Here is a 72,089-nt window from a genome sequence, read left to right as displayed (position 1 = left end):
TGACTGTTCAACTCTAGACTTCTACAATCTGACAAACTGTCTCTTGGTTCCCAGAAGCCACGGGTTCAGAGTGACAGTTGGGTTTTAGTGATCTCATTCATTGTGAATGTGTAACACCAAAGTAAAGCAGGCTGATTATTGACTAATCTTGTGTTCCGGGGTTGTCGAGGGTGTTGGTGGCACATTGTTCCCCGCCTTAGGAGGTCCATTCCAGCTCCATGGAACCGTCATTTGTTTCTGCTGAGTCAGTTTGTGACACAGTAAGTGTGAGACGGCGGCGGTAAACCTGATCCAACAGCTGCTCTGACACAGCAGGTGGTTTCACTTCCAAACAGATGTCTCTGGAAATACTTCATCAGCCTTCGAATAACTGTAAGGCGAGCCAGAGGCCACAGTTTGGTACCAAATGTTACTGTTGGGAGGGTTGAAATGTCCGTAATGATGCTGGGCTTCCTGAGGAGGTCTTCAGGGGTGTTCAATGACCTTGGTGGCCTGTTTCTGAGGTGTTTTTTAGCAATTTTAGGTAGGTGAAAATAAAGGAAAAATAAATGTGATTACAGGATTTGGGCTTTGTGAGGCTACAGCAATGACCGATTTGATGCTACAGTGAATGTCTAGTCCTGACAGTGAAGCACAGAGGTGGCAATGTGATGATACAGAACTGTATGAGTGTAAATGGTGTTGGGGAAATGATATTTATAGATAAATGTCTCCGGTCAAGCCGAGTATTCTCCATAAACTGGTGTAGTGCAACATGAAACATACAGTCTGCTCATGGTTCAGACGCTTAGTTTGTAAATCATGAAAGAAATCAGCAAAAGTCAAACTTTGAACTTTGTTTTCTGCTTTCATGTTATAAAATATTTCTGATTTGGTTTGTCAGTTTGTCATCTATAACTAAAACATTACTAACCCTCTGAACACCAAGCAGTTTCTGGGTGTTTTTCCACTCGTGTCACATTTTTACTCACCATTTTCTCATTTTTTACTGCAATCTAAAGTTCTGTAGCTCCATGGAAACAGAGCAACCGTGATGAAGGAGCGAGACCTACTTTGATTATTTGTTCTACCAAACGTGACAAAACCAAGACTCAATACGTACAATATTTTTTGCCAACATGTTTCCAATATTACAAACAAATAGCGGCTCTAAATGCTGTAGATATTTAACTATTTCCATGTTTCCAGCTTCTTCAAACGTTTATTCTCTACTCTGCTCGTCAGCTGTAGAAAGATGTTTTGTTCTGTCACATTTTTGTCATTCCATGTCGAATTTGTGTTGTTTTTGTCTTTTTTCTGTCATTTTGTCTTGTTTTTTTTCCATTTTGTTAGGTTTTCTGGAGTTCTGTCTCATTTTATGTCTTGCTAGTGTAGTTTCGTGTTTTACTTCTGGCCATTTGTTCTGTTTTTTGGCATTTTCTGTTGTTGTTGGGGTCTTGTTTTTGTCATTTTGAGTGTCATTTGGGTCGTGTTTGTCTGATTTTTATGTTTTGAGTCTGATTTGCATCGTATCGTGTCACTTTGTGGTCGTTGTGTCTCCTCATACTGTAGATATTTTTCCATCTCCATGTTTCCTCTCTGCTCTGCTCATCATCAGTAGAAAGAGGTTTCACCATGCTGGATGGATCTTCAACAACCCACTGATTCTGAGTCATGCTGCATTTATTTATCAAAATGTTTTTTTAAATTTTCCTCTCTGTTCTGTGGAAACACTGACTGCATTTTTCTTGAATTTTCCATTTTTGGTCACAGCTGAGTCGGTCATGGAGAATCATTCATGCCAGGAAGGACAGATTTTTTAGTTTTTTTGCAGGAAAATTCATTTTTGTAGAATTTCCAAATGAGAAATGTAGACTGAAGATGTTTTTTTTTATGAAATATCTCAATTTTAGCCTTTAATTTGTTGAATTTTTCATGGTCCTAGTTGTGGTTAAAATGAGGAAAAAGTGTCCCAGGCAGCTTTTACACTCCAAAACAAACAGCAGTGTTGATTTTGGTCGTTGGATCGGTAAGAAATGTTTGTAACACTGGGATCTTCCTGACTTTATGCTTTCAGGTTTTCCTCAGGCTCTTATCTGTGGTGTTTCGTATGATTCACTCTGCAGACAGTGGAACCGGCTGTGAAAGTGTTAATGTAACCCGGGTGATAAAACCCTAGTTAGAGATATAAATAAATAAGTATATCCTCCATTCCCGTCTCCAACACTGTCCTGTCAAATGCGTAATGACGTCACACGTCATGCTGTGCGTCTTGTCACGTGATGGTGCGCGGCCAATCGGGTTGTTTTATATCCGGAAGTCACTCGCGGTACGCGAGCTTCGAGAGGGGGACGCGTTGTGAACATTTGTTGCAAGGTACGGTGCTATTTTCGCTTAATTTCGTAACATTAACTTTTAAAACTAAAGCAACACGTCTCAAACTATAGGAGCCAACTACCGGAGCCGCCAGGCGTCGTGTGGAGTCGCGGGTGTTGATTAACGAAGGAATTGGTGAGTGCGTTAGCATTAGCATTCTTCTCATTCATTTCCTATAGGGTTCAACTAGCCACGCCACCATATTAATTTGAATGGGGCTGGTTAGCATTCATCTTTCATGCCCGGTTCTCAGAATATACTTAATTAAATGAAACGAAATCACTGTGGTTTACTTGTTGAAATGTGTGTTACCTATTTATGACTTTTAAATGCATATAGTGCCATTTTTAGGCCAGTTTGATTTGTTTATTGGTCCTATGCATCTCCATGCACTTTAAACCCAGTCCACTTAGTCAGTGTGACTGATTATGCACTTTAGCTTTGGATGCTTAGTATTTTTGACACTTTAATTGTAATGAATATTTTAATATGACAAATATTATATTATTTATTCAATTGAGATTTATATTTTGAATTGAACTTTGATTATTTATATATTGTACAATATAAGAATTGACACTGCTATTTATAATTAATATTTGGCACTGGTCTTTTTGAATGTATTTTGATTTATTTTGTGTGCACTGGAAACTTAATTAGTCCTGTCCTTTATATAGGCCAGGTGATGGCGAGCTACACCGAAAGAATTCTAGGCCCACACTGCCTGAAGAACCCTGGAGCTCGAACTGAAGTGAACTGAACTGGACCTCTTGCACCTCCTCCACCTGGTTGGGCTGGTAGGAGGCTCCTTTAAGGCAGCTGCCCCTCTCTTTTACTTTTTGCCCCTCGCAACAACTCATTCTTGGCCCAAACCCATTCACCACTTGTTCAATACTCCCTTTCCCTGGACACTGCCCTTTCCCTCTGGACGATTTGGGCCACTGAACTGTTGCGTGTGTTCTACCTCGGCTGAACTTCAGAACTCTTTCACGCGTCTAATGGATCGTTTTTCATGTGTTAATGGATCCATCGAATAATGGTTTCTTGTGAAATAATTGTGACTTAATTCTGCACTTCTCATGAATGGCCATTCACTTTAAATGTTAAATGTTGTTTGTCTATGTCAAAATATAATATAATTGCTACCACCTAAAACTTATATCATTGTGTTCAGTCTCCTTTCCTCCACTCCTAGAGCCAAACTTAGATCTGTCTGATCTCTAGCCCAATTCAACCAATACTCTAACTGCAAACTAGTACTAATACAGCGCTAATAGTAGCGGCATATAGGCTACATTAAAGTTTTGTACTGTATAAAAGCAAACACATGAGGTCAGTGAATGTTCCTGCATGAATGTAGGTTAAATGATTACCTGTGATCCAGCTTCCTCCTCACAGGATCCGCTGTTTAACCGCAGAGTTTGAGGTATTCAAATAAAAGCAAACAGTTCGCTGGAGAGCAGGAAACATCCAGTGAGATGTGAACAGTGAGCGGGAATTTCTGTTGACAGCAACTGGTTTGAGTGATTTGCATAACAGTGACCTGATCCTGATTTTCTGGAGCTCAGACTGTTTGGAGAAACTAAACTGTTGAGATTATTATCAGGAGTTTATTCATGTTCAGGTTTGTCACAGAGTAGATTTAAAACAGAAAGTCGTTCATTTGTTGAACATTTATATCCCAGTTTGATGCTTCCTGGTGTGTTTTTCTCACATGAACAACAATGAAGTGCTGCTGGCTTTAAATGCAGAGACAGCAGATGTTCAGGTTTGTGTAAAATGCTCTGTTTAGCTGCAATTAAAAACAGAATCACATGATGAGCTGCAGCTGAAGTCTGTTAATTAGGTGAAGCTCTGATTGTGTTTCGGCTGCAGCTGGAGGAGCAGAAGAAGGTTCACAAGCAGCTGAAGAGTTAACAACATGAGTTTCACGTCATAAATACATGTTTCTTTAAATGTCACTTCATAGGAGTCCAACATCCTGCAGGGTTTTCTTTTTATTTGGTAGCTTCCAGGTCGACTGGCTGGTCGACATTCTCTCATCTGACCAACTCCTCACTGGTTAAACAACCTTCAGTGTTACTTTCATCAGGAGAAGAAGAACTAAATCAACATTTTGCTGGATTAGTTCATTATTTTTAGAAGCAGGAGATATAGACTACCTGTGAACACCCCCGAGTTTTCACAACTTTGAACTGGTCCAACCTGATGGAGACTGTTAGGTCTTTATTCAAGTTAATTAATACTTTGAAAGTTAGCTGACTTGGACCAAAATAAGGTCTAATCTTGTCTTTTTCTACAGATTATTCTTCTGTTGTGCATCTGTTCAGCAGCATCAATGCGGTCGGTTGGATGTTTTACAGGGTCGATGTTATGAAGTATGTTGTACAGTGTCAGGTGTGAATTAAATACATTTCAACTTAAAATTATTAAGTTATTATTGACAGAAAAGTAATCAGCAACTATTGAATTAGTTGTTCTAGTAATTTTGTCTTTGCAAAAGCTAAATATTGGATGATTCCAGCTTCCTCACTGTGAAAATCATCAGCTGGTTCTTGTCGGGTCAAACAAAAAAACACTACATGAAGGCGTCACGTTTGTGTGATGAATTACATTCTGGCATATAAAACTTGATTTTTAAATTAGCTGAGTGAATATTTACTACTAAAAATATTGTAGGGTCCTGACATTTAAATTAATAAGCTAGATTTCAAAAATAAATAATACTATCGGACCTTTGACCAAATATTTCAACTAGTCAGCTAAATTTATAACCTTAATTTTTGTTTATCAGACTCTGTTGTTTACATATGTGATATTAATGATGACAAAGTGACTTTTTTCATTAACTTTTTCAAATCCAACTGATCAGTGATGATAACATGAGCAGCACCTCTGCTACATTAGCATGCTAACTATGTGAACCATGAATAAAGACTTTTTCTCCAGAGTTCAGGAGGCTTCTTGCAGTTTTTCCAGCTGAAGCAAACATCATCAGAATCTCCCCCGAAGCCGTTTAACTCCTCAAAACATTCACATGTAAATGAAGCCGGATGTAATTTCACAGCTTCACGTCCGTCAGAGCCGGTCTGACGGCCTGCAGGCCACAACTAACCGGTGACGGCTCTTTGTTAACGTTCCTGCTCGAGAACATTCACACAAAACCTTCAGTTCACCCTTCAACCCTTCAGAACCTGCTGATGCTTCAGTGTGTTTTTATTCATCGTGATTTTAAGCTGCACCTGCGTTCAGACTTTTAATGAAACTATTTTTAGTATATTTACAGTTTGGGCTGCTTTTCTACAATTAACACGTACATTTAGTATCTGTAATTTCACAAAATAAGAAAAATCTTTGAAATAACAGTAAAAAGTTACAAATTACAGTTAAAAATCTCCCCCCAAAATAAAGTTTATATTCATGGGTCTATGCATCTGTTAATATTGTTTATAGAATTTTTTCAGAAGCTGTTAAAATTGTAGTTCTTGCTGCTCTTTCAGACTGAAACACATTAAAAACTGTCAGACAGCTTGGAATTAACTTTTATCCTCCAATTCTTGGTTCCCAGAGGATGATCCAGCTGGTTTTGGTGAACTTGTGACTGATCAGTATGAATTGTCTGGTCGTTTTCCCATCAGCTTGTGTCAAATGCAAACAGAAACTTACTGAATCAAACATTCTGCTTATTTTGTCCAGTCAAGTGTATAAAAGTGAAAACGACTTTAAGAAAAAGTAGAAAACTGTCAGATTTGATCAAGTGGAATTGTGAGTTTTGATCTTTTTTCTTTGTTCATTTTCCAAATTCTTTTGTCCAAAGTAGTGAACAGAGATCCAGCTACATATATGTGTCATTTTTCTACCACACCAAACCTGTCAGGAGAACAAATGTCCCATTCTGTCTGAACATCATGCCCCACCCATCAAGTTTCAAATAATCCATGTACAAAATACTAAAACATGCAGTTGATGTGTAAATTTAGTTGTCATGAGACCAAATCTAAAAAATCTGGGAGAAAAGAAGTTTTGAAAATGTTTTTAAAATGCCAAATAAGTCTGGAATTCCCTCTAAAATGCCATTTTTCTCTTGTCCCACCCCCCGATGACCAAACTGAATGTCAAATAAAACAGTAAAAATGAAATTTAAATTTTTTTTTTTCAATCAACATAACATTTAACCCTTTGATGCATAACCTGGGTCAAAAGTGACCCAAATCCAAATGAAAATGGGTATCTCCTGATGTGGTCTACGCATCAAAGGGTTAAAATGATAATTATTATACATGGAACGTTTTTCCCACAACCCTATTAGCAGAACCTTTTTATCTGGTAGAAGAAGAAGAAAACAGTGAATCACATGAAACGCTGGAATTAACATCATCAAAAGAATGAGTAGAGCAAAGCTACGTCCTCTTTTCTATGTTTACTCTGCCAAGGAACGCGGCGGAGTTCTGTGACGATCGGCATACATTTGTCTGTGAATCCGTCTGTCTGTCTGTCTGTGTGCAACATTACTCAAAAACAGACCAACGGATTTGGATGAAATTTTCAGGGAAGGTCAGAAACGACACAAGGACCACCTCATTAGATTTAGGCAGTGATGCAGCTTATAGTCTGTGTCCACGGCTTTGTTAAGGATTTCTCATTGCGAGATATAGTGGCCGGCATGGTGTCGCTGTAACCATGACAACAGGGGAACGCTGTGTCAGTTACCTGCTGACGATCACATGATTGCGATCCTACAATCATGTGATCTGGACTTATCTGTCGGAAATGATACAAGGAACAATTGATTAAATTGTGGGGGTGTTTCTGAGTCCAATCAATTCTCGCCGCCTGCTACATATTTAGGTCATTCGATTCGGTATCCGTACAAAACGTACACATGTATAACACACACCTGTGATCAGCACAAGGTCATTTTGTTTGTGGGAATGTCTCCCTCTACCTCATATTATCAGGATCAGACTAATTCTTTTGACTGTTTTCCATCAGTCAGTTTGTCCTCTTGGTCAACAGTAACAGCAGCTAAATATCTAGCTTCTACTGCTGAGAAAAAGATCACATTAGCATGGATTAGCAACCCTGTTACTGTGATTAGAGTAGGGTTAGCAAACAACACAGAAAACATGGAATACAAATGGTACCACTGATGTGTAAGCTGAGCCAATCAAGCCTTTGACTGTTTATTATCTATTATAGATGAATATGGAGCAGAAAATTGTAAAAGAGAAGGTTTACTCTTCAAAACTTTTGAAGACCAAACATCCTCCAGTTCTGGAATGACACTTATCTGCCTTCTACTTCTGAGAAACGGTGTTTGTCACTTTGATGTCCTGGTTCAACCTCTTCTTCAGGACTCTGTGGGCGACACATTGATATTTTCTTGCACCTGCTGAGGTGAGATGAGTTTTGATATTTAAACAGTCTTTGGTGTTTGATACTGAGCAGATCTAATCAGCAGCAGCTTTGCATCTGCAGCTGTAGTGTGTTCATGGTGGTCTCTAATAATAGACAGAAAATTCTCCTTTGACGAAGCGTCTGTAACAGCAGCCCTCCCACTCGGCCCTGCAGGGTTTCCCCAAACGTCAGGTTTCTCCCCACGCTGAGCGGAAAGTGAAACCTCATGCGTCTGAAGACCACCGACAAGAAAGAAGCTGCAGCTCAGTGGTCTGGTAGTTCTTCTGTTGTGGTGCTGTTTGGAAAGAAAAGGACTTTAAGTTCAGTTCTTCCATGAAGCTAATTTTCCTGTAAAATCTCAGAATGAATCTCGGTTTGTTGGTGAAGATTGTGAAACGTGACTGAAAGTTCAGTAAAGATCGTTGAGGTCTTTGATAGAGAACTTGATCAGGTGTCAAATGAGGGCCTGTGGTGCGTTCACTGACCGTAATATCTGCAGGACACTTTCCTTTGGTTGCAGAGTCCTAACACAAAACTGGCCCCTCAGGAGTTTAACCTTCTGAACTAAAGCATATTCTGGGCCTGTTTTTGTTGCTTATGATACACTTTTCTTCACTGTTGGTTAATGTTTCACTACAATCTGAAGTCCTGCAGCTCTACGGAAACAGAACAACCATGAAGGAGAGAGAATTCAGAAATGTCTTCTATGTGGCATAACACGGTTAGAATGACAGAAATCTGAAAAAAAAATCTCTTTTTTGGTCTCAAATTTGTGTCTTGTGCATCATTTTGTCTCATTTTGTGTGTTCTTTGTCTTATTTTTGTCTTTTTGTGTCTAGTTTTTCTCAGTTTGTGTCTTGTTTTTGATTTTTTTCGTAGTTGTTATGTTACTCGTTTGTATAAGTTTTAGTCTTGTTTAGTGTCTTGTTTTTGTTGCTTTGTGTCTTATTTATGTTATTTTGTGTCTCTTTTTGGTGGTTTTGTCTCTTCATACTACAGATATTGAACTATTTCCATGTTTACAGCCTCTCCAGACTTTTCCTCTCTGCTCTTCTCATCATCAGTAGAAAGATGTTTCTCCATGCTGAATGTATCTCCAACTACTTGCTCCTCTGTTCACTGTTTCTGAGCCATGCTACACTTACTTCATCTCCTCTCTGTTCTGTGGAAACACTGCCTGCAGTTAAAGCTGAAAACTCTCAAAATATTTGTCACTCGACTATTGGTTGCAGTTGGGTCGGTCATGATTTTACAATTGCAGTGAGAAACGCAGAATTTTCTGAGAGTAAATGGTTTATTTGGGGGTTGATTTTTAAATAAGATATGCAGAATAAAGCGATTTTGATGAAATATCACAATTTTATTGACTGAGATTTGGTTTACTTTCCAGATGGAACCAAACATCACACACAAAATGTTCAAAGGAGCTGAAGTTAAAAAGTGGAAGTCTGATGATCCTTTCTGTTTTTGCATTTCCTTTGCTGGTGGAGTTTTGGCAGCTTTTTAAAAACATCAGATCTCTTAAACTCGCTGGAGAGTTTTCAGAGTCGATTCCTTCACAAAGAATGCTGTCACGTTTTGCTTTCATGTACCAACTTTTCAGTCCAAATCTCTCTGGGTTTTTTTGGTTATGTAATGTGCAGACTGAAAACCTGCATGGAGATCCACCTACAGTTTTGTGGTTCTGTATTTGTGCGTCTAAGATTTAGAGTTTGTGTTTATGTGCACAAACTATAACGAAAAGTCAAACTGTTGAGAACAGTCTTCAGACGTTGCTCTGCTCCATAAAATGAATAAAAGCTCAGATTTCTGCTCCATAAATGCAGCACAGTGTCTTGAAGTCGACCTGACCTGAGAGTCAAAGTGCTGTTTCGGTTTGTGTTTTTGCAGAAGTCTTCTTGTTGAAACTCTGATCGGACCGATGGAGCGTAGAGAGCCGAGGGGAGACACCACTGACTCACATGTTCATATTTTCCTCATTTAACAGCACGTTTTTCTTCCGTCACACATTTTCTTCTCTTTTTTTCCGCTTTGATTGTTGCCTCAAAGGGAAATTCCCCCAAAGATCTTCAGAAATCCTCCAGCTGTGATCTTTCCTTCGGCTTTGTGATGCATTTTGTTCTGTGATTTTTATTTCTGTAAAAGAACCAGGCGTTTATTTCAAATGTGCTTTCAGCTTTTAATTCTCCCGTTTGATGTTTGATCTTCAGTGTTATTTGGAAGCTTGTTTCTGACTCTAGGGTTTCAAAAAGAGTGAGACTTTCTTCACCTGGGAGGATTTTGTTGAAACATTTGGTCAATTTTGTTGATTTAATTCAGCATATTAACTCTATAAAATATTCGCACAGTTATACTATTATTTATGCTTTTTTCAATATCTAATGCTTATTTTAGTAGATTTTACTTTCAGTTCAAAAAGCTCATTAGTAATGAGTTTGAGATTTGCTGTGGTAACACGGAGGTATTTTTGAAGATTTTTTAAAGTAAGCAGGTGGAGATGCTTCATATTATTCTAACTTGATGTCACTATAGTGGTTTGGAAACTAGTGGTTTTAAAAAAAGCAAATTTTTACAAAAGTACCCAACTTATATCTTGCTTTTTTTCCAAAGATTTGGTGCTTTTTAAAAGTGAAATTTACTTCCACATTTAGTTATAAAGGCTCATTGAAGTCAACATTTTTAGCAAGTTCAGTCTTTGGCTTTAAGATTTTCTTTCTGAGAAATCCTTGCAGATTTACTCCTCAAACATGGCGTCACATCAGTGAGCTGGAAATGAATGCAATGGGGGTAAATAAATTGATTATTTGGATAAAATAGGATTAAAAACATTAGCTACTAAATCTTGACTTATATCTTGCTTTAATCAACATTTTTTTGCATATATATATATATTTTTTAATGTTTAGTTCAAAGGACCCACTGAACTCAACATTTATCCTGAGTTCTGTGTTTGAGATTTTCTTTCTGAGCAATACTTCAGATGTTTTTGTGAACCCATAAAACATGTCAAACTGCTCTATAATCCTCCAACACGATGTCATGAATGTCCATTAATCCATTATCTACACACTTAATCCTCATTGAGGTGATGGAGGGCTGGAGTCTCTCCCAGCTGACTTAGTGTGAAGGCAGGAAACACCTGGACAGGTAACAGTCTATCACAGGGCTGCATATAGAGACAAACAGTCACATTCACACCTACAGACAGTTTAGAATCACCAGTTAACCTCAGCGTGTTTTTGGACTGTGGGAGGAAGCTGGAGAACTCAGAGAAAACTCACACATGTACAGGGAGAACATGGAGACTCCATGCAGGAAGATCCCAGTCCAGGATGCGAACCAGGGAACTTCTAGCCACAAGGCAACAGTACTAACCACCGAACCACTGTGCAGCGTGTCATGAATGTGATAAATATATTAATAACGTGTACAAAACTACATTTCAAAGCAGTGAATCTGAGAATCAAGGGTCAACATTTTGAAACTGTGCAAGAAAAGTGGACTTAAGTCTAGTTTGAGACTCCAGACTGAGTCTGAAGTCTCAGAGGTGCATTCAGGGCCAATCTTTTGATTTGGAAAAAACACATTAGCCATCACAGTACAGTCATCTGTGGTTGGTTCATGTCTGCTATAACTCTCCAGCAGTGCATTCTGGGAGGTCTGCATATCTGCTTATTTTGTTTCGTATAAACTTAATAAATCGAGCCGACTTTTGACTTTTCGAGCTCTATGTTGGTAACTTCCTCTATGATGTTTTACAGTTTCCTTCAGCTCACACTGTCCACTGAAGATGGTTTTTCCACTCACGACAGCAGAGGTGAAGAAGAAGAAAGTGAAAGTCAGGTGTTTGTGATCAAGGTGCTGCTGAGGAAGACGATAATCTAAAAATACCGCAGCATTTCCTGAACTGCAAACACACCACAGTGTTTTTCTGCGAAGCGTTTCTGATTTTCACTCATCGACTTCTCAGCCGTTTGTCCTTTAAACAGTCAACACTTCGTCTTCACGTCAGTCACCAAAGTACTCACTCTAAAGCACCAAACATAGATGAATCTGCTGCTGAAAACAGTCTTCAACATATCCATGTTTTTTCCACTTCTTTGTTTGATAAAAACTGCTCTGACTGGTTGTTTTAGGAAATCACTGAGATACTTTTCCATAAATTAAACTACGTTTTTGTGAGAGACAAGGTTTTTAGTGCCAATCAACAGGAAGCAATGATGAAGTCTGAAAGTTCTCCAGGTTTGGACCAGCGTACGAGACGAATCCTTTAATGTTTTAATGATATAGCGACTGATGTGTTAAACCCAAAATATGGAGGCCATTTTTTGTCAGTGGAGTTTTCATGCAATCATGGTGTGACTGCATAAAAACTCCCTCAATGTACAGATCAAATTTTTCTAGAACATTTGCAGAAACAGACACCCACTTGGCCCTTTTAGTGGTTTTCTTTCCATTGTAATGTAGGATCTTAGAGTTTAACCAATCAGCATGGAGATTTGCACCCAAAGTATTTTTTTTTCCTAAAATCAACCCTCAAAGAACTTCTACAGAAGACTTCTTGCCATCCTGAGTGTTTTAAGTCCATCCATCCACCCTGACCTCCTCCCTGTGCAGCTTAAAGATGCAGAATAACTCAACAAGACAACTTCTGACTCACTTTTTGTCTTGTCCGTTCCTCACACAGTGTTTTACGGTTACGTTTTGTTGTTCTTACTCTGCTGGTTGCCATGGCGATGACTCTGCGAGCGTTTCCTGTGGATGAATTTACACAATGAGCTCATAGAAGAAAATTTAGGAGTAGAAAGACAGACAACTGCAAATGGAAAACAAAACACAGGATAAAGATACAATACCATTCAAAAGTTTGGGATCATGTACAAATGTCCTTATTTTGAAAGAAAAAATGGTTTCTTTCAATGAAGATAACATTAAATGGATGATAAATCCAGTCTAGACATTGTTAATGTGGTAAATAACTATTGTAGCTGGAAACAGCTGATTTTTAATGGAATATCTCCATAGAGGTACAGAGGAACATTTCCAGCAACCATCACTCCTGTGTTCTAATGCTACATTGTGTTAGCTAATGGTGTTGAAAGGCTAATTGATGATTAGAAAACCCTTGTACAGTTATGTTAGCACATGGATAAAAGTGGGAGTTTTCATGGAAAACATGAAGTTGTCTGGGTGACCCCAAACTTTTGAAGTGTACTGTAGGTCAACTTTAACTCATTTAGAGCAACTTTAACTAACATGGAGCAACTTTAATATAGAGCAACTTTAATTAATGTAGAGCAGCTGTAACTCATTAAAAGCAACTTTAACTCATTAAGAGCAACTTTAGCTAATATAGAGTAACTTTTATTCATATACACTACCATTCAAAAGTCTATGCTCATTGATGATTAGAAAACCCTTGTGTAGTTATGTTAGCACATGGATAAAAGTGGGAGTTTTCATGGAAAACATGAAGTTGTCTGGGTGACCCCAAACTTTTGAACAGTGGTGTATGTGACTGTTGAGTCTGATTGCATGAATCTCTGTTGTTTTCCTTGCAAAAGTCATGTTTTTAAACAGAACACAAAAAACCCTTCAAACTCCAGTTTGGGCTCTGGGCATTTAGTGCTTCTATCCCGTTTTTCTTCACTGAGTTCATTTTTCCCTGCAATCTAAAGTCCTGCACCTCCATGGAAACAGAACAAACAAGACGAAGGAGAAAGAACCCAGAAACCGGCATTGTTATAATGAAAGAAATAATATTATTTATCTGATTGCTTTACATAAAATAAAAAAACAAAAAATCTACATTTTTTCCTACTCATTTTTATTCTTTTTGGTCCAATATGTTAATGAAATAAGGAAAAAGTCCCCAAATTGTGTCATGAAGCTCAAAGTACATCAGTTATGTGTGACCCAAGTCTGAAAGGCCACAACTTTTACAGAAAAGTGAGCAGTAGGAGAATAGCCGGATGTTCTAGAGGAAGCTACTTTTTGTAAATACTGGGAATCATAAAGTACCAGTGACTATTTTATTAGCACCTTCTGCTTGCAGCAAAGTTAAACAGTAAGTCCTGGGCTGTATCATGAAGTGTTACGAGTGTTTTTGCTGCTGTAAATGTCGAGTCTCTGACAGAAACGAGGACATTCAGATGAAAAGGAAACGCCGCTAATCTAATCATGCAGCTGCAGTTTAACCGGCCAGAATCTAAAGTAAAACTCCTGAAAACACCTGACAGTTCAAAGTGGCCGCTGATAAGCTTCCAGTTTACCCACAATGCCGAGCGGCGTTATCAGTCAAACAGAGGAGCGGCTTCCTGTTTCCCTCCAGCATCAATCCCACCGAGCCGCAGGAAGGAAGCTCCTTATATGGGCAGCAGGTGTGTGCAGCGCTAATAAATGCAAGAAAGTCATGAAAAAAAGGACAAAAAGGTGCAGGAATGTGTGTTTTCTGGTCAGAGAATATTAAAGGTGCTTTAAAAATCATTTTTATTGTTGCAGTAATTATCTTTTAAAGGGAACTATATTATCTGAATAAATATATTGATATGAATAATAATAGTATAAATAAATATTTGTAAAAAAAAAAAACTTCAGTTAAAACCAAAATTCTTCCTATCTGTGCCAAAGTTTGATCTATAATGCATTTTTATTTGGCAAACAGGTTCTTCTGGCTGTAAAGGACACAAACACATGACAAAACGTTGTGTGTCAGATGTTTTTTTTTTATTCTGAATTCATTTATTTATTTATTTACTGACTAACCAGAGAACCACTGAATCAGCTGTTCTTAGTTTATTTAGTATAAATAAACTAAGAACGCTCTAGAACATGATAGAAATTCACCAGGATCAAGTGAAAAACAATAAACACTGCATTTTCTCAAAAATCTGCCACAATTATAAAAGGTATGAATAAATATGTAGATGGCATTTTTAGTAAAAATGTTTAATTTTTCATTAACATCTCCGTAAGCATAATGTTTTATGTTGTTTTATCATTTGTTCGTGTCTTTTCCAGCCAGAATGAAGTCATTTGTCACAAAAGAATTTACCTTAAATCCAAATTTGGCCTAGAAAATCTGTAATAATTTGGGGTCTAAGAGTGTAAAATATCAGTTCTTCTCCGCAAAATCACTATGAAACGTCCTTTATTTAGTAAAGTGATGCAGGTTTCATTTTAAAAGTATTTAGAGCAAATAAATTAATGACATTATGATGAAGTTTGTTGTTGCTGCATTATAGTAAACATTCTACATTTAGCTAAAAACTTGCTTATTCTTGATTTTTTATTAAAACAATGTAACCACAGTTTCTAATGTAAATGATTTAAACTCATTAACTAACATTTATTTTTTCTGTTTTAAGTTAATAAAGTGGAAACTTATCAGTAAATTCATCACTTTTACCACAACAGAAGAGTTAAAAGACTTTTTTTTGCCCCAGTTTGTGTCTGCAGGTGAAAAACTATTTACAGCAACAAAAAGACCAAAACCAGGGCACTAAAAGCCCAAATTAGTATCTATGTTTGCTTCATTTTACCACGTTTTTATCTAATTTTATGTGCTTATTTCTGGCTTTGGGTTTTGCCATTTCTGATTTTAGTATTTTATTCCCTCGGTGTGTAACTTTATTTTGATAAATGCCACCTGAATAAAGATGTTTGCTGCACAGTGAAATCAATCACATGGCATGAAGGGTAAAGAATGTGTCTGGATGAGCTGCTTCTTCAGCATAATGACACATTTCTGACCCTACTGTGGTCACGCTGGAAAAGCAGGAAGCAGCAGGAGAAAGTGAGCAGCAGCCAAAGGCGACTCCACTGGAAGGTGTTTTGTTATCAGCCAGCATGATAATAAAAACCACACACAGGTTTATATTTAACTGCCACAGCTGAAGGAAATCATGTGTGATGAGATAATGATGTTTGACCTGAGTGGAGGCGGTGAAGGGAAACTTCTTCTGTCTTTATCTTCAGTGGAGGCATCGTGGCCTCAGGTTTTATGGAGGATTTAATGACGAATGTGTAGATTGTATGTTTGTAAAGGCAGCTGCAGTAAACTGAACAGAAGGAGAGAAAAGTGGAAGATTTGGCGGTCACTCAGTTTTTTTTTATTGCAATACTGTGAGTGACCACCAGGATCAACTGGCAGCAGAGAGCTTCATTCAGCCTGAAAAATATACAGTTTGAATACAGTTTTTTAATAAATGCTCAGATTTCCAACTCTGTAAACTCCAAGCAGTTTCTGGGCATATTTTTTATTTTTATTTTTAGGCTCCTGTCACATTTTTCCTCATTTTTCACTGTAATATAAAGTCCTGCATCTCAATGGAAGCATGAAGAAGAAGAATGAAACAGCAAAGTGACAAAACATATACAACGTTTTTCCAGCTGTCTACAGCTGTTACCATCCACATACTACAGATATTTAACTATTTCCATGTTTCCAGCCTCTCCAGACTTTTCCTCTCTACTCTGCTCATCATCAGTAGGAAGATGTTTCTCCATGCTGAATGTATCTCCAACAACCTGCTCCTCTGTTCACTGTTTCTGATCCATGCTACATTTATTTTATTCATCCAGTTGGTTTTATTTTCCTCTCTGCTCTGTAGAAACACTGCCGCTCACACAGTTTATAGCATCTAATCTTCCCACATTTGCTATAAAGATAAGAAAACATTCAAACACCACAGAGCTGCAGCTTCTCTCTGGTGGAGCACAGCGCCCCCTGCAGGTCGCAATCAATAATATGAGTGCAGCACCAGAGGCTCCACTTTCAGGACTGCAAGTCTAAAACCTTTCGCTTGGAGACAGCGCCACCTTCTGCAATGGAGAATAAAGTGCACAACTACAGTATTAAAGTTTTTTCAAAGTTCTTGATTTCTAAAAGTTATAAATTCTTCCAACGCAATTTTTGGCACCTAAGTCGCCCAGCAGCTTTAAAAAAACTCATACAAAACATATATCAAAACGTAAAGCTCAACTGAGAAAGGCGTGCTGTGTCTTTTGTTAGTGATTTGTCATATGGTTTGTACAAAATTATCAAAAACTGTCTTAAAAATCCCCATTGAAATGAATGGGAAGTCGGCCTGATGACTCCTTAAACTTCTTTGGAACCCTGTAGCTCTGGCAGATTTTACAGTGGAAACTTCATTTGATGTTTAAACAGGTCACAAGGCTGTAAATGTTCTTTGTCTAAATCAATGTTTTGATATCTTTTACGGTTTTTACGCAGTCGCAGTTTAAGTTTTCAGAATTTTTTGAAAATCCTGTATTTTTCTTCAGCTAGAATGGCTGACATCACTACATTCTGACCAAATAAATTCTTTGAAAAAAGTGCTGTTAACTTTCTGTCCTAGTCAAAATTTCTACTCTACGTGAACAATTTCAGCCTAAAGATGTTGGAGTTTTTGTCCTCTTCCACCCACTGAGTCTCTTTGCTGTAGGACTTACAGTTTTTTCAGAAATCACCTCAGAGCTCAGAGTATGTCGACAAAAACTCTCACTGACTTCATGACATCATTGGAGCCTAAAAAATTTGGGTAAAAATCAGAAACAGTGAATTTCTCTAACCTGCCACCAAATCTGTATAAAACCCAGTATGAACATGAAAATATATCTGCGTGTTCAGAACAAGATTGTGCTTCGACGGATGGTGAAAGAATTTTTTCAGTACTTATAGTTTTTGAACTGTGGTTGTTTGTTTGAGGGTCTAATTCTCAGTCTGCCTGTCAGTGACTCACAGCTGATTGGCTGACTGATACACTTTCAAAGTAAAAGCTCAAAGATGTTAAAAGATGATGTTTGTGAAACATGCTGGCTTTTCAAAATAAAATGTACTCCTATAAATTATGCCTCGTATAATTATAGGACGAATTAGTTGCAGTGGCACCCTAAAAATTTCCTCCTGAAATTCTTGTACTTCTAAAATCTGGTACAGAGCATCTTTATTCTGTCTTTAATGTTCTTCTGTTCATGGTCCCTGTCAAATAAACTAATTAAAAATAATTATAGATTTAAAAGGTCAAGATATTCAAGACAACTACTACTATTACTTTATGTTCAAGTATTTACAACTAAGAGTTGCATTTGATCAAATTGTGTATTTATGTATTCGCTGCCTAATGATGAATAAATAAATACTATTGATGGTTTGTTTCTCACACTTTGGCAGGTTAATCATAACTCTGCTGTCCAACCAAAGACATCAGAACTGTTTTTCATGTTTCTCTCTTTAAAATATGTAAAGTGCCATAAGATGACATATGCTGTGAACTGTCTCTGAGTAAATAAAACTGAATTAAAGTCACGAGGGACAGACTTTTCTTAAAAATGTAAAAACTTTATTTGGCCGACAAAGACATCATTTAAAACAGTTAATGCCATACAATCCCTGCCGCTGCAGCGTTAACATACAGAGCAAAATGAAAAGCTTCCAGTCAACAGTCCCACTAATCACATCGTGTTCGAACGTTTAAAAAAGTAAAGTCTGCATCAGTCTGAGGTTTTCCTCGTGTCTATACCGTATCGTCCTCGTCACAGTGCTTCTTTCATCGCCTCACTCCCAACAGATGGTTTCAGATGGATTTCCTACCTTCCAGGCAGCTCAGTTCACCTTTAACTTGAATTCAGCGGACTTTAAAAAAAGATTCTCAGTGAGGACACAGTCTGAAATGTCTTTGCTTTACTGAATGATAGTCAACGGCTGTTTCAGTTTGACCCAGATATCTGGCTACTGAACTGTTTAACGCTTTTCCTTTGGTTGTTTTTCTGAAGCTGCAGTTTACAGATGTGCCCTGAACGTCTCATTAGCATCAGTAGAAGCTACGAGTCGGTGCTCAGAAAAGCCTCTAGTCTCCCCTCAGTTACTGCAGCTCAGACAGATGTATGACCAAAAAGGAGTTTGAAAACTGTGAAAAAAGGCATTCTCATTGAAACAGTGATTTTACAGACAAACCTGCTGAATATCAGGAGCACCGATGCGATGGATGGAAATGTTGAGACATAATCTGACAGATTTTTGGTTGTATACTGGAGTCGTGTTTTGAGAAACCACGTTTCCAGAGCCTTTGAAATAGATCTGACAATGATGAACCTTAAAATTATTACCTCTGATGTGTTAAGACAGTCTCATAAACCATCATTTTACTGTAGAATTCCTGATAAACGTGTTTATCCTGTGAAATCGTGACTCCAGCGGTCAACTGAAAAGTGCAACTTTGGCCACAGAGGCTTTTCTCTGAGGTAGAAACTGCAGCCGAGGAATTTAAATCGAACCAGTGGAAGAACTCCTGGGCTTCAGGTGATGGAAAACGGGTTAAAATGAAGAAGACTGTTGAATTACCAGAGCACTTTAAATAGACGGACACTAACAGATCTGTGCTGCCTGAAAACTGTCAAAGCTGCGTTCACGTCACGTCAGAAGTACAGATCAGCTGAGAACGCAAACAGCCAACATGTAGAACCGCTGCAGGTCGAGATGTTTCCTCTTAATCAATCAACCTCAGATGTTGTCTTGGTCCCACATGTTGATCCAACATTGTTTAAATACTGATAATCGTCCTGTTCGTGGTACTTAACAGTCTTTTTGTAAACAGTTTTTGGTTCGGGTTGTTGTTTTGTCCTAAAGACTAAATGACTTGTTTGTCTCTACAAGGACCACAGTGGATTCATCTATTCTCGTTTTTCTGTAGGAGAGGAAACACTTTAAACCAACCACAATCGACCTAGGTGGTGTTTTTATCCCAGATGTAAAACAGTGATGGAGGAGTTGTTTTGGTGGAACAGGGAGTGGAAAAGTGTGAGGCTCAGTGAAAATCCTCATCAAACCTGCCATTTCCAGTGAGCAGGGGAGCGAAACAAAGGAAATCGTACCAACTCTTCAACCAATCGATTGGTCTCAGAGAAACATAAAAATCTTTCCACAGACCACTGAGTGATTCTACCTGCAGCCTTGTCAGCCTAAATGAATTCTACATCAACATAAAAGCTGGTATTTGGTGTTAAATCAACGTAACCTGGTTATTTTCTCCTGATTCCAACACAAGAAGCATTGAGGACTAAAACACAGATGAGTTAACTGCTGTTTTTAATTGTTCCAGCATGTCGGTTGTTGCGCTGCGATACACAAACTGCTAGTGGCAGAATTTAAACTGGACTTTTTGGGTGTCAGGTTGAACAAGAGGCGGCTTCAGCGATGACTTCTTTGGCATGTTGTTACTTAGGCCTCTATTATGTTCTATTGCTGACATGCTGCCGACTACGTTGATAAATCGTGGGAGTCTACAGCATACGTAGGACACATCTACGTCTTTCGTACCGACACGGTTTCAGCCTGTTTACATGTGTGGAGGAGTCAAATAGACTCTCGTGGTTTTGGGGAAATGATGAAACTGACTTGACGTAGACCCTCAGTAGAAAGCACAACACTGATGACTCCCATTAAACATTAAATGAGTTAAATCCAACAGTCTCCATCAGATTGGACCAGGTCAAAGCTGTGAAGACGTCCACAGGTAGTTTCTTCTTCCAGCCACAAAAAATAACAGATTAATCCTGGAAGGCTGTTGATGGTTTTCTCTTTATGAAAGTTACACCAGAGATGAATGAGCAGATGGGAAAAGCAGACTACAGGGACATGCAGAAGTTGTTGTTTCTTGTAATGAAGCTAATTTTAATACGTGTCTGCAGCACCAGAGGCTCCACTTTCAGGTCTAAGTCTAAAACCCTTTGTTTGGAGACAGCGCCACCTTCTGCAATTTATAATGAATGTACGACTACGTTATTCATTTGTTGAAGTTTTAAGGCTCGGCCTTATTCGTATTATAAATTCTTCCAACACAGTTTCTGGCACCTAACTCATCCAGCAGCTTTAAGAAAACCCATACAAAACATAAATTAAAACATAAAAGGTTTGCTGTGTTTTTTGTTAGTGATTTGTCGTACGGTTTTTACAAAATTCTGTGTTAAAAAAACTGTTAAAAATCTCCATTGAAATGAATGGGAAGTCGGCCTGACAACTCCCAAAATTACTTTAGAACCTTGCAGCTCCGGTAGATTTTACAGTGGAAACTTCATTTGAAGTTTAAACGGGTCACAAGGCTTGAAATGTTATCTGTGTAAATCTGTGCATTAATATCCTTTATGGTTTTTTCGCAGTTGCAGTTTAAGTTTTCAGAATTTTTTTGAAAATCCTGAACTTGTCTTCATCTAGTGTAGGAAGTAAATTCCTTGAAAAACGTGCAGTTAACTTTGTGTCCCTGTCAAAACTTCTACTCTACATGAACCATTGATACCTAAAAATGTTAGAATTTTTGTTGGTGCATGAAAATATACCTGCAGTCCAAATCTACTGAGTCACACTAAGCCGCTGCTGAGGTTCAAAAACATCCAACGAAGTTCATCAGTTTAAGTCGCATTGCAGCAACTTGTTCCAGTTTTCACAGCAATGTTTCTGTTGTCAATTTTCATGGACGTCGCTATTTTATAACCAGAAACAGACTCATCAGATTGTGACTGTAATGAGCCATTAGGGGGCGCTAGCAGAATGCTAGCAGTGTTTTCTGAAAATTTGTAACTACAAGCAAATTAAATTTCCTGAGGTAAAAGTTAGCTGCACTACCGTTACCAGACTATAAACCAGACTTGTAAAGCTGACGTGACGTGAAGGCAACTTGAGCTGATTCTTTTACTCCATCTCTTCTTGGCTTCTTTCTCTTTTTTCTTGTATTTTTCTTTTTAAACAACAAAAACAGTTTTTTTTTTGTTTTTAAAAATGAGAGTGAAAAAACAAAAACAATCACAAAGAAATATTAGCTAAAAGGTTTGTTCAGTAGTTCTGTTGAAATTTGGACCAAAACACTTGCGTCTCGCTGCGTCCATCGTTCCAGTTTCAGCTCCAGTGAGTTAATTTGGCTGCAGCATGTTTTTGATCTGCTTGGAGGTAGTCTCATCGTTCAGATGTTTGGTCGTGTACCTGCAGGAGAGAAAAGGAAGGTTATTTTCAAAAGCTTGTTTCCTTCTGTGACGCTTGTTTGATGCTCCTGCAGTGAATCTCCACAACAAAATATCACTGAGAGAACTTCAGACACTGAAACTAAGCGGATCACGCAATGTAAAAAAACAAAAAAACAAGATAAATCTTTGTTAAATAAATATATAAATGAATAAAAGAAAAGTGAAAATCTGTCAAAATGGCAGAACTTACTGTAAAGTTGAAAAACCAAAACAAGTGTAAATAACAACAAATACCTACAAAATGCAGTGTTTTTCCTCAAAGTGCGTTTCAGCTGTACATACCGTTGCGTATCTCACTCAAAATCATCAATATTGAAAAAAGTCCCATTGCAAATGTTTGAATCTCATTTGGAATTTCTAGAAATGTTTAATAATTCATGCATGAACATTTGTGAACCGGTTTACGGACCTGAGAGCGTTGAGTAAACCCTCCACACTGCTGGGCGGCTGCTCCTTCAGCACCCTGATGCAGCCTTTCATCTGAAAATACCAAGAACATCAAAGATTAACCTCCTCTCTGGTCAGTGATTAAACCCATGATGCCAAACTCACACTGCAGAAGCTTCAGGTCGAGTTAAAACCATTAAAACCTCCTGTCGATTTGAGAAATCTGGTCCACAATGTTGCTCTGAACCCAGACTATCTGCTGATGTGAGGAGTTTATGGATCCAGACTCATCAGAGCTGCACCAAGAACATCAGACATGTTTGATAGATAGAAAGTCAGATCTGGGAGGTTCTGATTATTAGCTACCAGCAGGAACAGGGATGCTGGTGCCAAGCAGTGCTAAAAACATTAGCACTTGAGGCTAACATTAGCTAGAGAAACTGAAAGTTAACTCTGAATCCCAGAACCTACTGCTGGGTTTGAAAGGCTCGTTATTTTAAAAATACATGAATAAATCAGCAAAATGACACCATTTATCAGCCAGAACAGCCATGAGACATGCAGTTCTGTGGGGAAAAAGAAACTAATCCTAATCTAAGCTTGAAATTGAGATATTTCATCAGAGTCTATCTATCATGTATATCTAATTGAATAATTTAAGACAAAGGAACTCTTCGAACATCTATTTCATGAATCCGCTGCGTAGAAGAGAGACGAGTGGATATAAAAAATTCAGACTTCTGCAATAAAATCTGTCTAACTGGCAAAATCACATTAATTAGCAAAGTTTTGGATTCTGACAATTGGTACATCTTAAAGAATCATATAAGAAAATGTGATTAATATTTTCTGTATGTTACTAAAAGTTGTGTTTTAGTGGGATGTTTTTTAATATTTCCTGCTTTAATACAGTAGTGAAGCAACTTCCTGTTTAAGACCATGTCTCTTTTGGTACCAAACCATTTGACTGATGGAGGTTGAGCAACAAAATGTTGCTAATAAATGTACTTTCACAAGTTAGACAGTAAGCCCAAGTCTGTTTGAAATAATGAATAATTTGGCAAAAATAGCACCAGATCCTATTAAAAAAAATCTAAACATTCCAAGCTCCTTAGTTCAATTAAGCCACAGCTCACTCGGCTGAGACCAACAGTCCAAAATGCAGAGGTTTCAAAGAGAAAATAAATGCTACTGGATGAATAAATAAATGCAGCACGGCTCAGAAACAGTGAACAGAGGAGCAAGTTGTTGAGATGTAAATAGTAAATTATCTCTATTATGTAGAGACATGGGGGCACTTTGAAAAATGTTGAACATGTTGGATCCAGGTTTTTCCAGCTCTTTTAAATTAAATAAGCAAAGAAATTGTTGTTGAGTTTATGTCATTCTAACTGTGTACAGACATTTCTGAGTTCTCTCTCCTTCTTTATCCCAGAAACTTGTTGGAGTTCAGGAGGTCAAATCTACTTCCTGTAACCACATCAAGGCCACTCATCAAACTGAACATCAGGATGCTTCTCATGTCTCGTTAGCAGCGTACGTCTATGTTGGACGTCTTGACGAAGGCTCCGGCCGGATGAACGTGGTCGTACAGGATGATGACGCCGACCATCACACGGAGGCAGAACAACACCGTCTCCTCGCTGGCAAACCGACTGCGATACTCACTGCACAAACACAAAAAACACACAAAAACAGACAGTCGTGATGCAGGTTGGGGTCGGGGGCTGGATGTGAGGATGATGACGATGCGTTCAGGAACACGACGGGACTCACGGCGTCTCCAGCATCACTTTACACACGCTGGCCATCGTGCTCAGGCAGTCCGTCGTGTTCTCAATCGGCAAGTCTGGATTCTGGACGACGACAATAAAGTTTCAATCAAAAACAAAACAAATAAGACACGTCAAACTGTTACTGATATCAGAAAAACACACAAACCACAGACATTCTGACATCCACTGAGCATAAATCTGTTAAATGCTGGAACCTGCAGTTTACTGTAAAATGTAGTGACGCTGCCCTCTGCTGGTGCTTCAAGAAAAAACAGTCTATTATTCTGCAAAAATATTCATTACACCCAAAATACAAAGTTTTAAATAACCTGTGCATGAAATTTAAATGAGAAAAACAGCTGTTTCCTGTTTGTTTGCCAACTATACAAAAAACTATTAATTTTTTAAAATGTAATGAGGCATTATCTGGTTAAATATGTCCTAATTTGCAGAAACTTTCAGAACATCAATCTGTACATTAAAACAAATCCAGCCTCCAGATTCACTTTCATTTTGTTGACATATTAGAGTAAAGATGATTCAGATTCAGACTGAAGGAATAAAACTGGAGAGTGTGTTGGATGTAAGAGCTGCAGGACTGGAGAGTTTAGTGAAAACTCAGCTTTTACAGATATCTTTAGTAAGATTACATATATTTTATATTGGAGAACACTATTCTAACCAACAGTTCTCACCATGAAATGTCTCCAGTTGATTACTTTCACCAAGACCATTATCTTCTTGCATCACAAACATTATGAAATGTTACATTTCCAGGTGCAAATTAGGTATTTTTCCATTGAATGTGACCTCATTTGTATAAATATCCAGTTAAAGTGTTGTAAAATTAACACATAAGTTTATTTATGGCTTTTTTTTGTCCATTAGTCCAACCCAAAAGTCCGTAGAACAGGTACTGTAGCACAAAGCTGTAGTACTTTACTCGAGTATTTTCTTTCTACTTCTACACCAAAACTGCATTTCAGCGGGAAAAACTGCACTTTCTGCTCTACTGCTGTTATTCCACAGCTTAATAGTTCAATAGCCGTTATTTTCTAAGATATCTGTAAATTAAACACATGAATAGAATGATGAATTTATCAGTGAATAATGTTGTTGACTGTTAGTTTTACCCATTTTTTGTTGTTGTAATTTTGACATCTGGATTATTTGTTGGAAAAACAAAGCAACATGAAGATGTAACTTTGGATAACTGTGATAATATTTCTCACTATATTTTTCAGAATTTTTAACAAACCAATCTATTGATTATTCAAAAATATAGTCTTAACCAGATAAAGCCGTGAGTAATAATAATCTAATACAGCGCTTTCTGCACTATGTCCTTTAACTTTAAAGTTCCAGTGCCAGAGCAGGACTTCTTTTTTGTTGTTTTTTTTGAATGATCTGAAAACTTTCCGGCACACTGACCACCTTAAAAATCATGAATCCAAACATGTAACTGTGAGACGGTGGAGTGACTCACATCTGAGACGAACTTTGACGTGGCGTCGCTTAACGTCTTCAGCATCGGCGTGGCACTGGCGTAAAACAGAGACATCCGATTGGCCAGCTCATTGTTGACCTCATTTCCTGCGTTGGCCTGAAAAAACAAATAAAAAATTACCACCTTAAATTTACTACATTAAACATACAGGCCAGTAGGAACTCAGAAGTCAGTCTACCCTTCATTTCTGACGTTTTTTTTTTTTATTTTTATTAAATATTTTGTATTATTAGTATTTTGTATGTCCACCTTTACATTTAGTGACAGACTGTGGTGGAGGATACCATATTTCAGAAAAACTATTTTTTAGCTGCTCTGTGTTAGTGGGGTTGTGGTTTGTGTTTTTAAAACTCTTGTGTGATTTTGTTCTGTGGATGGTTCTCATGCTGGAATATTCCTCGTCTTCAGTCTTCTACAGGCTGGGAGTCACTGAATCAGACAGTATTTTGGTTCATCCACAGATATTCATCTATAAATGTCTTCTCCCCAACAGCTTTTACCCTAACACAGTCCCATATCGTCATACTTCCACCTCCATGCTTCACTGTCAGGACCATGCATCCACTGTGGTGATCCTGGTCAGGTTCAAACATGCTGGACTCCATCTGAGCCAAACTCATTTATCTTCATCTGACCAAACAATGTTTTCCCAACATTCATTAAGTTTCTTTAGCAAAGTTTCATCTTGCAGTTTTATGCCAATGAGCAAACCAGGTTTTTTCTTGTCGTCCGTCCAAAGAAGCTGAGGTTCTGACGTGTCTGAGCTTCACAGAAACTCTGATTTACATTGATAACTCCTGTGACAAGTCTGAAGATGCTGCTGTCTGTTTTTTACAGCTACATTTTGAAAGTAGTTCACTATTTACTCATTCTAGGAGGACGACCACTCCAGCCCTGATTAGTGGTACTATAGCTGCTTCTATACCTCCTGATTACTGCTGACACTGTGACTGAATTTTAATTACTCACTGATCTTCCTGCATCGTTTTCCATCCTTGTGAAGTCTCACAGTCTGATTTTTTATTTCCTCGGTTAAGTTCTTTTCCATGCGGAGCCATGATGCAGACATAGACACAGTCCACAGGTCCAAAACTGAGGAAGTTCTGCTGTTCACAGCTCATTTCAGAACCACGTTAAAGCAGTTGGGATGATTAGAAATCAAAGGTGGACTCAGCTTAGTTGAGTAATCACAGATTTTCTAACTTGTATGTCAGTGATTACAGATGGATTTTATTGTTTTGTTTCTACTTCAGGGCCTCACAACTTTCAATACAGTTTTTCTGAAGTTGTTGTATTTGATTGTTGATAAGAGGAAACACACAAGTTGACAGGTGATGGAATTCAGAATTAGTTTTTCTCACAATTTTCACTTTTTACATTCTCATGTTTATTCTCACAATTCTAGATGAAAAAAGTCAGAATATATTGTTTACATTGACCTTAATCCTTCTGCATAGTTCACACATAGTTCACTGCATCTGTAAAAATGCCCTAAACCTTTCCGTTGGGTCGGTTTTCATCTTTATTCTGACCACATTTACCGGTCTAACCTGTTTCTACATCTCTGGTGTGTGCAGCATGAATTCAGCGACTGTGTTGGTGACTTACAGACAGGTTGTTGATTCGCATGCGGCTGATGGTCCGGCGGTAGTAGCTGAAGTCGTTCTGGATTGCCGGGTTTGTCATCTGAAACAACGAACAGGCAGAGACAGAAGATGAAGAGGACGCTGGTGAGCAGCTGGGAAGCAGGTGAGGACTATTGGAGATGAAGACGAGATGAGGAGCAGCTCAGTCGGACCTTGAGTTCATCGAAGCGCAGCGTGAAATGAAGGATGTGGGCGAACTGACGAGCCAGAGCCTGTTTCTGCTCCAGGTGTTGAGTCGGAGTCGAGCTGGAGCTGGTGAGGACGTCCAGGAGACACTGCAGGCTGGACTCTGGTGGGACACAGGGACGCTTCTTTAAAATACATCAAGTATCAGACGGAAAGGTAAGAAACACTTCGACTTACTGTCATTTTAAACTCTGGATACATTCAGGTGACCACTTTTAACTCCACACACGACTAACAAGGTTTTGAATTTGACTAAATCTGTACATTTTATGGTGTCAGAGAGTTTGTTGGCTTGTGGTTGCCAGAGGTGCACCCCAATTATTTCAGATCACAATTGTATATGAAAACAAACCCTTATAAAATACATTGGTGAAGGTTAAACTAGTGTTTCCAAAGACTTTGCATCCAACAAGTCATCAGCATGAAGGTGTTTAAGTGAGTATCATGACAGCTATTTCCTCCCTAAACATCTCTGATATATTTAAACGCTTTGAAAAGTTAAAAAAGTAAAAATACATTTGTGGAAAGGAGAGTCTTTAGAGTGCCCTGATGTTTTGGAGCCACTGGATTAAACTAGCTATACTGTACACCCATCAACCCAACCTTTAAAGCCACTGGCAGGTGAAGACATTAATTATCTCTGACAATGGCTCCAATCTGTGGGTGGAACATATTAGGTAGCAGATGAACAAGTCAGTTCTTGAAGTTGAAGCCAGAAAAATGTGCAGCGAGAAGATCTAAGAGACTTTTACAAACTGTGATGGTAGACGAGCGGACCAGGAACACCCTAAAACAGCAGCTGTAGTGGGGTGTTTCTGGTATGCAGTAATTAGAAACCACCAGAAGGAGAAACACAAGAACAACCGGTGAACCAGAGACAGAGCCATGGACACCCAAGACTCAGCAACAGTTGTGGGGATTCAAGGTTGGATGACTTGAAGAGCTACTGAAGCACAAACTGCTGAAGTTCTTAAACATCCAGAACAAAGCTCCTACAATAAACACATGAGCTTCACAACTGGACCGTTAATGAACAGAAGAAGGTGTCTTGGTCTGATGAACCCTGTGGACGGCCAGATGTGTTGTTTATTTGGAATAAGTGGCAGCAGGATGGGAAGATTCTCTGAACAACATTCTGCTGGAAACCGTTGGTCCTGCTGTCATGTGGATGTTATCACCTTATATTATTTCCACACATACGGGCCAGTAGGGACCTCCTCCACCCCTAAAAAAAAAAACAACCCCAATGATGTTGCTGTGTGTAAAATCTCTTGTGGAGTTTCGTAACATGTGGTAAACAACTGGTTGCATTTAAACCCAAAACTAGATCCTCGTCTGAACCGTCTCAGTCGTTTTGGAGCCAAAACTTTGATGGAAATGAGCACAGAGTAAAAAGAGTGAGTGAAAGCAAAAACCAAATGAGACTAAGTGTCCTGAAGTTCATCTGACTTGCCCTCCATCAGCCCCTCCAACCTCCCAATATGGACATTTGTTCCTCTTTGTAGACGCATAATCACAGTCCAGCAGGTTGTCCCAAAAGATGTCTCTGAAACATCTACAGCTGATCCAAAATGCTGCAGCCAGAGTACTGACAGGAGTTAGCAAGAGAGAGATCATATTTCTCCTATACTGGTTTCTCTTCATTGGCTTCCTGTAAAATCTAGAATAGAATTCAAAATCCTTCTTCTGACATATAAAGCTCTTAACAACCAATCTCCATCATATGTTAAAGACCTGATAGTACCGAGGTTTCTTCTCTTTTAAAAGGCTGTTTTTCTTGCCGTTGTCTCCTTAGGGCTGCTCTGGGGGTTCAGGCTTATGGGTTCTGTAAAGCGTCTTGAGGCAATTTGACCTGTAAGTGGTGGTATATAAATAAAATTGAATTGAATTGAATTGAATTCTACTATCACCAAATGAGGTGACAACAGCCCAGTGATCCTACTAGAACAGGGGTCTGCAACCTTTAACAGTCAAACAGCCATTTGGACCCATTTCCCACAGAAAAGAAAACACTTTTTGACATTTAAAATGGAGATAACGCTGCATGTATCGTTTTTTACCTTTATGCTATGCATAAAAAAAACTAGTGTGTTGCATTTATGATGTAACGTTAGCTGCTGGCAAACAGTGTAACATCCCATAATGGACAACTTTTCAGTACACTGAAAGTGTCTGAGTTTACAAAAAGTTTTAAAATGTTGAATAAAATCGCTATAATTGCACTTTGAGTTTGCAGTAATCTGTGAATGTAGCAGATGAAAAATGCAGATAAATATAAATGAAACTAACATTGTTGTTTAAGTTCACATGTCTATATATCCATTCAGTCATCAACCAAAAATTCTTTGAATTGAGAAATTTTCCTGATTATGTCAAATATTGCTATTTGACAAAAATGCCATTAATTGTGATTATTTATTTACAAATCCTCTAATTAATTAGATTATTTTTTTTAATCGCATCCCACCACTAATATTTATCTTACTTGGTTAATGTGATTTTTGCTCCTGAACCTCAACCCACAGCGTCTGCAGGGCTGTAAGAGACACATTTATCTTCACACAGGATTGTGAGCGATGTCTGTGTTTAATGTAGTTCATGTTGGAGAAGATCTGCTCACATACGTATGTGGATCCAAAGATCAACAGGACTCCAAATGAACACTCACACACTGGCTGGGATCGCACATTGGCGGTTGTGATGCATATTTTGACCGATCAAAAATTAAAACATTTTATTTTGATGTTTTAAGATCACCATAATCTTCAAATTTAGAGTTACATTTTAAAAACTAACAAACTAAAATAAAATAAATTTGAATTAAATAGTCATTATTTATTTTCCAAAGCTACAGGAAGCTGCAACAGAGGGATGAAAGAGCCGCAGGTTGACAAACCCTGTACTAGAATGTAGAGGAGGCCTCTACTGGCTCATATGTACGACAATGATTAGCGAAGATAACATCCATCTGACAGGAGGTGGTCTGCTGCCATGTTAAAGAACACCTTCCTAAACCAAATCCAGCCTTCATGGCAGCAGCATTCCCTGGTGGCATCTTTCAGCAGGATAATGCTCCCAGCCACACTGCAAACACTGTTCAGGAATGGTTTGAGGAACTTGACAAAGTGTTCAAGGTACTGACTCGACCTCGAAATTCCCCAGATCTCAACACGATGTAGCGTCCGTGAAATGGAAAAACAAATAGGATCCATGGAGGCCGCAACCCGCAATTTCCAGGACTTAAAGCATCTGCTGGTAACATTGTGGTGTTAGAACACCTTCACAGGGTCATAGAATCCAGACTACACTGGTCAGAGGGCAGGAAGGCGACTTGGAGAATATTAGGCCGGTGGATTTAACAGTGGCTAATCAATGCATATTTGTTCTTTCAGATGGATGGACGGAAGGATGGACGGACGGACGGACAGACAGATGGATGTCCTACCAAGCTTCTGGGAGAACTCGTAGAAGGTTTTGAGTTTTGCGACCAGAGGAACCACAGCCGACCAGGCCTTCTCCTGAACGCCCTCCACACCAGGACTCTGGATCGCCTGAAAACACAAAAACAGAGAAAAAACTGTTCGACTCACTGAACTGATCAGAGGATGAAGCCGTTTCACAGCGAAAGCCTGAAGACGATGGAAAGAGAACAGCAGAAACCAAATGAAATTAAAAATAACATTAGATGTGATGAATTTTTTTTAGCCAAAATCGTCCGATTAACTTCACCCCATAATTTCAAATTTACAGATTATACTCATAGACTGGATGTAGAAGCCATGATGTTGTTTATCAGCTTTACCAGTATCAAGTTTTGGGATTCTTCATTTTATTAAACTATAAATAATGAAATGTTGGATCTAACTTGAGTACACTGTGATAACACGTACCCTAACTTTATTATCCATTTTCTTCCCAAGGGAACCATAGTTTACAAAACAAACACCATGCTATATTGAAGAAGACCTGAACCTACAGATTGAGTCCATTAATTTGAAGGAAAAATATCTAATGAGGGAACAAATCATGTAAGAAGTAAACTCATTTTCTCTCCCCCCACTGGCAGCTGGAAAGAATGCAGGTTTTAGGCTTCACCTTCCTTTCCTACCTTCATTTTTTTAGATACACTCTTTGGTTTCAAACAACGACACTCAGTTTTTCTTCTTCAACGTTCTATGCAGCTCATCATTTCAGGTTTTTATAGCAGCTCCTGGTGAAAGTGAACTCTAAAACTCCAGAAGAATGTATAGGTTGGACCCAGCAAGATTTCACTTTTATATATAAATACAGTGATTTCTGATCTGGACCTGGTCTAATGTGGTCTGAATGGGGGAGGAGAGAATAGAATGAAGGCTACACACATTAGAAAGTGGGTTTCAGTCAGCATTTATGGTTTATTTAAACTGTCTGACCTGGTTTTCCATGAATAAAATGTGGAGAATCAGTCGCTCAGTGCTGTAAATTAAGTGTAATGTATTTTTGCCCTTAACTGCCAAACTGGAATCTAATGTTGACGTTGTAATGTGTGTCTCTTTCACCTGATAGAGTATCTGCACCTCCTTCATAATATAAAAAGATCTCAAATGCCGACCAACTTCTCACATCTGGAAACCTGAGATCTAACAATCCTGCTGATCAGTTTCATGAAGAAAAGAAGATGCCTGAACTGCTGCCAGCTGTAGTACCATCGGTCTGTTGTATGTTATCTTGTAATCATAAGATGGAGTGAGATGAATGAATCCATCTCTATGTATAGTCCATCCTGTTACCTGTCGGATCTCCTCTCCAGCTCCTCTGTAGGCCTGCAGATCGTCCAGGATGACCCGAGCCTCCATCAGCACCTGGTTCACCTTCTCCCACACCTCCGTCTCCGACTGGGAGGGCTGAGCGTCTGAACAAACACAAGAACAAAGGTTAGAACCAGCAGGTGTCATTAAATACACAGATTCTGTCCGTTGGTGCGTCTTACTCTCAAAGTCCAGGAAGAAGTTTCCTCCGTTGTTGTCGATGTCTCTGGTCAACACCTTGATCAGGTTCCCCATGCTGCCGGCACAGTTCAGACAATGTTAGCGTTGGACAGTTTCTGGATGGTTTTTGCTTGATCCGGTCACATTTTTCTCTCTGCCGGCTCGTTTTTCACTGCAATATAAAGTCCTGAACCTCTATGGAAACAGAACAACCATGAAGAAACGCTTCAAGTGCCGCAATTTGTAAAAAAGTTTAATGTCTTTGATGAATTACTTGACAAAATTTCCTTTTTCAAGTGCCAACAGGCATTATGAGTACTGGAAAAGAAATGGTAACTGTATATAGTTAAGGTATTTTACTACCGTAATTTCCGGACTATTGAGCACACCTGAATATAAGCCACACCCACTAAATTTAAAAAGAAAAAAATTTGTACATATTATAAGCCACAGGTGTCCACGTTGTAACATGAGATATTTACACAAAGTATTTTTTTAAACTTTTAATTAAATAAATGCTTGTTTCCCAAACAGTGCCTGTAACACGGCAGAAACACGGCATTAACACGGAAGAAACACGGAAGAAACACGGAAGAAACACGGAAGAAACACGGCAGTAACATGGCAGTAACACGGCAGAAACACGGCAGTAACATGGCAGTAACACGGCAGTAACACGCCAGTAACACGACAGTAACACAGCAGTAACACCGCTGTAACACGGCTATAACATGGCTATAACACGGCAGTAACACGGCAGTAACACACACTGAGTCAGTTCTTCACGCTGAAGACTCCAACATCTCACCATGGATTCATTGATGCCAAGATTACTGCAGCAGCTCTATTTCCTTCTTCCAAGGGCAGATCGATTACCTTTAACTTGAAAGCTGCATCATGTGCATTTCTTTGTGTGTTTTCCATGATGAGGGTGTGGGCTTGAAGCCAAAATGACTGATCTGAAGAATTTAGTGTGAGTGCGTTTGATTTAATTCAGTTTCATTGGTTCACTGTGACCTGTTCAGTAATTTCATTCTGATGTGACGAGTCTAAATGTATTGATGGCATGAAGCTCGGCAGTAAAAATCTATACATTAGCCGCATTGTTGTATAAGCAGCAGGGTAACGGCTTATAGTCCGGAAATTACGGTACTTATAGTTCTGCAGTTCAGCCAAAAACTCTGATTTTTGTCATGTGAGTTGAGATGGAAGTAATTTATTTGTAGTACCAAGAAGCGCAGAAAGTTTCGTTTTTTTAAGGAAAAAGTTGAAAAAATAGAATCAGCATGTGTATCATTTTTTAGAAATTGCTCAGTATGATGAAAAATGTGGTGTTTTGTATAAACACTGCCTGCAGTTCGTCTGAAAACTACCTGAATTTTTGCTGAATCATTCAAAGCATCTCCGCCTGGACAAGAAGTGCAGAATTATTAGTTTTTTTACAGAGTCTGTTTAAAGCAAACTGTTTATTTTTGGTGGATTTTTAAAGGAGACACGGAGAATAAAGTGATTTTGAAGAAATATCTGAATTTGAAGCTTGGACTTTTCAGATGGAGCTGCACACCACACAATTCTGTTTTTACAGTTTCTGAGTGTGATGTAGGCAACGTTCCCTAGAGGTTCCTCTAATGTTCCCTGAATAATGTTCCTGTTTTCTGGGATTGTTATTTATGGCGTATATCTGCAGTTCACAGCAGTGTTTGCATTTTTAAAAGATGGAGATGGAATTCCCAGCAGGCCACTACAGCTGCAGTTAATGTTGAAGACAGTGGAAAGGCTGTAGAAAGGGTTTATTATTGGAAAATGTAGCTACAGCATAAAACAGCAAACCTCATATTCTACTGTAAAGTCCTTTAATCCATTATAGCGCCACCTGGGATTGCTGTTTATCTACTTGTGAGCACAGCTGCAAGTATTTTACTGTAAATTCACATTTTATATAAGAATGTGGGAGCACATTTCACAGTAATCACACTGTAAACAATGTAGTAAAATACTGGAATTGCTGTACTTTTACACATATTTTGGACCCAGTGTCGTGTACATGAGAGGAAAGTGGAGTTTGTCGTACATCAGGACGGTGACTTTGTGCTGCAAACGAGCTAAAGCTTAAAATAACGCGATGTTGCTACAGACTGACGGATGCAAGCTGAACTGGAAGCAGCGCCTTCGTGATAAAAACAGCGAAAAGGGGAAGTGATGAAGTCTCTGAAAGTTTGGCCTAAATTTAAAACAGAGGAAGTAACGCAGACTGAGCTCAGGTCAGGTAAGAAGCCGTGCAGAAAACAGATCTGAAGTGAAACTGCGACACCACAGCGTCAAACACGAAGCAGCAAAAACTGTGAAACAAACATCATGAAGCTCTCAGAGATGTTCTCACAATAACAGAAGGTCAGGATCAGACATTTAAAACAGGTCTACACAACTCCAAGGCTTTCTAAACTCTCATTTTAGCAGATTTTCACCAGCTTCTTGTCTTTAACCCTCTAAACTCCAAACAGGTCCTCTGTGTTTTATGCTCCTGATACATTTTTCTTCACTGTAGGTTCATTTTTCACTGCAATCTAAAGTCCTGCACCTCTATGGACACAGAAAAACCATGAAGAAGGAGACAGAACTCAGAAATGTCTAAAAAAAAAGTTGATTATTTTTGGGTTATTTAATTTAGAAAAAAAACTAGAATCAAAATGTATACCATTTTTGAAATTACTCAATATGGTGAAAAACATGGTGTTTTGTAAAAACACTGCCTGCAGTTCATCTGAAAACTTCCTGGATTTCTCTCACATGACTTTTGTTCACAGCTGAATCATTCAAGGCGTCTCAACTGGGACTAGAAGCGCAGAATTATTAGTTTTTTACAGGTTAAAGCAAACTGTTTATTTTTGGTGTTTTTTTTTTTTTTTTTTTTAAATATGAGTTCTGTAAAATAAAGAGATTTTGATGAAATTTCCCAGCTTTAAGCCTAGTTTTGCTTATTTTTCCTGATGGAACAACACGTCACATATGATGCATTCACTGTCACACAGTTGGAAATCCCACAATTCCTTCTGTTTTTACAGTTGGGATAATAAAAGGTGTAATTTTGGTGATTGTTTTAAGAAAACACGGCTTTGAAATCCACCAGCAATGCTTTGGGTTTCCAGTGTTACAGAATTCTGAATAGAAATCTACGGGCAAAATTCTGTAACAACAGCGATGCTGACTTTAACAGCAAATGGTTTATCTTGGGGAAATTTTTTAGATTTTTTTTTTTTTTTTTTAAGCGATTTTGATTAAATATCATGATTTTATTGCTATTTTTGTTAATTTTCCCAAAGGGAATCACAGATGGCCAATACAAAGTTGTACATTTGATCATTTGTTTCTGTTTTTAAGGTTTCTGACTGATAAATGGTATCATTTTGACCATTTTTTTAAACCGATATCATGTCTTTCAAAGTGTCTGTGGGCTTTAAGGTCCAGACTGCCTCCCTATATCTGCACGGTTTCCTTGTTAAAGCAAGAAGCTGCCAAGAAGCCAAAACTGATGTTACTCTGATAGGGAAAAAGCTCATCCTTCACTGTGAAACCACTTGGTTCATACAAAAATCACCTTTTAGACACACAACAGGACAACTAGATGCGACGAGGCTGCAAAGAGACACAAAACAACCGCAAAAATGCCAGAAAGTTTTAAAAAATAGATGCAAAATAAACACAAGTAAATGCAAAATCGAGAGCAAAGAGTCACAAAATGACCAGAAAGAGCATAAAACTGACTCAAAAAGACACAAAATGAACATAAAAAATTGTTAATTAAATACAAACAGACATGAAGATCACCTCTTAGGAACACAAAACGCTTCCAGGATGCGAAATTACTGCAAAATGATTCAAAAGAACTACAAACAGATGGCAACCAATGGGAAAAGGGATGAAAAATGACCAGAAAGAGATTAAAACTTAAAATTACAAAATTACTGAAAAGAGGAACAAAACCACTTAAAACACATTCATGGCAACAGATACAAACAACTATAAAGACACAAAAACAAAAACCACAAAGAGACACAACTCATCCCCAGAGACAGAGAACCAAATACGAGCAAAAGATGTCTACATGCAAAGGTTGTAAAGACGTTGTTTTGCTGTTTTTTACACAGAAATGCAGCTGAAAAATGTAATTAAACTACAACTGAGTCTTTTTACATGTAAAGTGATTTTATTTAGACTTCATCCTTCAAAGTCTGTTTTTAGCTGAAAATATTCACACATTTTTAAGACATACATGAGAGAAAGTTTGTGAAAGCTCCGCATTTCTTCTTTTTTATTTAATAAAGTCCAGACAGCTGGAGATACTAAACGGGAGAAATGAACTATTCTAATTTTAGATGTTTTACTGTCAGCTCAGCAGTTGTTTAAAAGGATCTTATCTTCCTCTATTAATAACTAACCCTACTGAAATGTAAAGTTGTTTTAAGGAACATGTGGTTTGCACAAAGATGTGGAACTGTTACGTCCAGATGGTTTGAAACAGCAACTTTGATTAAAGATTTATCTGCAGATGGTTCTGTTAGTTTAAAAATTAGAAAAAAACTTCCAATTTCTCTGATATTTCTTCCAGTATCAGCAAAAATCTAAAACAATTCTCACGTTCGATTAGTTAAACCAGCGACTGTTTGGTGCCAGAACATATTAAATGATAAATTATTAATTAGAAAAAACAGTCGTTTGATGGTCTGATTGACTAATCAACTGTGTTGAAGCTGCTTCAGATGGAGACGTTCATTTAGTTTCTCTTTTCACAGTCATTTACTTGTTCCCCTCTGAAATGTAGTGGAACATTACTAAGAGGGAGAAAATGAAAATAAACAAGCCAAGTACCTGAAAATGTACTCGAGTAAAGGTACTTATCTACCACTTCTGGTTATGACAACAGTCTCATTCACACAAAAACATTAATTCCATTCTATTGCACATATAAAACCATTTCTGCTCCTTTTAATCTTATTTTATTGTACTTGACAAACTGGATTTTTATTTTTAGTTGCATCATCTCTGTTGCATCCCTGGTCACCTGACAGTCACGTTAATAAAGCAGATTTACCTGAATTAATTAGAAGTATTCAACTTTCATTTTATTTGACAGTTTATTCTAATCATTTAAGACTACAGGATGTGATGTAATCTGGTCGATTAAGGTGTTTTAACTGATCAATATTTAACCAAAGCTCTTTGTTTACGTCGACTGTCACCCAGATGTCATAAATCTTAAATAATAATAATAAATGCAGTTTTATTAGTCAGTTACTGATTATTTTGCTTCACAAATGAAGAACCCTGGATGTCTGTCTGGTTCTGATGTCACTATTTTAAGCTCCAGACATGTGAACGTTTTTCTAGTGGATCATGAACTTGTCACTTTTCGTTTTTACGCTGATGACACTCAACTGTTCCTGCCTGGTAGATCCTCAGACCTTGGTGTGCTGAAAAAGACAAAAATTTTATCTTCAGCTGATAAAAGAGAGGTTTTACTTCTTCAGTCCCAGCACCTGGTGAAATAAATGATGAACTTTTGGATCTAATCAGGACAAAGAATCTGACAGTGATCTGAGTTTTCAGCAGCAACCCAAAATAATGTTTTTACCATCTTGGAAATATTTCAGAACTATCCTCTATCTTAACATTTAACCCATTAAATCTTTTAAAAAAATTGATCCATTTATCAATGACAAACTGGTCAAACAGAAATAATGCATCGATTTTTCTGCTTTCAAACAGTCACTGTTCATCTGAGATGAAAAAAGAAATCCAAACTGAAAATGGTGATATTTCACTAAAACCACTTTATTCTATACGCATCATTTAAAAAACCTTCAAAAGCAGGTCATTTGCACGAGATCCTGTAAAAACAACATGACTCAACAGTTTTAGGTTGAACTGCAGGCAGTGTTTCCACAGAGCAGAGAGGCAATTAAAACCAACTGGATCAATCAAATAAATGCAGCATGGCTCAGAAACAGTGAGCAGAGGAGCAGGTTGTTGGAGATACATTCAGCATGGTGAAACATCTTTCTACTGATGATGAGCAGAGTAGAGAGGAAAAGTCTGGAGAGGAAACATGGAAATAATTCAATATCTACAGTACGGAGACAAAAGAACTAGAAAGAGACGCAAAATGACACAAATAACACAGAAAATTGTCACAAAGATACATGAAACAGCAAAAACTTGATGGGAAAAACAAAAATGTGAGACAGAATGTCACAAACCAGACACCGGAAAGCAATACGAACTAGACACAAAACGACAAAACTGAGACACAAAATGATTAGAGAGACAATAACAAAAATAACACAATAATGCACAATAAATGGCTCAGAAACAGTGAACACACGATCCAGTGGTTGGAGATACATTCAGCATGGAGAAACATCTTTCTACAGAAGAACAGAGCAGAGACTCAGAAGTGGACTAAAAATTGTTCAAAATGCAAAAAATTATCTATGGCTGAAAAATAGTCATTTTGAGTCATTTTAAGTTAGTTTCAAGTAATTTTGCATAGTTTTTGACGTATTTTGAAGAAGTTTTGAGTCATTTTGGGCAATTTTGTGTTACTTTACTTCAACTGAGAGGAAACTCAAAGCTACTGGATCAATAAAATAAATGTAGCATGGATCAGAAACAGTGAACAGAGGAGCAGGTTATTGGAGATACATTCAGCATGGTGAAACATCTTTCCACAGATGATGAACAGAGTAGAGAGGAAAAGTCTGGAGAGGCTGGAAACATGGAAATAATTCAATATCTACAGTATGTGGAGACAAAATGACACAGAACAAGAAAAATGAGACGCTAAATGACAAGAAGAAGACATGAAAATGACAGAAGGGAGATAAAATTGTCCCAAAGAGAGAAAAACGCCACAGAAAGCAACAAAAAAGAGACAGAAGTTGTTGGAAGATGCATTCATCATGGTGAAACATCTTTCTACAGCTCAGGTACAACAGAGAGAAAACGTTTGTGGAGGCTGTAGAAATGTAAATAATAAATATCTGTAGAATGTACGGCCTCCATTATCTTGACTTCAGGACTTTATATCGTCGTGTCTCTGTATGTTTCAGCTTCTTTACTCTGGTAACTCTGAGGACAAATTTCAGATTTTCATGACTTCTTTAATCGGAGACTTGAGTTTTCATTTCTTTAAAGCTGTGTTTAATATATCTAAAAAACGTTTTCGTCTTTTTCAACAGATAACTTTCGTCACCTGTCTTTTTATAAATCTAATGACTTTATGACTTGTCTGCACTTTCTCACTTGTATTTTGAAGCATGCTCCTTAAATTAGGATTATAACCATCATTATTGTTCAGTTTGTATGGAAATTGTCTTTGTGCTGCAGATTTATTTAGTGAACATGGAGTGATGGTGCAGTGAACAAACACTGAGCTGCAGCACTAAAATCCTGCTCACAGTTTTACACATCAAACAATAAACGCAGCTCTGAAACCACTTCTTTCACTTTGATCCTTATTTTTAGATTCTGCTCTTTCACTCTGTTTTATTAGAAAACTGGCAGCTCGACACTGAAAATCACTCCTAGTTAATTCAGCTGAGAGACGCAAGTTCCTCAGTTAGCTTCACTTCAGTTGATTCATTCCTCCAGACTCGTCTTATGAGATGTAAAAGTGTTAAACAAGCTCAGGTAAATTAAATAAACATGAGAAAATGACTTCAATCAACTTAAAACGTTAAGTAGAGTCAGCTAGTCTTGTTTTACATTTTCTAGGGAGTTTCTATGAGTGCTGGGACTGAATTCAGTAATTAAAATATAATTTAATGTATATTAAAGGCAGTTTCTCAAACTACAAACAGGAGACTGAGGAGTTTTAACTCTAATAATTCATCCTGAGAAGTCTGCTGATCTGCTGCTTCTGTCTCTGATTAACGTTGTTAAACGATATGAGTGAATTCTTAGCCGTTTGGTCATTCAGGTTATTATTTTAAGTCCAAAGCCTCCTTCAGACCTCCACTTATTTCCATTCATCTGAGAGGAACTCAGCTTGTTGCCTTCATGTCTCAATCTGCACTTTTCCATAAAGTTCTGAAGGTAAATTTCACTTTCAGCCACTCTAAGCACTAATAATAGTAATTTCTTTAATAAAAAGTAGATGGCTTGATGTAGCAATGCTTTCTCTTTGGAACTGTCATGTTTAGAGGCACATTTCTTAACTCACATCCTCATCAAACCACTGAATTCTAGCATGTTTGCTCACAAACGCTTAATTTTCACACCTCACTGGCACAACACATCATTTAGTTAATGTTTTTATCCCCAGAGTGGCAATTTTTACACTTATCTCTTGAGTGACGGTGTCTATGGGGCTGTGAGAGAAAACCTGTCTGGTCCAAAGCAACATCATTTTGCACTAAATGATGGAAGAGCCGAGCATTAACAGCAGATTGATGGCAAATGTGGTTCACTGCAACTGGTAGGACCAAATGTGTACATTAACGGATAGTCAAGCACAAGGAACACAACTTGTGATTAATGCAGAAACCTGTATTCATCAAATAACCTTGCAGAGTCTTTCCTCTGCATTTATTAAATACCTGCAGCCTCAGACAGCAGCAGGATCCACAATAGCGTCTCCAAAGAGAGAAAACAGCAGTAATTTGATTAATTACTTCCAATTGTAAATTATCCATGACATGGAAACAGGATGGATCATGATCTAACAACACACTGTGAACTTTTCTTCACCTCAGACTGGTAAGAATCACAGTTTAGTTTGTCACCCGGTTGTTCAGGACTGTTTCCTCTGAGTTTATTAAACACCTGCACCAGCAGACAACAGCAGAATCCATACGAGTTTCTCCAAAGAGCGAAAACAGCAGTAGCTTAACTGATTACTTATGATTATGAATTATCCCTGACATGGAGATGGGACTGTTTGTCTCTATATGTAGCCCTGCGACAGACTGTTACCTGTCCAGGTGTCCCCTGCCTTCACCTGAGTCAGCTGGGATAGACTCCAGCCTCCCCCATGACCCTAGTGAGGATTAAGTGGTGTATAGATAATGGATGGATGGATGGATGGATGGATGGATGGATGGATGGATGGATGGATGGAGACGGGACAGTTCAGATTTGTGCCTCGTTGTTAACAGGAAGTTACACTTTTAGTTTGTCGCTTCCTGTTGTTCAGGAAGATTTCCTCTGAGTTTATTAGACACCTGCAGCATCAGACATTTATGCAGCAACTAATTATTTACTTATAATTGTATATTATCACTAACATGGAGACAGGATGGATCAGGATCTAGCAGGAAGTCACTCTTTGTCCTTTTCTTCACCTCAGACTGGTGAGAATCACAGTTTAGTTTGTCGCCTCTGGTTGTTTAGGAATATTTCCTCTGAGTCTATTTAACACCTGCAGCATCAAACTTAAGAGTTTTAATTTTAAATTATCCCCAACATGGAGATGGGACGGATCATGATGAACAGAACATTTCAGCATTTTAAGAAATCGTAAATGAATTGGACCTTTTGATGAGCTGCTGTTAGTTTGATTATTACTTAATTATAATGTGTTAATCATCACTTTGTGTGTCGTCTAATTTCATGTAAACGACGAACATCGCACTGCATCTTTTTCTGTCGCTGGTTGGTTGAATCTTTGAGGAACATTAACAGAAAAGTGAATTACAAAATGTCGTCTCTTTAACTAAAAAGGACTAAAATGCCTCAAGTTACATGAACTTGTGTTTTTAAGGTTCAACGGTCTGAAAACACAAAAAGATGACAGTTTCGGATTAAATAATTAGCAGATCTCTCATATTTATATTAAGCAATCTACAAAAGACAAGTTAGTTTGACTGTATGTTGTTATGACGATTTACAGTGTACTTTTTACTTCCTGTATCAGATTTTCCTGCAAAAGTACAGGAAAATACTGAGACTTCTTTCCAATAATATTCTCTATTTATATAGTTTTGACGCCTGTTATCAACATTAACTACAGCTGCCAGTAGCTACATTGAAATGCTTTCCTCTTTTAAAATGTAAAAATGAGTGAATTGCAGACACGACTAAACAACAGTGGGTTTGATTTTATGAGAATTCAGTTTAATGCATATAAAATCCTAAAACTATAAAGGAAAAGTGCCATTTTGATGGATCAGGATTAGTAAAGTCTGACAAACTGCAGTCTAGTGAATGTATTTAAGGAACTGAGAGAAATAATCCACTTAATGTGAAATAAAGTAAAAATGTGGAGTCAGAGTGAAGTTATAAAAGCTGTTCTCAGCTCTATGAGTCCAGTTTAGGTTCAGTTCATTCTGGTTTTGCCTCAGCAATCATCAGATTTGACATTTTTAGGTGTGTTTGGTGAAACTGTCAGAGTTTGGCTGCGTGTTGACACTGATCCATCGGGGTGTATCTGCGGTTTGATCGAGACGCACCGAAGCACGGCGGGTTCTCCGGTAAACCGTCGGTGCTCGGCTGCAGCTGAACCGTCGGTGGAAACCTCCGGGAGGTTCGTGAACGATCCTCCTGCTGCGGAAAGTAAAACCGAGCCCGGAGGCGCAGCTTCTCTCCTGCGCAGCGGCAGGACCTGACATGTCCGATCCACCCCGAGCAAAGAGCCGCCGGGCCCCGAAAACAGCCCCGCTCCCTCCCCCGGTCCTCCCCGCTCCCTCCCCCTCCTCACCTTCACCGATAGCTGATCGATAAGTGCGGATCGATGCGCTGCGTCCGGCTCCGGTGCGTCCAGGTGTCTCCCGGCGGGCCGCCTCCTCTACATGCTGCGCCACCGTGAACCCGGAAAACAGCCGCTGCGCGCTCCGTTAACTATAAAAGGAGTGATTTCCTCAGGAGGAACTGAGCTCTGAGCCAATCACAGGCCGGCAACCGGAGGGGTCGGCCGACGGAGGCAACCGGAGCGGAGAGGAGGAGGAAACTGGGTCACATTTGAACTTTTACATCACTTTTATGAGAGAAAACGTCCAAATTATGAGGGAAAACTCTGTCATATTACATTTCTACAAGTGCAACGTTATGATTTGAGCTTCATGTCCCATAATAATGACTTTAAAAGTCTCACATTTCACTTTTCATCTACTTATCGTGAATTAAAGTTAAAATATTACACTTAATATTTCATATTTTTACCTTTAAAATCACATTCATGAGAAAAAAAGTCTAAAATATGGAGGAAAACTCAATTATATTACATTTCTACAAGTGCAAATAAAAATATTAAGTAAATATCTCATCATCTGGACTTCCATCCATCCATCATCTATACACCTCTTAATCCTCACTAGGGTCATGGGGGGGGCTGGAGTCTATCCCAGCTGACTCAGGTGAAGGCAGGGGACACCCTAGACAGGTCACCAGTCTGTCACAGGGCTACATACAGAGACAAACAATCACTCTCACATTCACACCTACGGGCAATTTAGAATGATCAATTAACCTCAGCATATTTTTGGACTGTGGGAGGAAGCCGGAGTACCCGGAGAAAACCCACGCATGCACAGGGAGAACATGCAAACTCCATGCAGAAAGATCCCGGGAAAGCCGGGACGTGAACCAGGGATCTTCTAGCTGCAAGGCGAAAGTGCTAACCACTACACCACTGTGCAGCCCCATCTGGACTTTAACAGTTAAATTATATATTAATTATATACATATTTTTCAACCTAATGACATAATTTTTACTTTGTACCTCATTAAGTTGAATTTAAAGTTATGAATTGACCTTCATTTCACCTAATCTTGACCTATAATGTCACTAATGTCAATTTATATCTACTAATCTTGCATTAGATTCTAAGTATTAACTTTGTTATTTCATATTTTGGATTTAAAAAGTTGTAGTTTTACTAATTAAATTACATTAAAAGTGTGTAAACGTAGCTCCATGTCTCATAACAATGACTTAAAATGTAATAATCGTCACTTTATATTCACTAATTTTGACTTTAGTCACCAGTTTCAGTCAGTAGCTCACAATCCTTATTCAAAAAGTTGAAATATTAAATTTAATATTTCACATTTTACGTTTTAATTCACATTTATCAGCGAATAAGTCCAAATTATGAGGAAAAACTCAGTTACATCAAAATATTGACTCTACATCTTGCAGTTAGGACTTAAAATTAGTTCTATTTTTAACATATTTTTCATCTTAAATTTAACTAATGGCATATTTTTTTCTTTGTGCCTCATTAAGTTGAATTTAAAGTTATGGTTTGAGCTTCATGTCTCTTAATCTTGAACTAAAAAGTCTCAAATTTCCCTTTTTATCTACTAATATTCAGTTTAGTCACGATTTTCAGTCAGTATCTTGATCCTGCCTTTAAAAGTTCTACTTTTTTTCTTGGTAAGTCACCAAGGTGAAAAAAATGTTAGAATTTAACTCTTAAAAATCACATATTTCACTTTATTTCAATAAATCTTGTGTTGTTTTTTTTTTTTTTACCAACTTAAGTTCGTATCTCACTATCTTGATATCTTCAAATCGTGTCACTTTCTCATAGTTTGGATTTTAAAGTCATCAATAAAGTCATATAAATAAACGTTTTCAATAAAAAGTTATAATAGGATTTTTTTTAGGTCACAAAACGTGTCTAAAATCTTGAGTTGAGTCAGTTACTGCAGAGAGTATCTCACAGTTCTGACCTGAAAAGTTTAAATTTTAACTTTACTGTCTTGTTTTCTGAACATAATTTTAACCTAAAAGTCGTTAGATTAAACTTTATAATATAATTTTCATTCTGAGCTTTACGGAGTTGAATCATAAATTAGAATTTGAACCTTTTTGTCTTTGGAATTTAATCACAAATTTCAGCTAGTACGGTATCGGCTTAAAAAGAGAAAAATATGAACTCTTTATCTCACAAATTGGACTTTAAATATCATAATTTGAAAACAGTACATGCAATCTTTTCCATACAGTCTTATGAATTTGAGTTTCCAACACTGTGTTTGTTTACATGTGGAGAAGGAAGAGAAGAAATGTTTTAATTCAGTATTTAAATCGTCAAAACTGTCATCTTTTGTTTGTAAGAAAACATTTGTAAATGAAGGATTGAAAAATGCTAAATAATAAATAAATAATTTGAACTGATGTTCCCTGTTATGTTAATTTACCAATTATATTTAGTAAAATCGCACAAATAGTATTTATTCATGTAGTAGCTGTTAAAAACAAGATTAAAACTGTACATATTGTCCACAACATATCTTTTACAACCTGTGACCCTAAAATTAAACTGTTTCACTATATTTACATCAGCTAAATTATGATTATTTTACAGATATTTGCTGTTATTTCCACTGTTTTTGCAGTTTTATGCCACTTTTTAACATATTTGTTCTGTCTCCGTTGCTGCCAGATTTTTAACTTTTTTTCGTTTTCATTTATTTATCTTCTACTATATGAAATAAGAAATTGAAATTCATATTTCACATTTTTAAGCATTCTTGCATTATTTTTTTTTTTTTTTTTTTTTTACCATATTTTATCATTTACACAGCTAAAATATCAAGAAATTGTTGGATTTTAAACGCAAACATGACATAATGAAACACAGCCACCAGATCCTACATTTCCCATGTTGCCCTGTCGCTCACGGAAATACGTCATCACCCGTGACCTTGGCTCTCTTCTTCACTTGGTTTTGCAGCAGAGACGAGCATGGCGAATAAAGACCCCGGCGTGAGTGTGTTTGTTTTTATAAATTCTGCTTTAACTGGATGTTTTCTGACAGCTCGTGTGTTCGGTTCGGTTCGGTTCGGCTGTTCACGGCTCTGTGGTTCTGCGCTGCGTGACATTTATTAAAAGTTAGACACGTGAGTCTGATGTAAGCTAGCTTTCTGTCACAGTAATGTCAGCTAAGTTACATGCAGCTGCTTTAAAGATTAATAATGAGACAGAAGTTACAGCTGTGGCTTCGTTAAGGATAATTAATGTCGACATGTGGACATTTTGATAACAGTCTACCGGGAATGTTCAAGTGAGCTGCGCAGAGCCACCAGGTTCCGTTTAAAAAAACGTACAATTTAACATATTCTCGCCATTTTACAGACTTACACGTGTTGTGAATCTATTCCATTAATATTAGTATAAATTTATAGACTCTCCTCTTTAATTCGGCGAGTGTGTTTTACCCTGAGCAGCATCAGATGTGCGGACAGATGGGCCTGAAGCCAAAGATGTTACACAAGCAAGCCACCGTTAGCATAAGAAATGTATTATTAAAAACGCTAATATTCTGTTAAATTAACCCCGCTACGTGAGGTTAATGTTAGCCGTATGTAAGGTTAGAAACCATAAATTAATAACAAATATTCATCATCTGTGTCCACCTGTATGTTAATATGCCAGCATGTTAGAAGTCTTGCAGGGAGTTGCGCATAGACGCCAGGTTCCATTTGAAAATCGTACAATTAACACATCTTCGCTTATTCACAACCGCACATGCATTATAAATTCATTCACCGAAACTGAGCAGAATTTTCCAGAATCCTCTCTTTAATCCGGCATATGTGTCTCTCACTTAACAGCATCAGTTGTGAGGGCAGTTACGCCTGAAGCCACTAATCTTACACAAGCAGTGAATCCTTAACATACAAAAACACTAGTAGCAACCCAATGAAGACAGTCGATATTCTGTTGAACGAGCTTTGCTTTGTGGGTTTTATGTTAGCCGAATTTTCGTGTAGAGCTCATGAATTAAAGGCAAATGAACACTTGTGTGCAGGTTTGTGTTATTTTGCTTGTGTGCTGTGGATTATTAAAATAGTCGCTTTTTAGAGGAAGTTTTGACTGTCCTGTGCAGAACGTGGTTGTGGCTGGACACAGTCCTTGTAGAGTCGTTGGGAGGTGTCATTCTTCATCTTGGGTGAAGGTCATGTCTGTCTAAAAGTATCAGCCATGAAGGACACTATGGATTTACGCTCCACATTCAGCACATTGTGTGTCTTTTGGTGGTCTGAGCCGTGATATTTGTGTTGCAGGGTTTTCTGCAGCAGCTGCGGCAGATCGCAGCGAGGATGTCGTCTGGACCTCGAGGTGCAGGACTCGGCATGAAGCTGCTGATCGGCGCTGGAGCTCTGGCTTATGGCATGAAGGAAGCCACGTACACAGGTAAGCTGCTGCTGTTTATATTAGTGTTCTGCACATCTGGATCAAACACACCACCAACACATCAGAAAACAATGCTGCTGGTTTTTGGAAAGTTTGTCACGTTTTGCACTTTATTCAAATAACACACCATCTTTACAATGACAAATGGTGATTACAGTATAAGCTTCTTTGTCTTGTAGTAAAACTGAAAAAATATAAATAAAAACTTGTACGCAGTGACCAATTTTAAGCAGGCAGATATTCAGTACCTGATAAAGAACAGGAATTGCATGACACTGGACAACAAACCGACACTGACTATTTTAACTTTATATTTTATCTTAAATATTTGATGTGCTGCATTCCTGCTAATGTACAAATCTGCTTTCTAAAACAGCCTGAAGTTCAACAGAGACTCTTTGATTTTTTTAATTTTATTTATTTTTTTGTCACTTGACTGTTAATTGCAGCAGAGAATTTCACATTTTTTTTACAGAATCTGCTTAGATCAAACTGTTTAATTTAAGCAGATTTGTAAATACACGTATAGAATAGAAGTGATTTTGATGAAATATCCTGATTTTTAACTTTGGTTTGATTGTTTTTCCAAAACAAAACTTTACATTCTAATCGTCATTGATTATATCTGTAACCTTCTTTTGTCATTTGCTCTTTCTGTCACTCCTGTAGATTCTGCTTATTTTATTTTACCTTTACTTTATACCCCAATATTCTGTATTGTCTTATTGTTTACCCCTTTATTGAATATCCCAGCTGCTGTATCAACTTAATTGAATAGTTCAAAGACTGTTGGAAAATTGAACGTCTGACAATTCTGCCTGTTTTTATACCTGCTGGTGATTTTGTTCAGGGGGTTCAGAGGTTTAAATAAAGCTAAAAACAAAAAGCTAAGCGAATCCAAGAACCCTGGAATCAGAATGAATTATGTTCCGCTGCAGATTAGTGGAGAAAAATGAGAAATCTTCTTGTATCAAGCTGCAGAAAAAGTTGTAACATGATGCGTTTCTGTTAATTTGTCGTCCTTGAATGCATCACACTGTCGATGCGGAAACTGTTTGCTCAATGAAAACTGTTTAACCAGTTAAAGTAGAGAAGAAAGCTGCTGTTTTTACATCTCTTTTAAAGAAGGTGTCAGAGACTAAAGAATGTAGCACGACATGAGAAATGTCTGAAAAAGCTTCATTTTCACAGAGTTTAATGTTATTGTGTCGACCGTCTTCTGCTTTGTCAACAAGTGTCGAGGCTACAAGTGATCTCAAGTATTTTCGAATTGAATTAAACTAACAAAATCCAAAGTATTATCTGCATGAAAACACAAATTACATGACCCTTCAGTGGAAATCTCTCATCTGTTTCTGTCCCTCCAAACTGAAATGTGACCCTGAAGCTTTCAAAATAAAACAGGGTCAGTAGCGTTTCCTAAATTCTCTAGTTTAAGGTCCTAAAACTCTAATCTGGGCGCTGAACACAAACGTAGCAGAAGTTCAGAGTTTTAGAATGAAAACCTCGAGAGCTTTCTGGACACCAGCTGACTGAACTTAATGAGCATGACTGCATCAGATATTAAACATCTGTTTGTAACGAATTTTCCTCTAAAAAAGGACATTTGTTGCAGCGGAACTACCCCAGTGAGTACAGTTGTTTTCTATAAAGTAAATGCATCAGTGACTCATTACTGCCCCCATGTGGCCAAAGGAACTGTTTGTTTTACTGCTAAAGTTGTGTTAACGGGGAAATTAAAGCTTGTAGACAGTGAACACTTTTGTCAGTTTTTAGAGATATTAAGGGCCAATGTTTCTATCTACATTTTTAAAATACATTTCTCCTGATCTGATAAAGACTGTTTTATAACAGTAATACCAGTGTGGTAGCTTCAATGTGATTTATTAAGTCCTTATTGCCCCAAATATCACTCCTTGGAAGTCAGGATTTGGTGTGAAATCCATTTAAAGCAGAATCAAATGTCAGATTAGATAAATACGATCCCCAGCATGCAACATGAAGTAATTAAAACAGTCTAGTCAATGTTTTGTTTTGTTTTTTTTATTAAATATACAGTAGATTCAAAAGAACAGCTGTTGGAGTTAAAAGCCTTTCATGTTGTTAACGGTGTGATTTTACCTGAGTCATTTGTATAATAAGGATTCAAACTTAAAATAAATGACATAAAACATGGCTATGATGCATATTAAGCCTGAGACCCTTCAGTGTTATTAATTATGTAGAAAAACTAAACTAATGGTCTAATATATTCAGAGAAACAACAGTATTAAAACTGATGGATCCTAAATAATATATTAAATATTATGGCTAGTAGTGAAATAATTTACACTACCATTCAAAAGTTTGTGGTCACACAGACAATTCCATGTTCTCCATGAAAACTCACACTTTTATCCATGTGCTAACATAACTGCACAAGGGTTTTCTAATCATCAATTAGCCTTTCAACACCATTAGCTAACACAATGTAGCATTAGAACACAGGAGTGATGGTTGCTGGAAATGTTCCTCTGTACCTCTATGGAGATATTCCATTAAAAATCAGCTGTTTCCAGCTACAATAGTCATTTACCACATTAACAATGTCTAGACTGTATTTATGAGTAATTACTCCACCAAGGAACGGTGGAGTTATGTGACAATTGGCGTACGTCTGTCTGTCTGTCTGTCTGTCTGTCTGTCTGTCTGTCTGTCTGTCTGTCTGTCTGTCTGTCTGTCTGTCTGTCTGTCTGTCTGTCTGTCTGTCTGTCTGTCTGTCTGTCTGTCTGTCTGTTAGCAACTTTACTCAAAAACAAATTAACAGATTTGGATGGAATTTTCAGGGAAGCTCAGAAATGACTCAAGGACCAAGTGATTGGATTCTGTCAGTGATGCAGCTTATAGTCTATATCCACAGATTTGTTAAAGATTTCTGCATGATAGCAGTACAGTGTCACTGTAACCATGACAACCAGTGAACACTACATCAGCTGCCTGCTGATGATCACATGACTGTGATCCTACTACAAATCCACCACTGAGGACTTATCAGGACTGATCTGTCATAAATGATCCAAGGAATAACTGATTAAATTGTGGGGTGTTTCTGAGTCCCATCAATTCCTGCTGCCTGCTGCATATTTAGATCACGTGATTTGGTATCCATACATAACGTACACATACAGAACACACGCCTGTGCTCAGAGAAAGGTCATTTTTTTATTGAAGTTTTCATCCGTCAGAAATGATACAACTGAGCAGCCTTGGCAGAGTACTGTGCTCTCTGAGTGCTTTTCTTGTTTAATGTTATCATTAAAAAGAAATACTTTCATTTCAAAAATAAGGACTTTTCTAAGTGACCCCAAATGTTTGAACAGTAGCGTATAATTTATTCATATTTATTATTATTTAAACTCATCCAGTTGGCAGGTTTGGGTTTTAAAAATCCCATTTTTTTCCATGAAATGTCATCTCATCTGCAGTTGAAGGAGGTCAGAGAGCGATCATCTTCAACAGGATTGGAGGGATGCAGATGGACACGGTGCTCGCAGAAGGTCTCCACTTCAGGTAGGATCCCATCGACCAATCAGCTCTCTTCTTAGACGTGATGTCAGGAACGTTGCTGCTTCATCACTACGTCTATTAACGTTCCTCACGGTGTGAGTCCATCCCGTCTCCATGTCGGGGATCATTTATAACAAACTAACGAAGTTCTTGCTGTTTCTCAGTGCATAAATGAGCTCAGTTCATATGGATCCTGATGCTGCAGATGTTTAATGTAGTCAGAGGAAATGGTTCTAAACAGCTGGAGGTGACGAACTTCAGCTATTATTAACGTCCTGTGGGGAAAACATTTACTTTGACTTTAAGCAACATGACTTTAAAAGGCTTAACTTTTTCTCTTTTTTTATTTTTAAATCATAATGCTGAAACACGTCACAAATCTCAAAACTCGTCTATAATGTTGAGTTGAGTCAGTTACTACAGACAATATCTCCCAATTCTGACTTGAAAAGTTTAAATTTTAACTTTACTATCTTGTATTTTCATCTTAATTTTGACCTAAAAGTCCTAAAATTAAACCATATAATGTAATTTTCACTCTGAGCTTCTTTAAGTTCAATTAAAGACTCTTCTTGAGTCTGGAATTTAGTCACAAATTTCCGTTAGTGTCTCACGGTATTGGCTTAAAAAGTGGAAAATATTCATTTGTTAAGTTACAACTTGGACTTTAAATGTCATAATTTGAAAAAAGTACGCAATAATTTTCTACTTAAAATCTTAAAATTAAACCTACAATTTGACAAGCAGCAAATTTATCTGATATTTGATGCCCTTAAAGCATTAATTTTATAGTCTTGATCAGTTTTTTGAGGTTTCTGCTTGAAATTTTGTTTTATTTTAACGTTTATACCTTTATAATAGTAAAAATAATTGGACCTGATGATCATGAGGAGTGAGAAATTCCAAGAGGACATGCACTAAGTAATCTTTGTAAGAAATTTTTGGTTTTCTTTTTTTGATTTTTTTACACTTTTGAGAGTTCACAGTGTGAACAGAAAAAGAAACGTGGCTTATGGCCTCGGAAAACGGGTAAAATCATCTGTTTTTTGAAAGGAAAAATAACGTTTTCCATCCTGACAGGAGGATTTTTTATCTTTTTAATTGTTCATACTATTTTGCAGAACTGATTTATAGAGTGGATGCTGTTTTTCTGGTTTTGTCTGCTGTTTTTAGATTGTAGTCGTTCTATTGATTCTCATGTGGACGCTGCATCTCCACTGACTCAATGAAGTGTATTAATGCAAGAGAAACTCTAAACATGTTGCTGTCTGCAGGATACCGTGGTTCCAGTATCCCATCATCTACGACATCCGAGCCCGACCCAGAAAGATCTCCTCTCTCACCGGAAGCAAAGGTCAGAAACTTCTACCTGCCAGAAAAAAACCCAAAAATGCCCAATTTCAGTTTGAATGAAGGAATCTTTTGGTTTTGTGGTTCAGTTTGATCATATGTCTGTCGTTCAGCGAAAATTCTCAGGATTTTTCTTCCGAACGTGGACATTTTCTCTACCAGTTGACTGAATGTTGTTTGGTTTTTGACTGTTGCTTGGACAAAACAAGACATTTGAAGAAGTCACCTTTAATTTTTAGACACCCATCGGAGTTTTTAGACCAAACAACTGAAAAATGTAAAAACCAAATGATATTTTCACCACACAGACAACCTGCAAGAGGAATGGTACTTATCAGGGAATTTTTCTTTCGGATCTAAATTCATGACTTTTTTGTTTGTCTGTGACTTATCTCGCTAAGCTTGTTTGTCTAAGCTCTTAAAAATGCTACAAACATGATGGATGAGGTTTAGGTTTTGTTGGACTGTGTTTGAAGTCTCTGTAAAGAACAGGAGGGGGCGCTGCTGTGAATAATATTGATGTTTTTGTTTTGTGTTTTTTCAAGACACTGTCAGATATTTGGCTGGAGCTCATCAGTGAAAGGAACTTTATTTTCTTTGCTTATTAACCTTTATTTAACCAGGAGACGTCCCACTGAGATTAAGAACCTCTTTTTGAAGGGAATCCTGGCCGAGACAGGCAGCAGAAAATACAAAACACAAGTGCATGTTCAGGAGTAGGCCTCAAGAACTCGCAGTTTGGATTTAAAAGCTTCAGTGAGATTAACTCAGTTTCCAGTCTTTCTGCAACATCTTCCGTGCAAGAGGTGCAGAGTAAACAAAAGCCTTTTTACCCTGTTCAGGACGGCCATATAGAACAAAAGCAACAAATGATCTTGTGAACGGAGAGAATAAAGATCAGCACTTTTCTGTGCAGTTAAGGAACAAATGTAGGTGGGCTGTGGTCCACATATTGCCTCATATATGAAAGTATATTAATGACGGATCCTTCTGATGGCTAAAGCAGACCGTCCCATCCAAGAGTAGAACTCAGTCGTGTGTCGACACTTTACGGTTCACAATAAAGAAGGTAAATCTGAAGTTGTTGGATGTTTTTGATAATCTTGGCTTTGTTAGTGTGTATATTTTGTGGGGCTTTTCTACCATAACTCCCATTATACATAAATATTAAAGTGTGTACAAAAAAAAAGTTATATTCAGGACCTCAGTGATGAAAGTGTCCCCATTAAAACATTAAAACTTTAGATCCCAGTGCCATTACAACATGAGACTGATAAATATTGTTGATAAATCAGCATCTTAAGTTCTGGGTTGTGACTGTCTTGTTTTTATTCCTTGAAGATTTGGAAGCAGAGTGGTCTGACCCACTTTCTGTACTTTTTAGAGAAAAATGGGTTCAAAGTTTTGTGTTTCCAAGAATGGTCTGACACTGGAAGTGCCATTGTAAGGCTATATTTGGGTTGTGGGTTAGACCGCTCTGTCACTAAAATCTAGACCATAAAATATTACAAAATAAAACTGAGTTCTGATTTTTTTTTTGTGGGTTCGACCACTCTGCTTCTGACCCCCTCACTTGATTTAACCATCAACTTGAATAAAAATGTCAAAAAACAGTTTTTGTTTCAGAAACAAAAGAAAACTAGAAAACCTGAATATTTGTGAACCCTGAAAACTTGAGACTTTTTCAATCGATTATTAAAATACTTGCTGATTATCTTAGCTGGACTGATGCTACATGTTGTCAGCAGACTAACTGGTTCTGTCTCTTGCTGTCCTTCAGATCTTCAGATGGTGAATCTGACACTGAGAGTTTTGTCGCGGCCGCTGGCGTCCAACCTTCCCACCCTCTACCAGCAGCTGGGACAAGACTACGACGAGCGTGTCCTGCCGTCCATCGTCAACGAGGTTCTGAAGAGCGTTGTGGCGAAGTTCAACGCCTCGCAGCTCATCACACAGAGAGCACAGGTACTAACATCAACCGTTTTCCTGCAGAATGTGGAGGAAATCCTTCTTCATTATTCATGTGAAGCTCTAGTTCTATCGAGCAAATACTGCCACTTCCATGCTTGATGGCAGGTTTCAGAAAAGTCTGAAATCAGTCCTAAAAAGCTCTCAAAGCAGGACCAAAATCAAACCTAAATCAATCCAAAAAATGTTCAAAACAGTCAGAATACAGTCTGAAACCAATCATATACCAAAACTGAAACTAGTTTTAGAAACATTCTGGAACAAATCCTATGAAAGTCAAAAACCAGTACAGTATCGGGACCAAACCCCACCTGAAAAAAAGTCCAAGACCCGTCCAAGACAGTCTGATACCAGGACAAGATCCAGAGAAAACTAAATCTAAACCAACTTGAAATCACATCCAGAACCTGGAAAACCAAGACCGAAACCAAACATAAACCAGTCCCAAGAAAGTCCAAAATCAGTCCAACTTACAGTCTGAAATCAGTCCAAAGCTCTTCTAGAAAGCCCCAGAGCATGATACTACCACCTCCATGCTTGATGGTAGGTTTGGTGTTCTTGTGGTTAAAGGCTTCACCTTCAGTTTTTGTTCCATCTGACCACAGAACTTTCCTCCAGAAGGTTGTTTCTTGTCCATGTGATCAGCAGCAACTCGAGTGGAGCTTTAAGGTTCTGCTTCTAGAGGAAGAACTTCTTCTTCATGGATCCTCTCAGCTCATGTTGATGTAAAACCCTGTGGACACTGACAGCTGTGTTCCAGCAGCTTCTCATTCATTCAGACCTGCTTTTGGATGATTCTTGGTTGACTCTTGACCATTCTGACCAGTTGTCTCTCAGCAGCAGGTGGTAGTTTGTGTTTTCTTCCTGATGGTGGCAGTAACACAACTGGACCATGAACTTTAGACTACAAACAGTTTATTTTGGGATCAGTAGCTGCTTTGAAATGACTCAGAGGGACTTTTAGTTTGTTCAGGTCAATGATTTGCTTCTTCTGATCTGTGTTCAGCTTCTGAAGCGTTCTTACTGTAGTATTTGTGGTTGGGTCTAATGAGTGGATGAAGTGGACTCTATTTAAACTGGTTGTTCTATCAATGTTGGATTAGTTTAACGTTTTCTACATTCATGTATCAGCTGAGACTCTTCAGCCCTCAGACACTGTTTATCATCTGCAATAAGATTAATTTCTGATGATGATTATGACATTAATGTGAGCTGTGTTGAGGTAGACTCTTTATTTGGTTTATTCATAAGGTTCTTACTCGTTTTTTTTTTTTACCTCTGTGGGCTCTGATCATACACACTTAAATGTTTGGATTATGAACTTAGTAAATCCAGTTTTACTCACTGCTCCTACAATCTAGAATAACCTACAGCAAGATTAAAATCGTGATTAGTTTCTATCGTAACAGCAATAAATCCTTTAATTTAATTTTATTTTACTTCCAGCTGCTCTTGTTTTAGTCTTCTCTCCTTGTCTTTGATCTTAATTGTCCTGTTTATTCTTAAAGGTTTCATTATTTCACCCGTTCGCCTCATTCATGTCTTTGATTTTGCGTGTCTTTGCCCGGCAGGTTTCCCTGTTGATCCGCAGAGAGCTGTTTGAGCGAGCCAAAGACTTCAACATCATCCTGGATGACGTGGCCATCACCGAGCTCAGCTTCAGCCGCGAGTACACGGCCGCTGTAGAGGCCAAACAAGTCGGTGAGTCCAGTTTGTTCTCCAGACCAACGGTTTCTGCATCAGGCTGCTTGTAGCTGCTGGTTATTGTCTCAATTATCAGGTTATTTAATCTGGAAACACATATCCACTGATTTAAAGATTGTAAACGCAGCATTTGCTTCCTTGGCTTAAAAAAAATAGAAAAATGTGCTTTTTATTAATGTTTGCTGTATCTTCTAGCATATCTCTGTTTGATTACGGTTCTTTTTTGTGTTTAACTAGGTCTTGTTAATGCATTAAGTCTTTGAATAGTCAAATAAAGGAAACGGCAACCATGACATAACTACTGATAATAAATGAACCAATGCAGGCCATAAGAACTGTCGCCTAATAATTAGAAGATGATACATGAATACCAAACCACCTTTTTTTTAAGGTAATGATTAGATGTTTTATTTATTATTGTTTTATTCTGTCCTTTATTCCATCTGTTTGACTGGTTTGAAATCAAATCCAGGGCTCCAGATGAACTTTTTCCATTAGTAGTGATGATGCTGAATGAAGCACTTTTAAGGAGCACCAGTTAAATTGACACAAAAACACGTTACTGGCACCGTTTTAATGTGATTGTTCTTGAAGTGTGTTGACCACAGTGGACGGACAGAGGACAGGATATCTGGAGAATTTAGAACTTCCTGCTGTTTTCATCAATGATCATCTAAAATTTAAAGCTCCAAAGAACAGCAACAACTGATTCAACAGTTCTTTCATTCATGAATTAGAAACCTGTGAATGATGGAAAAGCACCTCTTAGTGTCTTTATTTGTAGCAAACATTGATTTTAATTTTGGGCGTCATGCAGACATCGACTTAAATTAAATTCATGTCGAGCCTTTAATTGTAAGAATGAGCCTTGAGAAATAAAATAAGTTGGACTAATAATCATAAACCAAACTATTACTTTAATCTAAGCTGTTTATAACTTAATCACGTTGCTGCTTTGTGAGTTTTTGACTGTGAACTCTGTTGACCTGCATATCATCAGTCGGTTTTTGCCTTTTTAACATGAGATCGCCTCATCTGAACTGTCCTCATCAGGAGGCTGTAGTAGAACAGGAGGACAGTCAATCATTATCAGTCAGTTGAATATTTATTCACCAAACTGAGGGACCAGATACAAGTAGATGAGATCCTGCATCGAGTATTCCCCACTGTGTGTTATTATAAAGACAAGAAACTTTAAAAAATCCAACTAACCAGTACGTTCATGGTCATTTTCTAAATTATTGTCTCATTTAGTTGTTTGGTCTTTAAAATGTCAAAAAAATGATGAGAAATTGATGTTTCCCAACAGCGACATATGTCTTATTTAGTCCACAGATATTCAATTAACTGTCAGAATGGAGAAAATAAACACATTTAAGAAGGTGCAATCAGAGAATTTAGATGTCTTTACTCTGAAAAATGATTCTGATTAATCGGTTTTGGCAACAGATGGATACAGTCAGGTCCATAAATATTAGGACAGTGACACAATTCTCAGCATTTCGGCTCTGTACATCACCATAATGGATCTGAAATAAAACAGTCCATATTGTCAATCATATTCCAAATACTCCAGACCTTTTATCTGCTCTTTGTAAATGAAATAATGAAGGATTAACCATCCTGGCCATGGAACAGCTGAGCAATTACTTCTGGTCCCTCAAAAAGGTGGATGGCATCTATAAAATGAGTTGTAATTCCTCCACCGTTCACCTGATTTGGATGTTACCCTCAAATTAAAGCGAACTTCTGCACTTACAGCACATTTCACATTCATTATGTACAGAGCCAAAATGCTGAAAATAGTGTCAAAGGGCCTGACTGTAGATAGTTTATTGGGAAAGTTCAATAGTTGGATCGTTGACAAGGTCTTCCTCCATCTAGGTGTTTTACATGATAGACAATTATAATTGGATTTTAAAACATGGAGGTCTTATTTAGAAGTCACACTGGCGCTCCTAGTTTTAATATTTTGTAGTTTCGTCTCCGAAAATGTTCTCAGTCTGGATGTGGTGTTAAAAATCGGTGTATCAGTCCTGAAAACTCTTCTACTGAGTCAAAGATTTTCCACACTCCTGCTGACTGTTACATTGTGTGTTTGTTCCTCTGCAGCCCAGCAGGAGGCGCAGCGAGCTCAGTTTTACGTGGAAAAGGCCAAACAGGACCAGAGACAGAAGATCATCCAGGCTGAAGGAGAAGCTCAGGCTGCCAAGATGGTGAGCTGATCCGGTTTTCAGTCTGTGAAAGAGGATTCTTTAGATCAGAATCTGCAGAGTCTGTTTGAACGCAGCAAACTAATGAGATAAATTCTTGCGGTTTCTTGGAAGTTGTAACTGGGTTATAATAATCTAATCAACACCTAAAGCCGCCTTTAACCCTCTGAGCTCCAAACAGGTTCTGGCAGTTTTCACTCACTGTGGGTTCATTTTTTACTGCAGTATAAAGTCCTGCATGAAGAAGGAAAGCGAACTCAGAAATGTTGTTTTCTGTGCGACACTTAAAGCATAATAATGCATTTTTAAAAATTCATTTTTTGATTATTTTCAAAAGAGAAATCAACTTTATTCCAAATGTCCACCAACACTGAGCAAAACATACTTATAAATAAAGTCAAATATACATGTAATTATCTATATTCTACATATTATAGATATTTTGCTAATTATATTTGTATTTGTTTCCACACTTGTCTCTGCTTGGTTTAAACACTGCCTGCAGTTCAGCCAAAAACTCTCAGAATTTTGGACTGTTGCCATAGTTTGGCCACGGAGTGAAGAATTTTTATTTTTTTACAGAATCTAGTTAAAGCAAAAGAGTTATTTTTAAATGAGACACATAGAAATAAGTGATTTTGATGAAATATCTCGATTTTCAGCTTATTGTTGGTATATTTTTTGAACTGAACAACACGTCACAGATGAGTAGTTCAAAGACCGTCAGGATGATTGTTGGTGTTTTTACAGTTTCTGGCTGATAAATGCTGTAAATATATATGATGTTATTATTATATTATGATGGAAAATGTGAGTTATTGAAGTTCAGAGGGTTTAACAGCCTCCAGAGCTTCCCATCACATGAATTCTTGTTCCGACGTGAACTCTCCGTCGGCCTCGCCTCTTAACTGTGGCGAGGCTCAGAACAAACACTTACCTAAATATGCAGCAATTATTTACTCTGGCTGTCAACACGCCTGAGAAACGTCGAGGCCGAGCAGCGACACGCCTGCTGTAACTGTATTCTCCTGTGAAACACTGACACTGTGATTGTGTGTTTGGCAGCTGGGCGAGGCCGTGACGAAGAACCCAGGCTACCTGAAACTCAGGAAGATCCGGGCGGCGCAGAACATCGCCAAGACGGTAAGAAACGCCCACTAGAGCGCCGTGTTTCTCTTCATTTGTCAGGCACCTGATCAGATAAAAGAATCTTTGACACGTTTGGTTGCAGAGGTGCAGCTCTGACGCACAAAATGCGATGAAATGTCCAAAACCTGCCTGATAGCTCATCTCTCAGCCTCATATTTGCCCTTTAAAAGAGCACCAATAAGCACAAACAGCACCTGTCCAACGCTACAAGTCATGCAGCTGCAGATTAAAGTTGTACCGTGTCTCTGGGTGGATCTTTCTGCACTCATTTTGTGGTTGTTTCTGGGTATTTTGCGTCTTTTTTTCATCTCTTTCAATTGCAGTCTCTTTGTGGTTGCATTATTTGGGGCCTCTTGGTGTTTAATTTGATTTTCTGTGTTTAATTTGTGACTCTTTGTGGTTGTTTTCCATCTGTTTGTGGTCTTATGATGCGTCTTTCTGTTTATTTTGTGTCGCCTTGTGCTAAATTTGCATCTTTTTGTGGTGTGTGATGTAAAATTTGCATCTTTCTGCCGTTGGTTTATCCTTTCTGTCAACATATCACACCTCTTTGTGGCCTCTTGCTGTTTGATTTGCATCTTGATATTTAGTTTACCTCTTAGTTTTCAGTTTATTTTGTAGTTTTTTGTGTTTAACTTGTGTCTCTTTGCACCTTTCTGCTGTCAGTTCTGGAAATCATTTTGTCGTATTGGTTTGTTCCCATTACAACCCTTTACTGATTTGTTGTCAAAGACTCTGTTGCCTTCAGGTTAAAGACATCCCGGCGTTTAGAGAAATTCTGACATGACTGCTGGAATTTATTGTATTTACGGTATTTAGTTCCTGTGACTCTTCACCAGACGGTTAAAAGGAGCTGAAACATCTTCAAGCAAGTCGATCTGCTTTGTTTCAGCTCTTAGAAAAGCTCCTGATTCTTTTCTTAATTAACTAGCAGCAAGTCTCAGTAGTTGGTGTATTTTTAATGTTAGTTTGCAGGTGATGAAGTCTGAAGTTCTTTATCTTCTGCTGCAAAGCTGAATAATTAGAAATGAATGAGACCGAAGGTTCTTTTTTTTTGTTTGTTGTTGTTGTTCCATGAAGTGATACTGTTGACTAACAGAAAGTGATTTCTAACGTTTGTGAATCAGTTCAGATTTGTAGGAAACACAACTTGTGATTCTTCCATGAGTCTGTTTACAAATCAGCGCTGGTGTTTGAATGTTTTCGAATGTTTTGTTTTATTTTGGGACGAAGGGAACAAACGGCTCATTGAAATGAAAGCTGTTGGTACAAAATGAGCCTTAAACTTCTTAGAAACTGCTCTGTTTCTGCTGTGATGATGCCGAACTCCTGATCTGGAGATTTGTTAAACAAGAACAAACTAAATAAGCAGCAAAAACACAACATTAGGTCACTGGGACGGTTAAAATGTTAATGGTTCACTGTACAGCCAATAGGTTACCAGAGACACTGCCTTAATTCAGCCCTTAAAAAGTACTAAATACACATTAGAAGTTCAGCTTTGAATTTTAAGCCTTTATTTATTTATTTTTATATAAACTGGTGCATCTCAGTTCAGTATTTAGATAATTACATTTCTTATTATCAGCTGACCTGTGAGATACTTTGAACTGCTCTAATCTGTATTTATTAAAAGATTTTATTAAATGACTGTTCAACATGACTAAAAGTTGTTAAAAATCCTCAAGTTTAAGATTAAAATCCTGGTATGTTGCACTTGTAAATCTGACGGCGATAAGCTGCTGTGTTTGATGACGTCCGCTAGGTGGCGCCAAAAGAACACGAAACCGAGGAAAGATTTCAGGCTTGAAACAAAGGATTGGTCCCCTGAACCTCCTCTTGTCCTCTGCTCTGACCTCAGACCTCCACTGATGAGACAAAAAAAACTAAATACACAACAGTTACAAATACAACAAACGTATAAATCACAATGTTTGATTAGATGTTTTGGAAATATGACAAAAGTGATGCGTGCTGAGAGGTTCAGATAAAGTTAACCTCATTCCAGGTCATTTTTTTTTGTTTGTGTTTTGCTCCTGTCACATTTTTCTTCACTGTTTGTTGATTTTTCTCTACAATCTAAAGCCCTGCAGCTCTACAGAAACAGAACAATCATGAAGAAGAACTCAGAAATCTCTGAATGACATCAAAAATGAATACACATAAAATAAATATTTAAAATTACTCGGATTAGCAAACAATGCATTCAACATATAATGTGTTAGCAGCACTGGGAGCCCCATAAATCTTTACCAACATTCATTTTGATTTGCTTTAGTACTCGTCTTCTCTCTGCTCTGTGGACACTGCCTGTAGTTCAGCTGAAAAGTCCCTGAATTTTTCTTATGAGTTCGTTCTTCACAGCCGAGTCACTAATAGTTTCATGATTTCAACGAGGAATGTAGAGTTTTTTGTTTTTTACAGAATGTTTTTGCTGCAGATTGTTTATTTTTGGCTGATTTTTAAATTACAAGCTAGTATGAAATTCTCCAGACTGAACTGTACCTCACAGATGATTAGTTCAAGGGCTGTTAGGAAGATGTTTAGGAACAACACAAGTCAATTATCAATAATAATTATGACAATAATAATAATAGTTAAGGCCTAGTTCATTCCTTACTAGTCTTAAAGGAAACTACCTTCATTAAACTCAACTGACTCTGTCTAAATTCTAAGTCCTTCTTCTCAGTTCATTTCTTGTATTATATTATTTATAGTTTGTCCTTGATATGAAGATTAATGTAAATATGTGCAGGTATCATATCAAATGATGAAAGATCTGGAAAACAAGACTTTGAAAATGGTCTCATTAGGTAGATAAGATGTAGTGAAATATTCTAAAAGCTAAATCTGCTGGAAAAAGTGTTAAAGTTGACATTATTTGTCCAGAGAATGAATGTCCTTTCTAAGTTTTTGGTAAAGGTGGTTGTTATTTTGCACATTCACCCTCTATATTTAAAAAATGATTGCCCATATTACTCCATTTATTATCCAGAAAGTGCAAAATCAGAAAGAATCCCCAGATTTTAAATAATCTATTCAGTGAAAGTGGGAAACAATGATGATGTATAATAGTTTCATGGCAGTTTTCTGGTCTTTTTTTTTTTTTTAAATGCATCAAATTGATAGTATTTATCACAGTAAAAAGCTGTAAAAACAGAAATAATCATCATATTTCCAGATTTTATACCGTGCTTGAACATATCATGTGTGCTTTTGTCTGGGATATGAACAAAATCTGAGCTTAAAATTAAGACTTTTAACCAAAATCAACTAATTCTGCATGTCTCATTGAAAATTTACCAAAAATAAACCACTTCCTCAAACAGGATTCTGTAAAAAAACTAAAAATTCTGCGTCCCTCGACTCAACCACGAAGCTTTTTGTGTCTCAGCTGTGACCAACAGTGTTGTGACAAAAATTCAGAATTTTCGGCTGAACTGCAGGCAGTGTTTCCACAGAACACAGACAAGACGTGTCAAAATGTAAGCAGGTAAATATATAAACTACTGTTCAGAAGTTTAGGGTCACTTAGAAATGTCCTTAATTTGAAAGAAAAAACTTTTTTTTTTCAATGAGGATAACATTAAAAGAATGATAAATCCAGTGTAGACATTGTTAATGTGGTAAATGATCATTCTAGCTGTAAACAGCTGATTTTTAATGGAATCTCTCCATAGGGGTACAGAGGAACATTTCCAGCAACCATCACTCCTGTGTTCTAATGCTACATTGTGTTAGCTAATGGTGTTGAAAGGCTCATTGATGATTAGAAAACCCTTGTGCAGTTATGTTAGCACATGAATAAAAGTGGGAGTTTTCATGGAAAACATGGAATTATCTGGGTGACCCCATACTTTTGAGCAGTAGTGCACATTATGTATGTTAACAAGAGTTTCTTTTCCAGTGTTGGTAACACCTGTGGGCACCTGGAAAAATGTTGACAGCAGGTTTTGTCGGTTTTTAAAAATATATTAATCAATGAAATTAACCTCCTAATTTTCTTTACTTTCTGAGTTCTCTCTCCTCCTTCATGGTTGTTCTGTTTCTGTAGAGCTGCAGGACTTTATGTTGCAGTGAAAAATGAGAAAAAAAATGAAGAAAAAAGGGTTAACTCTTTAATCATTTTGTTTTTCTGTCTGAGCACAAAGGGTTGTACAGTTTGTTCTTCATGGAAGCTTCAGTTGGGAACATTTGAACCTTTCTTCAGATTTTGTCTTCTTTCCAAAACATCCAATCGCTTTAATTTGTCATGAAATGATTCCTGAGTAGCATCACTTGAGGAAAACTTTAAAGGTTTGATATTTCCTCTGAATAGTAAAATGTTTTTCAGCATGTGGAGCCTCTATGTGTCCCCAGTGTTGGTAAAACCTGGAAAACATGTAGATTCTCAGGCTTTTATAAAAGAAATAGAAATAAATTTTTTCTTGACGTTCTGAGTTCTCTCTGCTTCTATTCATGGTTGTTGTGTTTCCGTAGAGGTGCAGGACTTGGAGTTCAGAGGGTTGTAACGTCTCCAAACACACTTTGACCTCCATAAACATGAGCCTGAGATCAAACCTAACACTAACACGAGGCGTGAAGCTGCTTCCTCGTGTGAAGCCACTGAATCTCTAAATGAATCAGTTGCGACTAATCCTCTGGTTATTGTTGCTATTGAGATGAGAAACTGAATGAATGAGTGTGTTTGTGTGCATCACTGAGTACATTCCTGCTTTAACAGGCTGTGTTTATGACGCTGTGACCTCGTGGCTCAGTGTAACGCTGTCACCCTGCAGCACGTCATCCCCAGCAGGCGCTGTTTCCTGCGTGGACGTCCAGCAGGCCTCAGCGGCTCTCGCTCCGCCGTCAATCGGCTCAGTGTTGACGCCCGGACAATGTGCCCATTGTGCTCGGTCCGGCCTGCATGCCGACACGCTTTCCACCTGTGTTTTCTCTGCTGCGCTCACCCGCCTCTGTGTTTTAACCTACAGGTGGCGCAATCCCAAAACAAAGTGTACCTGAACGCTGACAGCCTGGTGCTGAACCTGCAGGACAGCAGCAACTTCAAGTGAGTCACGCCGGGTTTGACCACGTCTTTTTAATGAACACAAGGTGGAAGTTTAACACGAGCAGCAAGAACTGCAAATCAGAAACACATCTGAAGGCAGGATTCGGTCTGAATGTCAGGTCTAGGCTGGACTTAATCCCGTTTTTAATGTATGAGTGATAATTACAGCCAGTGTTGGCGACCAAATAATCATACAAAGGAACCAGAATTCTTAGTAAACAGTTGTACGTTTAAAACCCAAATCACAGAGCAGCAAAGAGAATTTTTTTACGAATCGCAGTGAGTGTTTCAGACGTAGATGTTACATTTAAGTTGAGAAAAGTTAGGATAAATAAGAAAAACGAGATAATCCTGCAGAAGAGGAACCAAAGTTAAGGTGCAAGACGAAAAAACTAAACAAACAGTGCTGGTACCTTTAAAAAAGACTAATAAAAGGTGTAAATACTCTACACCGATAATAATAATAAGCTGGTGCATTCAGGATTATTGTAGTTGAAAGATGAAGAACATTCACAAGTAAACCCTCAAACCTTAAAACAACAAAAAACTAATTGAAACCATTTTTAAGACCCAGAAACTGTTTTAAACCTGGTGATGATGTTTGCCTAGCTACTGAATTTAGTTTTTTCAGACTCTAATTTTTCCTCTTAATACAACATTTCTTCTTTATTGGAAGCATCAGAAACTTTTCTTCCACGATTTAGCTTTTGTATGCTAAAATCAAAGCTGCTGCTATTCTCTCTGAGCCCAGAGTTAAATCTGGATTCGTTTAATTGAATCTTCTTCTTAAACTAAACCTGAAGGAAGTTCTTGTTCTGGTTATTGCTCAGATAAAAATGCAATAATATGAGAACACATGCAGTGCCTAAACAAATAGTTAAAGGACATAAATATGATAAGTTGGTAAAAACTAAAAATGAAAATAGTGAGCTGAAATAATTCTAGAATAGCAAAAGTACGACTGAAATAAGTCATTTTGCACACCATAATGAAATATTCATGCTGTGCTCAAACCCCTGTTCATCAATAAAAGTGATAAAATAATGAAAGCTCGTATTTCCTGTTGCTATGTTTGATCATTAATTGAGCTGAATGCAGATGTTCTGTAGTCACAGTGTTGTAATTTAGAGTTTCTGTTTTTTCTTTCAGTTTGACATTGAAGTAAAGAAGTCGCCTCCCTGCTGGTTTGTCGTCATTCCTTCACTTCCTTCCAGCTCATTGTACCAGGTTTATCTGTCCGACAGTCACGTTTACGGGCCGCCAGAACTGACTTTAATTTATCCATCAGCAGCCGCTGGAGCTGCTTCATCGGCGATATTAAAATAGAATGTTTGAAGTTTTGTCCCCATCTCTGGGCGTTTACAGTTAAATACATGAAGCTTTTGGGTTAGCTTCGTCTACAGACGTCACAGAAGAACATGTAACTCACTTTTTGTTAATCATTACAACTTGCCCGTCTCATGTCTCAATAAACTACCGTTTGTGTATCACGTCCTGAGATCACACAACCCGTTCTCATTCCCAGGGCGTCAGATACTGCAGTTCTGCCCAAATAGCTAATAGATATGTGGGAGTTTTTCCAGTTAGAAGAGGCTCCATATGGAGGTTAAAGTGATTTTACCAGACTTTAGAAGACTGAGGTGTTGGACCATTATTTGTTCTCTTAGCTTTGTATTGTTTTCACTCCTTGTTGGGTTAACTTGAGGAGCACGTCTTGATTTGGGCTAAAATATACCCATTCTTAACATTAACCACATTTAACAAGGCAAGCTTCTTGTTGCCTGAAAAGTACCAACTCATGAAGTCTGTTTCTGAGGATTTTTATAAGACTATTGGACTAAAGGTTACCCAGTGCGTTGAGATGTGATGGAAAGCAGGTCCAGACAATGCAACAGTATGTACTGGATATTTTCATGAACCAGAACAATCAAGGAAGTTGTAATTCAGAAGCTGCAAACGAGTGATGCTTTGTTGTCTCTGTTAATGGCAGTGCGATGTTATGTGTTACCGCTGCATTTTGAGAGACGAGGTGTTGCGTTGCTGACTTCAATTTAATATAAATTTAAAGTCTCGGCTACTTTACGCAAATCAGCGGCGTCTGGTAACTCCTGACAAGCCATAAACCATTGGTGGTCTAAAATGAAGACAGTTTTCCTACTTCTGTCCTCAAACGTTTCTAAAAATTAACCGTTCTTGTAATAAAAATGAAAGTTTCCAAGCGAGCCACTGCGTTCACGTCCGTCCAATTAGGTGCAGCCAATGTTTGAGATCACACAACCTGTTCTCAATCCCAGGGCGTCAAATACTGCGGTTCTGTCGGAGTTGCTGGTATCCAAATTGTTGATAAACGAGTGTTTCCAGCTAGAAGAGGCTCTAAAGGAGGTTCTAGTTGGGACTTTCACCTAGAAGCCAGAGGATGTTGGACGTTTAGTTTTCCTCATAGTTTTGTTTAATTTCCTCCGAATGAGGCGTTCGTCCAATCAGGTGCAATGTTTGGAAATTCCTCGTCTTTCATCTGTTTTTACATCAATCACGTGTCCAATGTTCTAAAGCGGCACAAACCTTCGCATCTAAAATCACCCTTTTGGACACAACATTCAAAGGCATCAATAAAAGAATGAAATATTTGGCAAAAAATGGCTGGAAGCTGATCAGAGATCCCAGTAAACAAACTCTGGTCTAGCGTTGCCGAACATCGTTGCTAAAGTTTGATGCTAAAATATACTTCATTGTCTTGACATGTGTCATTTAAACAGCTTGAATAGAGTGAAAGAGACAAATGCGTTGCTCACAAGGTTGAACTGCTCCTTTAACCTGCTCCACATTCACCATTCTGATCACAAAACTGGACCACCAATAAGTAGGTTGCTCTGAGACTGCAGGGAACAGCAGAATAACTGCACTCGTACATTTTCACGCCGTTTGATTCGGCACAGGGGAGTATCAATCGGTGGTTTTGCGTCTACAGGACATTGTGAGTTTGCTCAGCAGGTCAGAGCTGCAGGGACTCGCTGCAGCTTTGGGGTTTTGTAACCCTTCAATAAGCGTTTTCATGGAGCAAAGCCTCAGACATTGTTGAGTCACGATCCTTAATGCCAGCCAGGATTTATGTCAGTATAGTTACCAAACACTCACTGTTATCTCAGCTGAGTGTAAATGAACAGCTTGAATGTTCTCTGTTTGTCTGACCCTGGATCCACCTCGGCTCCACGTCTAATGGAACTTAGAATAAATAAATATCTGGACATTTATGGACGAAATCGGCGTACACGGATCTTTTTATTCACATTATGTCTGATTTATAACACTTTAAATGACCCACTAATAAATTTCATGTTAAAATATAATTGTAAAGTCCGCTACATGACTTTTCTACTGCTACTGATAATCCTTCATTTAAACAGTCAAATTTAAAATATACTGAATCAGAGGAAAGTTACATTTGGCAGATGTGACAATGTGATTGTATGTGAACGGCAGGAAGCATTTACATAACTGGAAAAACTGCATAAGAAAACAAACCTTATCAAACATTTAACACCTTTTTAGTGGCGACTGAAACGGGCTCCAATCAGATATTGTCAAGTATCAAAAGCTGGTCAGAGGTTTAATGTTCTTCTCTTGTTCTATGATGCACAGTTCTGTATTTAATAATACATTCTTTCAATTCTAGATGAGATTATTTAGCTGATATCAGAAAAGCTTTATTATATTTGTGTTATTAAGAAACTGAGTGAGTGTACTGACACTATTAAAAACATCCATCATCTCCACTTTTGACTAATCCTGATCCATTTTGGAACGATTAAGTACTTATTTAGCTTGTAAGATGTCCAGAAGTAGTAAAATGAATTTAAATGTTTGTCTTGTTGCTAACATGCTGACAAAGGCAACATTTCCTGTGTTAGTTTAGCCTGTTAGCATATTTATTGGCTAGCAGCAGCAAAAGTTATTCCAGTTCATCCTGAAAGGAACAAGAATGTGTGAATAAAATTTCTTTAAATAGTTTAGAAAACCCAAAACAACTTGATAATAATAATAATGAACATAAGTTTCATTGTAATCCCTTCAGTTGTTGTTGAGGTGTTTAAAATATTTCACAGGAGTATCAACCTCATGATGGCACTAGAGGAAATTGGAGTGTGATCAAAGTTGCTATGATTAAACTTCAGAAGACCATGAATGCTTGCACCAGAGTTTGTCCCAGTTCCTCGGTCTGCAAAGGTAGTTTGTGCAAAATCAGACTAACAGGACAAAAAATTAAATATAGATGTTGAAATTTTTCAATGAATAGGTGGAGATTTGGGGCTGCAGGTGGCGCTAGAGGAAAACAGGATTATCGAAATGTAATGTTTATCCCTTTAAAGTCTTGAATATCTGCTGCAGATATCATCACAATCCATCCAATAGGTGGCGACAGAGTTCATTCAAAACGTTATGGTTTGAGGGATTCAGTGATTGTAATTTATCCTCTGGGTACTCTGAACATTTGTTGTAAGTTTCATTATTATTCCTGCAATTGTTTTTGTAGTTTTTCAGTAGAATGTAAGCATGTCAACCTCACGATGGCACTAGAGGATGTCAGAGGATGATCACAGTTGTTAGGGTTCAACTTCTGAGGACTATGAATGTTCACACCAAATGCAGTACCAATCCATCGACTACTAGTCTAGTTTTTTGCAGAATCCTGTCAAGAAACGTACCAAGAGAATGAAAACTTGACTTAGATGTTGAGATATTTCAATGAATATGTTAAAATTTGGGCCTGATGGTGGCGCTACAGGAAAACTCAGATGATTATCAAAGAGCAGTGAGAACATCAGGACTATGAATATCTGTAGTACGTTATTACAATCCATCCAATAGTTGGTGAGAGAGTCGATGATTTCAGGGTTAGAGTTAGTTCCTTTGTCATCTATGTAATTGTTCTTGATGATGTTGATCTCAATGTAGAATTTAAAGATGCTGGGAAAAGATTATTAGGATTCAGCTTCCGGGGATTATGAATTTAGTAGCAATCCATCAACCAAACCTGTCACCAGAGTGCTGACCTGCAGCATGTTGTGGTTAGAGGATCTGGGTTCATCATCTGGGTACCATGAACTTTTGTTGTAAATTTTATCATAATCCTGCCAATTATTGTTGAGGTATTGTAATAAAATGTTAGCGTCATGGTGGCGCTCTAGAAAGTTGGACAGTGACCAAGTTGTTCGAATTCAACCTCTGAGAACTATGAATGTGTGCAACAATTTTAGTACCAATCCATCGACTTCTTGTGTAGTTTTTCTGCAGAATCCTGTCAAACGTATCAACAGTATTAAAAGTTGACTTAGATGTTGAGATATTTCAGTGAATGCGTGAAGATTTGGGCTGTGTGCAGCGAGTTTATCAGTTTTCACCTCGAATATCTTTATTAAATGTCATCATAATCCATCCAATAGGTGGTGAGAGAGTCGATGATTTAAGGGTTAGGGTTAGTTTCTTTGTAATCTGTGTAATTGTTCTTGTTGATGTTGACCTCAATGTAGAATTTAAAGAAGTTGGGAAAAGATTGACAGGATTCAGCTTCTGGGGATTATGAATGTTTGCACCAAAATAAGCACCAACTCATCAACTGGAAGGGAAGTCTGAGAGCACAGACCTTTAACAAGTTTGGTGTCCTTTTGTACAGTTTGAAAAAAAGTCATCTTCACCTTTAACCCTTGAGGCTACACCGTTCCACTAAGTGTTGCATCATTGACCGCTGAAATCTGTTGTTTCCAAACAGGATGAATCTGAACTCTGATGTTGGCTGCAGCAGCTTTTACTGTATCAGGTGCAGTGGGTCTGAAAGGTCACTGGATGAATGTGTAGGGGCGATATTTGGGGTATTTCTCTTAGATATTTGCTTTTCCATGAGTTTCGGCTTTCTGTGCCTGAAATGAAACCACGTGAGGAGTTTAGAAGGGAAGTGACCATTTGGTGAAACTGCTGACGACTCGTAGACGTCCGCAACGTGACAAGAAGCCCAAAGTGCAAAATCACATTCACAAGGTTGGGAGCAGCTGGTTGAAGCTGAATCGATGCGTTTTATTTTATAAGCGCATCATCAGCTTGTTTTATGTGAAATCTTAATCTGAAAAGCAGCTGGAAATTAGAGCCATCAGGTGAACGTAGCGGAGCAGACATTAACATAAATAGAAACCAGTGGGCTTCATCAGTGTGCAGGTTCAGGACTAACAGCCTCATAGCTGCGCGTTGTTGTATTAATATATGACCGAGTGATGGCCGTCATCAGTATAAAGTATAATTGCTGTTACATGAGAGTTATTGCAGAACGTGGGGTCACCTTCACTGATTTCTTGCATGTAAATGTGACGTACAGACCGTTTCCTCACTCTGAATTCAGCATACATGACAGGTCATGAATATTCATGCAAACATGCCATCGGTCTGATTTATAAAAGGCTGTGCTGCTCTCTACATACACGAGGCGATGAGTTTTCTCTGAAATAACTGCAGCTTCTGATGTCACAAATGGTTTTAGAGAGCAAGACAGAAAGTCACGATTAGAAAATATTGGACATTTTAGAGGAATGGTGGAACAAAAGAAAGATATATTGATGTAAAGGATCTTTTTCAACTCAGAGCTAGTGAGAAGCTTAGAGATGAAGATTATCTGAATTCAAACTCCAGCTATAATTATAATATACAGTATTTTAATGCAGAGCTGTTTGCTCAGTGCTGACAGACTTTATTAACGCTGCTTGTTTGTAAAAACCCCTGCAGATTTTTCACCTCATTTTGTTTCAATAGAAATAGAAACTCGCTGGCTTCATCTTTGTACTCATTTTAGTCTAAGACGGTTTGAATTTCCATCTTGCGTTTTAGAGTCTTAAGTTGTGTTTCTATGCAATTGTTGAGTGAATTTGAAGCAAATTTTTGAAATGGCACAAAGACTTTTGAAAAAAATAAGCTGGAGGCTGTAATTAGGTTTCTGTCCATCAGATGCTTTGGATCCAATGATTGAGGCGTCGTCAGAAGGTGGCGCTAAATCTCTGTAATGAACAGCAGAAGAAGCTGGAAACAAACTCAACTGTTTGCCAGCCGAAGAAGAAGAAACACACAAAATGTCCTTCTATGAAAGAAAAATTAGGAGAAGTCTTTAAAAACTAGTTTCAGTCAATAGTTATAACTACTCGTTTGTGTTTACTGTTATCAGCCACAAAACAGCCAATCAGTCGCGACTTAAATTATTTTTACATTAGAACTTATTCATAAAAGACGAAGCTCATGAACCACTTCAACTAAGCAACTGATTTTTTCAAATTTTGTTGTTTCCATTAACTTTTATTAATGCGATACTTCAAAATGTGCATGTAAATGCATTATAGAAACGTGTCTTGTTACTTTTTTTGACGGTATTCTCTTTTATCTCTTATTTCTGACCAATACTTTTTTTAAAATGTCAATTAGGATTTAATAAATAAAATCTTAAGACTTAAATTAGTATTTAAATTGTCAATTTTTTAAATTTTGGTGCAGATAAATTTCCTTAAATTACCCAAATTCCTTTACGAAGTAAATCTCCTGCCCATGTTAACCTAATTATATGTAATAATCAGTGAGACAGTGTTAAAGGAGAGTCTCTAGGGCTGCAACAAAACAATAATTTTAATTTGTGGATGAAATTATAGATTTTTTTTCTTGATTTATCTCATTTGATTGATGAAAGGTCACAAAACGGTGAAAAAA

The 72,089-nt window shown here is 37.8% G+C and overlaps 2 protein-coding genes and 2 long non-coding RNA genes across 4 annotated transcripts; 3 read left to right on the top strand and 1 right to left on the bottom strand.

Annotated features, from left to right (window-relative positions):
* Positions 1-2,302: 2,302 nt before the first annotated feature.
* Positions 2,303-3,514, top strand: LOC111568581 (uncharacterized). The gene is made up of 3 exons (XR_002746135.3): positions 2,303-2,355; positions 2,427-2,490; positions 3,033-3,514. It is a non-coding gene; the product is annotated as an uncharacterized LOC111568581 (long non-coding RNA).
* A 14,559-nt stretch (positions 3,515-18,073) lies between these two features.
* Positions 18,074-43,088, bottom strand: LOC111568597 (CYFIP-related Rac1 interactor B-like). Its single transcript, XM_023270302.3, has 11 exons — positions 42,930-43,088; positions 32,239-32,312; positions 32,039-32,160; positions 30,715-30,820; positions 27,236-27,372; positions 27,046-27,123; positions 25,417-25,533; positions 23,932-24,011; positions 23,696-23,822; positions 22,178-22,248; positions 18,074-21,727 (listed from the first exon to the last, which is right to left on the bottom strand). Exons 2-11 carry the CDS (start codon positions 32,309-32,311, stop codon positions 21,658-21,660), a joined length of 981 nt encoding a protein of 326 aa, XP_023126070.2. The 5' UTR covers position 32,312; positions 42,930-43,088; the 3' UTR covers positions 18,074-21,657.
* On the top strand, positions 27,295-33,536 carry LOC129349852 (uncharacterized). The gene is made up of 2 exons (XR_008603009.1): positions 27,295-27,425; positions 31,815-33,536. It is a non-coding gene; the product is annotated as an uncharacterized LOC129349852 (long non-coding RNA).
* A 2,770-nt stretch (positions 43,089-45,858) lies between the features above and the next one.
* Positions 45,859-65,845, top strand: LOC111580360 (prohibitin-2-like). The gene is made up of 10 exons (XM_023288079.3): positions 45,859-45,944; positions 47,246-47,375; positions 50,840-50,924; positions 52,196-52,275; positions 54,052-54,236; positions 55,811-55,940; positions 58,056-58,159; positions 59,222-59,299; positions 64,279-64,355; positions 65,505-65,845. Exons 1-10 carry the CDS (start codon positions 45,924-45,926, stop codon positions 65,518-65,520), a joined length of 906 nt encoding a protein of 301 aa, XP_023143847.2. The 5' UTR covers positions 45,859-45,923; the 3' UTR covers positions 65,521-65,845.
* Positions 65,846-72,089: the final 6,244 nt, after the last annotated feature.

This window comes from Amphiprion ocellaris, chromosome 10, assembly GCF_022539595.1.
Source record: "Amphiprion ocellaris isolate individual 3 ecotype Okinawa chromosome 10, ASM2253959v1, whole genome shotgun sequence".
In the NCBI taxonomy this organism is placed as follows: domain Eukaryota; kingdom Metazoa; phylum Chordata; class Actinopteri; family Pomacentridae; genus Amphiprion; species Amphiprion ocellaris.
This window is presented reverse-complemented; position numbering and strand designations above follow the sequence as displayed.

Excerpts from the sequence above, each read along its gene's own strand:
- LOC111568597 (XM_023270302.3), bottom strand. The coding sequence starts at position 32,311 with ATGGGGAACCTGATCAAGGTGTTGACCAGAGACATCGACAACAACGGA. Across the intron at positions 32,161-32,238 it reads CTTCTTCCTGGACTTTGAGA|ACGCTCAGCCCTCCCAGTCG; the intron begins GTAAGACGCACC and ends GTGTTTGTTCAG. Across the intron at positions 27,373-30,714 it reads CGAGTTCTCCCAGAAGCTTG|AGTCCAGCCTGCAGTGTCTC; the intron begins GTAGGACATCCA and ends GTGTCCCACCAG.
- LOC111580360 (XM_023288079.3), top strand. The coding sequence starts at position 45,924 with ATGGCGAATAAAGACCCCGGC. Across the intron at positions 58,160-59,221 it reads AAGCTCAGGCTGCCAAGATG|CTGGGCGAGGCCGTGACGAA; the intron begins GTGAGCTGATCC and ends TGTGTTTGGCAG. Across the intron at positions 59,300-64,278 it reads CGCAGAACATCGCCAAGACG|GTGGCGCAATCCCAAAACAA; the intron begins GTAAGAAACGCC and ends TTTAACCTACAG.